Consider the following 72,089-nt stretch of genomic DNA (forward strand, 5'->3'; position numbering starts at 1 on the left):
GCTGACCTTTGGCAATAGGACTTATACTCTCCAAGATGATATTTGCACTTTCTGGAGAGGCGATTTTCTCCACTTTAGTTGCCCGATATCGTCGATTGCGTGGAGAGGGCTGTAGAATGTGGCGCCGCTTTTCCTGCTCCGTCCATGACAGGCGTGCTGGTCTCTGGAGAGAGAGCACGGTCCATCAGCGCACTCCAAAAAAGGCACTGGAAGCAGCTGAATCGCATTGGCGAAGCTCAGCACTGGGCCGCTGGGGAGGGTTTGCTACCGTTTCCGTAGTGTAGTGGTTATCACGTTTGTCTCACACGCGAAAAGTCCCTGGTTCGAAACCGGGCGGAAACAGACCGGCTTCTTTTGTCACCTCGCACAAAAGGGGATTGGGGATTCGCCTAGCGCTGTGATCGCACAGACCCACTCACCTCTTAGTGTGGCGGGATCTGCACAGTGCATGTCGCAGCGCATCCTGCTTTCACTCCAATGCGCGTCCTGATGTACCCCAGTCTCCCGCGTGACAGGTGGGGATAATCACCACTATACTAACGAGGAAGACATAACTCTCTCCGACCCCCGGCATCGTGTCCCGACCCACCGTGCTGGAAGCCGACGCGTGCTGTGATTTCTTTACGGAGCAGAAATGACAACCGAGGAGCCGAGAGATCATTTCAGCATTTCGCGTCTGAACAGAAAACACAAACAACCAACTCGGAATGACTTGCCTTTGACGCTTATCAAAGCGTTCTTTGTGAATCGAACAGAACCACTCACCTCTTAGTGTGGCGGGATCTGCACAGTGCACGTCGCAGCGCTTCCTGCTTTCATTTCAATGTGCTTCCTGATGTCGAGTCGTGTGCCGTGCGGAGGCTCTGAAAGCGAGAGCAATGAAAAGGTGCACGACGCTGTGAAAGAAAACAGAGAAGTGAAAGGCAGTCCTTTCTCTAAGGAGGTAAAAGAAAAGCTTTCTACTCCCCGTCGGGGAATCGAACCCTGGTCTCCCGCGTGACAGGCGGGGATACTTGCCACTATACTAACGTAGAATTTGGGCATGTAAGGGGACAATTATTAATTGTAGCCGTAAATCACGAAATTGATTCTTTTAATGGCCTTAGAATCCAACCATGCGATATAACTCAAACAACACACACACACACACACACAGGTACTAATACACGAGGATACATTTATTAAAACATAAAATATGCATGTAAACCTAACAGATCTTATCGTGACGGTTTTCAGAATACAAAAGATATATATTCATTCAGTTTCAAAGAGTTACATATATCAAGAGGACATAAGTTCAGTATATCATTCATTTAAACCGTTTCGTAATTGAACTTGGTTACAACTTCTACATTAGATACTCAAAACAAGTACATAACTCTTAGGAGTTAAATTGATATCAGCTGGTTGGGATAACAATTGAATTCTTGAGCTGTAATGCTTTGAAGTTGAATACTCATCCAATCTCTGGGGATTCAGATCTCCTGCAGGCTCTCTGGCTCCGTGCCAGGCTGTGCTGTGCTGCTTGCGACGGTGCGCTGCTGATGCTCACTGACCAGCTAGTTAGTGTTGGCTTTAACTAGCAAAGTTTGTGCACAGGAGAAGAGATGACTGTGGGTCCCAGCAAGTCATGAAGCGCTAGTCCTGAATAGTGATTCAGCTTTCCACAGTTCCGACCTGTTCACGAGGCTTGCTGCTGATGCTAACCTCGGGTGGATCCTTTGGTTACTCTCTGTCAACCTCCGCTCTCGATTCCTAGAACAGAGGAAATTTCTGGCACTTGGACACACTGGCCGTTCCGTGGTTGTCCAGGCTCAGGATGGTCAGGTACCCTTGGTACCCTTCATTGGTGAATCATTTAGAAACAGCCAATGGATAGCTTTGGTAGCCATACCCATCTCAAGATTTGGAACCAAATTCAATCTTGGATTGCTTTCTGGGTGAGCTATGAGCGATGGGGTGGTTAATGTCACATACTCTTCTACTGAGAAGAGTGGAATCAAGTGGGTTGGGATTTGTGCCATGGCTAGACTGGCTACAGTGGCACTGAACTCCCTTAACAGATCTTGTGTCAACATTCTGGCCTGTTGCACACAAGCATAAATTCACTGTATAACACCGGCAATCATGTCCACTGGTTGGGGGATAAGGTTTAACCCTGTTGCATAGGAAATTGCCTGTAGGGTTTTCCCTAGGCTTTCCAACTTTTGCTGCTGTTGATACAGTCTGTCACTACCCTCCGGCATCTCTGACACCTGCCTTCTTGGGGCAGTCAGGGTAAGAGTGCCAGAAGCAAACAAACCTACTATAGCAAATGCACAACAGTGGCGGCAGCAATCAGTCCTCCCAAAAGTCTTTTAGGGTGGCTGATCCCAGTCATCTCCTTCTGAGTGACTGTTGCCTTTCTAAGCTGGCGCAGCGTGTACATGGTGTCTTTCTCAGTATGCCATGTGGCATCTTGGGCACCAACATCCTGGAAATCTGGGGAGATCTGATGCAGCTGCTGATGCTGCTCCTCCATTTCCAGGGCATCTGATTTTTCGATTTGTTCATGTCTGTGCTCTAGGAACCCTGCAGGGGGTGGTGCAGCGGTGGAGCATGCCTGACCCCCGGTTGAGTGGTCATCTGGAGCACCTGAGTTATCTGGAATTGTTACCCCATTCTCACTGTTCAGGTCCACCCTGCACACTTCCTGATTGAGGAATCCCTCTATCGGCATGTTTACAGTCGTTTGCTGGGGGCCGGTGTAGGACACCTGCTTGCTCCCCCCTTCCCTCGCTAGGGGTTCAGGGAGCTGCCCCAGCACTGGGATAGCCAGTTCACAGTCTTCGAACTCGCTATCACCCACCAGGCCCATGTCAGTGCAGGCGGGGATTCTGACACCCCACTTTTCTGTGTTCTGCACTGGCAGGCGGGTGGCTTGACCATCCAGCTCCAGTCTGGCTGAACCACTGTTGGTCAGCCTCAGACTGACAGACTGAGCTGGTGGCTGTAGGAAAACTGGCTTGGCTTTCATTCCTTGTCCCTTCTTGGGGACTGGGTGTGTTGGAAACCCTGCCGTTGAGGCAGGAAAATCAGGTCGGTCTCACTCACTACCTGGTAGTTGTGAGAAATAATGTTACCTGACTGCAGGTTCCCTGGGTCACAGCAGAGGGAATCGGCATCTGGGATCAGGTGTGTCCACAGCGCAGTAGTCTCAGCGTCCAGCTGGACCTCCTGTCTAACCTGTGAATGTTGCACCAGGGGCACCTGGTGGTGGCCCTGTGACAGCTGCTCAAGCAGATCCTCACTGATAGAGGACCTCTCAGGGCTAAGGGTGAGGGCTACATCACCAACCTGCTCTCCTGCCATCTGGATCCCTTTCACCACTGCAGGGTGGTGGTCCTGACCCCTCTTGGGTGCCAGGGTGCACAGGTAAAGCTCCTTTTCATCGCCAGGTGGGGAGATCTGCTCCTCTTTAGGGATGTAAAAGGGGTGTGCTTTACCTGGTGGATCAGGCGGCTGCCTGGAGCACCGCTCCTGTGGCATGGAGGCTGTTGTGACCTCAGCCGGGACATGACTTCCCTATATTTCCGGGAACAAGAAAATATTTTTATTTCTTGTCCAGAGGGAACAGAAGGAATCTCCACATAGGCTTCTGTGTTCGGTGGGCACTGTGTGAGCACATTCTGCCTCTTGGCCCCCCTTTCCCTCTGTACAGAAGGCTTAGGAGCCTTGACCTGTTTCCACACCTTGCCTTTCTGGTGATCCACCAAAGGTTCATCTCTGAGTCGCATGCCCTTTTCTTTTTCTACCCGTTTGAGCTTGCTGTATGACATCAAACACCTTTCAACCTCAGTGTCAATCAATGTCTCACTGTGTAAGACATCTCCCATGGCAGCCTTGAGGTAAAAGCTTCCTGCTTTTCCTCTCTGTTTTACTGCCTGCTCTGTGACTTCAGGGGTGGAGTCAGCACTCGCTTGCGAGTAGCTGACCTCATCCAGGCAGGAACCCTTCCACTCAATCAGATAGACTGAGGGAGGGAGAGGGGGCGGGTCTCCGCCTCCTCCAGTGGAGAGTATCAGCTCATTCACGCTTCCGGCAGCCTTGGGGAGCGGTTGTCTCTGTCCTAATAAAACTTGTTCAAGCCTGGCCAGGCGGGCGGCTACTGAATCCTTTTGTTCAGCTTTATCTAGCCCTTTCCCTTCCCCGGTGTTCTCATGGCACTTAGGACGCTGGGTGCGGTCCTGTGTGCCTGCTTTGGAACGGGGCTTAGCCAGCTCAGGAGCCTGTGCTCCTTCGAGCAGGGGGGAATTAACCCTGCTGGCTCTGACGGCGAACACAGTCGCATAAACAGCTTTTCGCTCAGAGCGACTTTGGACATCATACTCCCAGGCTTTCTGCACGAATCTCTTAATATCAGTCATTTTCATGGTCTGTGCATCTGTATGCATTAAGATCATCTTTCTGACTGACGGGTGGAGATTCGCAATGAATAAACCCTTGAAATGTGTGTTCTCTTCGCAACCCTCATCATTTCACCCTGCAAAATAAGTTCGTCTAAGTCTCTCGTAATATTCGCGAGGGGACTCTGCTCTCTCGTGCTTAATGTTAAGGGCGGCGGCTATCGCGGCAGTCGGGTCAATAAACGCACTGTATTCTCGGATAAGTGCTTGACACAGCTCTTCAAAGTCATCACAGACTTTCTTCATCTGCCTAGCCATCCACTCATGTACAGCTCTGCTGCTAGTTTTCCTGACCAGAAACACTTTCTCCTGTTCTGTGGCGTTTGGCAGGTACTGCAGGGTATACCTGAGGTCTTGAATATAACTCTCGATATTATTCTCTGACACTGCAGGGTCAAATCTCTCCATCTCCTTCACTAGCTCTCTCAGAGGATGGAGGTTTATTCTCCTAGCTTCTCCGCTGACGGAGATATGACGGAGATCGTGGTCAGACCTGTCGCTGCTAGAGAGAGTGCTTAATAGCGACTCGAATTCAGACCTTTTAGCAACCATCGTGAAAATTAAAGAGTATTACTTTTAAGTACGAAATCACAGTTATACCACAGAAAACCACAAGATCAAGTATGCAATCAACCCGGTAGATCGCAAAAGATCACAAAACAATCAAGCACTGCTTAAAGACCAAGGGGAACTTTTTTCCTTTCGGCTTTCAGCACACTGTATTGTCGCGTATGAAACCCGCGGCGTTTTATATTGAATTATTCCGCTTGGTTGACTCATTTCAGTCTTACCATTGCCCAGGTATGACTGAAATGAGTCCAGGGACGCCAATAAATGTAGTGTGCTCTCTGAAGGCACCAGTTCTGTAGGGTTTGGGCATTTACGGGGACATTTATTAATTGTAGCCGTAAATCACAAAATGATTCTTTTGATGGCCTTAGAATCCAACCATGCGATATAACTCAAACAACGCACACACACACGGGTACTAATACACGAGGATACATTTATTAATACATAAAATATGCATATAAACCTAACAGATCTTATTGAGAGGGTTATCAGAATACAAAAGGTATATATACAATCAGTTACAAAGAGTTACATATATCAAGAGGACATACGTTCAGTATATCATTCATTTAGACCGTTTCATAAAGTGAACTTGGTTACAACTTCTACATTAGAAACTAAAAAACAAGTACATAACTCTTAGGAATAAAATTGATATCAACTGGTTGGGATAACAATTGAATTCTCAAGCTGTAATGCATTGAAGTTGAATACTCATCCAATCTCTGGGGATTCAGATCTCCTGCGGGCTCTTTGGCTCCGTGCCAGGCTGTGCTGTGCTGCAGATGCTCACTGACCGGCTAGTTAGTGTTGGCTTTAACTAGCAAAGTTTGTGCACAGGAGAAAAGATGACTGTGGGTCCCAGCAAGTCAGGAAGAGGACCGGTTCATTCCTGATGAAGCGCTAGTTCTGAATAGTGATTCAGCTGTCCACAGTTCCGACCTGTTCACGAGGCTTGCTGCTGGTGCTTACCTCAGGGGGATCCTCTGGTTACTCTGTGGCAACCTCCGCTCTAGACTCTTAGAACAAAGGAAAGTTCTGGCACTCGGACACACTGGCCGTTCCGTGGTTGTCCGGGCTGAGTCTTAGGATGGTCAGGAGGCGCGCTGCGAGAATGTCCTGCCCTTGGGAGCCTATTGCTCCTGGGCCGTCCTGCCCTGGAATTCTCCTTTGAATTCCCTTTAGAAAAGTCCAGGAAATAGTCTCTCAGGCCCTCTGTGTTGCCTGTTTTTACCTGGAGGAACTTCAGCTCGTTCATTGGCTGAAAGTTCCATGGGCATCAGAGTCCCACGTGGGTTACTCGGCCCTACCAGTCCCTGATTGGTTGATCAAGGTGAGATGTGAGTCACTTACTCCTGACACTTAGGAATGCAGTCCAGATGTCCATCTGGCACACCCCAGACAGATAGGCGCCAATGGATGACCACTGATCATGATAGCTAAGCTTAGCTAAGTGCATCCCCATTTGGGAGCTGTCCCTTATCAAAAGAAAACATCTTTAAATCAGCCTGCATGAATAGTTTCTCTGTGGCTGCACCACAGAGATGAACAGAGAGATGGGGCCTCATTTGAAAAAGCACAGCAACACTTAATTCTGTCTTATTAACAACCATTGCCGCGACAAGTGAAAGGCTGAAGTGAAATAGAGCGGGGACGAAGGCAGTGAAGAGAGAGAACATGGGAAGAAGAGAAAAACGCAAGGGAAAAAAAGCAGCGTCGTAAAAGAGGTGACGGAGCTGTCCTCTCTAATAGAAGGGTGCCAGTGAGCCCTGCTGTCCCTTATGGCCACACCCCCTTGAGCACGCCTGATCTCGTCTGATTGTGGAAGATAAGCAGGAAGGGGCCTGGTTAGTACTTGGATGGGAGACCGCCTGGGAATACCAGGTGTTGTAAGCTTCTAAGCGCAGGAGGCGCTCGCTCACTCATTCCCCTGTTCACACGTGCGGTGCAGCTTTTCCGTCTGTTTATTTGTCACAGCGCTTCGGCTGTGGAGACTTTTTCGGCTGGCGTTCGGGGAGTCGCGTTTTTCAGAATTGTATTGAGATCGTTTTCCACAGAGCTCAGATGTCAAAGCACAGCAGCAGCTCTCCACAGCGATCCTCTATAGCGCCCTTTCTCCCGCAGCTCCGTCCTCATTGGAAGGAAGCAAGAGTGAAAGGCTGAAGTGAAATAGAGCGGGACGAAGGCAGTGAAGAGAGAGAACGTGGGAAGAAGAGAAAAACGCAAGGGAAAAAAAGCAGCGTCGTAAAAGAGGTGACGGAGCTGTCCTCTCTATAAGAAGGGTGCCAGCGAGCCTTGCTCTTGCTTACAGCCACACCCCCTTGAGCACGCCTGATCTTGTCTGATCTCGGAAGCTAAACAGGGATGGGCCTGGTTAGTACTTGGATGGGAGACCGCCTGGGAATACCAGGTGCTGTAAGCCTTTAATTGCAGGAGGCACCCTATCTTTGTTCACTCGCTCATTCTCATGTTAACACGTGCAGTGTGGCTTTTTGGCTTTTTATTTGTCAGCTTTGGTGAGACACAGGTGCTTGTGTATTAGCATGAGCGTTTTTTATTCTCATCATGAACCTTATATACTGTATCTCTACATCCCATAACCTTTAACGGCAGGTGCCTGGGTGTGGACATGTTCTGATGTAATATTTAATTTTTAATTTATTTAATAAGTAAACATTTTAGTAAAGTCTGTTATATTGTTAAAATCTATAAGCGTTATAAATATCAATTTTTGCTCGTGCTTATAATTTATCGCTGCTAAATGTGTCTTATTCAATTATTTTAACACTTTTATGACCTATCCACTAAAATATAAAAACCTGCCCTACAACGCTCTTCTCAAAAGATAAAATAAGTTTTACATTTTTTGATTCAATGTAATTTCTTTTCTAGAGAAACACATCATTTGAGGCTTGGGTTGCATGTTAATATTTTTAAGGTTTAAAGACTTTACGTTCACGGTACGTGGAAAATCATTTCAAACTTTTGAAAAGTTGTTGAGAATTTGTCATTGAAATAAGCTTACATATTTTAATTCAAAGTGATTACTTTTCACTCTCGATAAAACACGTGTGATTTTGGGGCGGGGGGATATGGTGGGGCGTTCTAAAACATCACAACCATTTGAAAAATGTCTTGAGCTGTGTAGGCATGGTTACAAATTTGGAGTTTATGCTTAAATTAGCCGACTTGCCGGTTTTGAAGTGTGACACCTGAGCTGTCAGGCCCCGATATTGACTGCTGCAAAGATGGTTTCTTTGAGTAGTGAATCATCGGATTCCTCTGCTATGCAAACTGAAGAAGTAGGTTGCTAAAATATTTTTTCTGATAGTGGAATTGTCGTTTCAATCTGCGTTTAGCGTATTTCGTTTTCAACACTTTGTCTTCTTTTTAGCAAAAGCTGACCCAGCACTCAGTGGTGTGTGACAGTGGCTGTCATGTGAACTCTGACGGTGATTCAGGTGTTGGGGGTCCGTCAACGACTGATGAAGAGTTGCTACAAATGGTAAATATTAAACCACAGCAAGTTCGAAGCAAACGAAAAACTCTAACACAAAAGAGGCATTACAATTGTAAATATTTTAGGTAAAAAGCATGCCTATTTATTTTGTTAAGCCTTCCTTTTCTTTTTTCCTTTAATAGAATAACGAAGAGGTCGACGCATCAATCTTCAAACTACCATCAAGCTTGAATGTTTCGTGTCTGTTCATGTGTGTTCGCCAAAATGTGATTAATGATGATGTTCAACCTAGTTTAGCTATCGATGGCTCTAATGAGCCCGATGCTATGGATCAGATTGTAAAGTCGGTGGTATGTTGCACCTTCAACCATTGTTTAAAGGGGGTTGTGGTTGATGAATGCGCGGCCCGTTTGATTAATCATCCAGGTCAACGGGGTCACACATGCCTGGTTGTCGGGTGCGCGGATGGGTACTGTGGTGTCTCCGGGGGAAAGTTTATGTAAATGAAAGTAGTACTCACACCACACTTTTCTTTCCTGAGTTTCGTGGCTTTTCTTCCTCCAACTATCTTCCAAATACAGTCCGTAATCCGTTCCCTTAATCCTGATCCGATCCGAGTTCCATAAATCCGTAATAAAGCCAATCCGCGATGTATCCTTATCCAGTGTCCGTAATCCAAAAACCATAAACCTTTTCTCCTTTCAGTAGTCCGTTATTCTTTAGCCCGATCTTTAACATACACCTCTTTCCTCTCTTTTCCTCCAAACCGCATTCACCTTATCGGCTTCCGCCCTGTTCACTGCCTCCGGGGCACTTATATTTCGGTTCCTGATGCGACTCAGCTGTGTCTCATTGTTTCTCAGGGTAGACCCTTTCCATGTACCGGTCAGCTGATTCTTTTTGGCAGCCATTTTGCTAAGGTCCATATCTAGTATTTTAAGTAGGTCATTCCGAAAATACCTGTTATGAATGACCCTTCCCCTGGTCATGTTACAGTACAAAGATATGTTGTTTGCCGCATTAGAAATTTATAAGTGTCTCAGTTTAGCCCGAATTTTATCGGCTGTTCTGTACATCGCCAGTGGCCTGGGTGCCTATACTTTTACAGATGATACTGAGCGGAGTATAAAGCACTTGCTGAGAAAAATAATTGACGACCGCTCGCCATATGAGTATGTACGCTCCTTACTTGTAAAGGTAGATGGAAAAATACTACACGTGACTTTTGGTGCGTTGCAAAACTTATTTTATACTTATTTATACATATTTTTACAGAAAAGAAAAAAGATCTATGTAAAACCAGGGCTGTGAAATACTCGCAATGTGAATAGAGCTTTCACTCTGTTTTACAGACACAGGTGTGCCATCGTGAGAAGAATGAAAAATTTCGAATGTATATGTAAGAATTCTTACAAAAAGTGCTTTACACTCTTCTTTCTGCAAAGCTTGAAATGAAAATCAATTAACTGAATGCTAATGTCCTTGAATTTGTTAAAGAGATAGATGTGCATGTAAAGAACATGAGTGAAATTACTGCGATTCTGATGTTTTCAGATCAGAAACTGAAGCCTGGCGGATTCAGCGGTGTGTATTCCAAAATACAACGTATTTTACATAGAACCTGTGGTAACACCGTCCCTCTGATCACTCAGGCTAATTTATTTGCTCTGTTAGGGTCGCCCAGTTCGGTGTTCACGGCTATAGAAATGGCGAGAGAAAGGGCGTTATGAATGCTTTTTCAGATGCTGCTGAGTTTCTGAACAATGTTGGGGCGATAGCTACAACTAATTTTCTGCACCAACATTTAATTGGTGATTGCAAGCAGTAGTCTGTAATGTGTGTGAAAAGTTTAAAAGTGTATACTGGGATGTTTCTGTAATTTAAAACCTACTGATGAAATAAAGTGGTTCACATTTCACATGCTATTTGTCCTGCGAGTTCTTTCTGTGACACTTTACTCAGTCAGTCAGTCAGTCAGTCAGTCAGTCAGTCAGTCAGTCAGTGTGTGTGTGTGTGTGTGTGTGTGTGTGTGTGTGTGTGTGTGTGTGTGTGTGTGTGTGGTGTGCGCGCTCACATCCCGGAAACTCGCGGCCCTCACCAGACTTCCCACACCGCCGATTCCCTAGGGTTATAATAGATTGCATTCAAACCTGCAGCAGACATGATCACCTTCCATCCCTCATCGCTAATACGCGCTTTCACACACTTATTTATAAATCGAAGGGGATGCGGTGGTGGACATTTGGACCCTGAGGCCTGGGGCTGCTCGGGGTGGAAGGTGGGACAACAACACTCATTATGACACACCATTGGCTCTGGAGGGGGCGGGACATCCACCCATAACATTGCACCATTGGCCGATAAGGGGGCAGGACATCTGCCCATGGCGGCCTCCCATTGGCTGAAAAAGGGGGGGTGGTACCTGTCAAAAAGTTTGATGAAAGGTGTCGCTTTATTCTACTCCCGGGCCAAAAACAGCCCTCGGATCATCAACTCAATCAGGAACTCCCAGTCTCACAACTGCATTCCCTCGGTGCTTCCCTACCACCCTAACCCAATTTCTATCCCCAGGACCATCATTAACAATGACTACATTTTACAGGACGATCCCTCCATTGGTACTCTTTTTTCCGACCGCCCAATCATCTCTTATCGCTGACCACCACATAAGCTTCTTGTTCACAGCTCCCTCACACTCAGCACCTTCCCCTGCAATAGCACTCGCTGCATCACTGGCAAATACATATCTAACGACATTCAGGGCATCACAGGACAATTCCAGATAACCCTGACAACATCCTGTATCTCATTTACTGTATCTCTTGCAAAAAATGCCCAGCTATCTACATTTGGGAAACCGAAAGGAGACTAGGAGAATGCTTCAGAGAACATATTAGGGCTGGGAAGGTTAAAGATTTCTCCAAGCCCATAGTTTTTCTTTTTACCTCAAATAGCCAGGATCTCTCAATGACTGACTTATTTTAATGTAATCTTCTCTATTCTCTTGCAGGTTTTGACTTCACACCTTTCTTCACCTCTCTCCATTTTGCACTTCCTGTCTGGCCTCTCTGCTGCTCCTGCCTCCTCCCCTCTCCCAGCTTTTGTTCTTCTGTGCTATTTAATCTTTGTAATCTGCCTTGTCTTTCTCACACTTGAAGAAGGCTTCACAGCCGAAACATTGAGTTTTCTCTCTTCTCTTTTCAGTATGGAATAAACCTATTACTTGTTCCTTTGCAGACTACACATGCTGACATAGTTTAGTTCAGGTGGGTAGCTGCTTCAATATACATTTGTAAATGTCAATTTAAAACTGTAAAAATAGTAAGATTGTAACTCCACTTTAAAACGTGGCAAGAAATAGACACATGGGAGGCTACACCCTGGAAAGGACATCAGTCCATCCCAGGGCAAAGATATAAAAAATAAACATATAGGCAGCACATATCAAGCCTTACAAGAAATCATTAACAGCCTCAACACACACCACAGGTCCATTAAACTCAAATACACCAAGCATGGTAGCCTGATAGACTTCCTAGACACCACCACATACAAGGTTTCTTCCTTCAACAACACAGACAAACTGGACATCAAGGTATTTTTCAAAGACACATTCACACGGCTTACTGCACAAGGATAGCTTCCACCCAAAACATACTTTAAAAGGACTGGTAAAATCACAACTCCTACACTTCCACAAAATCTGTACACAACAACAAGACTTTGAGGAAGCCAAATACACACTCTTCCCAGCTTTATGCCAGAGAAGATACACACAAAGTTTCCTCAAAAATGTGGCACAAACATTTCTAAATAGAAAAACTCCAGATGACAGAAAAATACTCCTCAACACATCATATTCTCAACTCAGCATAAAAAACAACCAAAAACCATGATATTAGAAAACACAAACATACTAAGGGAGCACAAAATCATATCTGCACACAGAAAAAAACAAAAACCTTCAGCATTAATTAGTCCAAAGCAAGCTAAAACCTGTACAAAACAGATCATATACACCAAGAGCCAAACATTTCATAACAGAAAACAATGATCCAAAACAAAGAAACTAAAGAAATCTTCCAGTTGCAAAGGGCACTCTCAGAAAACATCAATAACGCCATCTACAGCATCCAGTGCAAAAAGTGCGGGGTGACCTATGTGGGGGGAACGGGTAACTCCATCCGAACCCAGCTGACACAACACAGGTACATCAGGAACCACGGGACTGGAAAGCAACCCCAACTGGACAGAGATAGAAACAAAGAAAAAGGAAAGGGAGTGGATCAAAAGACTTAATACTATCTTTACACAAGACCTGAACATCAGAAAAACCGGGAGGGTTTTAGTCGTTGGAAGGAGAGTGCTCTCCTTGTCCCAGATGGTCCCCTCTCGGATAAAATCTGGGAGAAGGAGCTTTGTTCCCCTCTCCTAACTAGCCAGATCCTACAGGGACTGGAACTCTTCACCATACTAACACGCAACAAACAGAAGAATAACTGAAACCAATCAGCTATGGAAACTCGCACAGCTTGCACAGTCCTACTAGGGAGGAAAACAAAAGACCCTGATTGCCTATTGAGATGTTAATGGTCCATGCATAATCCCCACCAGGGAAAGCAGAAACCCATTCACCAACTGAAACTGCACCTACTCATACAGAAACGTACAGAAGGAACACAGACCATAGGATACAAACTAGCCCCCTAGGAGGAACTACAACACACTGCCCCTTACAAAACAGGATAAAAACAGGCCAGCATGGACACAGTGTTCCAGAACAATGCCTGAAGAAGACCCAGGCAAAAACATAGCGACACACAGAAAGGCAAGATTGTCTTCCTATGGAGCCACAGATTCTACAGAGGTAAAGCTGCCTAACAGTGGAAACCTAACGGTGTCAACGAAGCTTTAGGCATTTAAATGGTAAGTATGGATCAATCCAGAGTTGACAACGCACGCAACCGTACGGTCACCCTCCACACTGCCTACACAACAAACATGTCAAACAGACAGGATACCTTCCAACAAGGAACCAGGATCATCTACAAAATGATCCAAACAGTCCACCATTTACAAAACACAGCAGTTTTATTGGACGGGAGAACCGAGCACCCGCCAGCCTACGACGGAAGACCGAGGAACTCATAAAACCTGCCAAGCCACCCAAACTCACATATTTGAAGCTGGTAAGCAATGCCAAAAATTGGCTTCACACCACACTGCAGATCCTCGAAGAGCAAAATCTGTCATACAACTAGAGGATCTTGAGCTTCCCCACTGGGAGGAAGCTTTCACACTTGCTTCCAACTGATCAAAGAAACATTATGGGAGGAAATTGCAGAACACCACCTTTGGACCCTACAGTACACAAGCTATCAATACTGGGTTAGGGAAGGACACTCGGGCAGATCAAATTATCACAGCAGTTTTTAAATTCTACAACGACTTCTACTGGAAAGACTGCGAACAAGACCAAGTAAGAGTTGAGTTGTTTTATAAAGTCATTAATTTAGAGCAAGGTATAATTCTGATAAAAATACAATAAACAATATGGTGAAGCTTTTGGAGAGAAAATTAAGGCTCGGTTAAGAAACTGAAACAGTCTTGACTTGTTCCTTTACACAAAAGTTATTTATTTTCAAAAGAGACCCATGAGGATACATCTGGTGTGCAAGACCTGCCTGAAGACATTTGACCAGTTTCCTCTTCACCTAAAGAGGGTGTGTATGAAATGAGCCTCAGCAGAGGAGATCAGCAAGGTCCTTCTCCAGGCCAGGAAGGACTTGTTGAATCACCTGAGGAATGGGCAGGTCGGGGATTACAAGAGCATAGGGCTCATGTGTGAGGGAGAATGTGAGACTGGCGGAGTCCATGGACTGTTTTATGTGGAATCCTGAAGACACATCAGCAAGGTAAGATATTTATAATTTATAAGGGTTCTTCTGTTTCATTTCTAACCTTTACCTTTATGTAAGGGTATGTGAAAATGATATACCAGTGGTCCAGATGCCCTGAGCAAGAGGCTGCTGTCCAGGAGGAAGAGATGCCAGAGACTGAAGTGGAAGAGGAAGGGGAAGATGTGAGTTCTGGAGAACTTTCTATTTTTTCCAAATGTATCTTTTGTTTTATACTTGTATTCTAGTTTGTCTTAGAAGTAAAAATGTTAAATGTGTATTTTGTATTCCTACTGTCCCCCAGTTCTTAAAAGCCATCAGCAGGCTCTCAGGAAGACGGTGACCCAGGCTGGACTGGACAGAACGCACTCCCTGGATGCTCCTCACCTGGCTGGGTTTAAACAGGACCTTACCAAGGATCTTGAAGTGGCAGATTGCTCTCAGGAGGTATTTATTTTTTAAAGGCATTTAAAATTGAGCAGTGATCTTTCCATAGCACATGTTTTTACTCCTTAGCTTAAAATTCACCCATGTGAAATCTCAGCCATAAACATAGTGACTCTACATTTGTCAGGTAGAAAATGTTTCCAGATTCCTGTTTTTATGGATCCATCTGCATCTTCCTTAAACTTTGTAAAGGGCCTATCCAAAACAACAATTATTGTAACCAAATGAAGACCACTGGACTGTCTCACCAAATCATTGCTAATTATATTAAGAACATAAACCATTTTCCGGGCTACATCCTAAATGATATCAGTGTGAAAGTAGAGGATCCCAGCCTGGCTAACCTCATCATCAACTTCCAAAGTATCCTAAAGGATATTCAGAAGAAGAACAGTAAGAATGTTGCCAAGAGATTACTAAAAATAGGTCATTTTCATTTTAAAACTTCTTTCAGTTGTACTTTTAATTTGAATACAAAAAAAGTTGATGAGTATTAATTTCTCCCACAGATATAGACAGTTGCAGAGTCCAGAACCAAGTACGAAGGATTGCTGGAAGGTGTTGATGGTTGCAAAGAGAGATGTGTTGCACAGACTGGGCAAGACATCACCTTGCCTGAGCAGCTTCTTGTACTGTATTACCTGCAGGCCTTTCTCCAGCTGAAGCACCTGTAGCATCCCAGGGTGGTAAAGAACATGACAGTAAGAATACTTTCATACAACAAAAGTAAGAAATTACATATATGGGATTTTTACAGTTTGGTGTATTCATTTTTATTTTCTCACTATTACAGGTTGAGGAATGGGTGCAAAGAAAGTGTTGTTTCAACAAGTGGGCACAAAAATGGTCATAATTCCTGTTAAAGAGCACAAAACCTCAAACAACAGCTGGCTTCCTTTGCATTGAGTGAAGAAGAGGAACATGCAAGTTGATGGCTACATTGATATACCCATCCACTCAATTCAGGGTTGTGGTAGAACTGGAACCATCCTGGCAAGCAGTGGATGCAAAGTACTGTATCACCCATAATGTGACACCAGTCCATCACAGGACTCACTCACACCATGGCCAATTTTCATAGAAGCCAATTAAAATCCATGTTAATACCGAACAAAAGACCTCCACCTGCATAGCTCCAATCATGTACGGTATTTAAGAAAATCTGGAATGTACCTTAATTGCATTTTATTTGTGTTTTATCAGCCGTTTCATCTTTACTTCACTAAACTGCGCTGTACTGCCCAGGTCAGCAGCTGTGAAAGGAGACGGAGAAGATGGACTGGTCAGCCAATGTATCAACAGTGTCTGAAGTGCTTGAGGAGTGGAAGCCCAACACAGGACTGCCACCAAATGGCATGCAAATTAAAAAGTTGATAAAGTATCAAATCTGGGAAGGCCTGAGCATCACTGACGATCCTGTGAAGGGGAAGAAGTTTGTGACTTCCAGGTGTTTCCAGAAGGGAGAGGTGGTGTGTGATTACAACGGCAAGGTCATCACAAAGACAACTGCTGAAGCTCACAGATGACAGAGGGAGATATGAGATGTCTTTTCTTTTCAGATGAACCTGCACAAAAACTGTGCATTGATGCTCGTGAAAAGCACTGAGCCTGCCTCCCGGATAAGGAGGCAAATCAGAAGATGGATAAATCCATCAAAGAGAAAAGACAATGTAAGGGCTGTAAGAAAGTCATTTATAATCAACGAACAGCCTGTCATAATTCTGTCTGTGACAAAAAGGGACATTGTTGAGGGGAGAAGAGCTCCTCTGTGATTACAGCATTTCCAGGAAATAATTTCAAGGTTGAAGGACAAGCTCTGGAGTGGTTGGTTCACTGACCATTTCCAAAAAAGAAACTAAGTAAGTATATTAAAGTGCATATTTTGAAGATATTCATTTTCTTGTACCTTGGAATTAATGTAAAAATTATATTCGTGTTAATGTCTTGAAAATAGCATTTCTCATTCTCATCAGCAAGGATATAAGGAAGGGATATGGGACTGCTAAAAAGATACATGATTTTCAGAAGAGTATAGAAGGCAGATAACTATCCCACTCAATTGTTACTGCAAAGAAATGCCACAGTGTAAACAAAAAGGTGAACCATTCTTGAAATTTATTGATAGAATCTGAATAGCACGGCATTCCCAAACCAGGCACTGGAGTTTCCTGCAGCGTTAGATGGGTAGTCTCTTGGTAAGAGAGAGATCGACAGAGTACTGGACTTCATGAACGACACCTTTCCAATTCATCGAGAACAGAGCCCACAAGATCTAGAGCCTAGAGAACAATTTCTTACAATATTAGTGGTAGTTTCTGAATAGGTTAAGGACAACATAGTTGTAGAGCTATCTTGCAACTTCTTAAAAGTTGTAAAAGTGATTACCACATTGCCAGTGGTTTATATTTAAAACCTAAAGATTTTAAATTGAATCTTTCTTAAACAAAGGACATTTTTCACAGGAACAGCAGCCTAAATCAGTTGATGACTGTAAATATGACAAGCTTGTGATAAATTGTAAAGTGCAAAACAAAGTTGTATTGTTTTGGTTTTGTCTTCAACATCATACTAATAGGCATGTTATTTTTAGAGCAGCTGCCTGCCATTCACCACCAGCCAAGATGCCACGAGGTACATGAAATGACCCAGAAGTACTTAATGATACAGAGAAGAGCATATGGGGGGAAAAAAAAGAAGACAAGAAATATCCATTAACACGTGCATCTAGAAGCCAGAAGACGGGTGATGATCAGCATTTCAAAAGCAGACACTGGAGGTTGAATTCAAGTTTTAACAGTGATTGTCTATGTTTGGCTTCAACACAAATCATATTAATATGCTCACGTTATTAATTTGTACAAAGTCCCCAATATTCATTACAGGCGACGTTCCCAGGAGTACACACGACCCAGCCAGAACGTGGCTAGCTGACGTGCAGTGGACCTCAGGGAAAGAACTCTTGCCCACACGGATGTCTCTGCTCTGAAAACCACTGGATAAAGTTATATGGCGGTCTGTTCTCAGCTGTTGATTTTGTGAAAAATATTGAATATGAAAGATTGAAGTGTCACTATTCAATGAAGTTCAGACATAAGTATTATGTTGAGAAGCTAGATCTGTTCTACTAATAGCTTTAGTACCTTAATATTGTACTGTTTGCTCTGGTTTTCAGACATCAGTCCAAGATCATTGGTGTGTTAATTGATTTCTGGTAAGATTGGCCCCACGTTTGAGTGTGTGTTTACATTTCTATCTGGCATCCTCAAAAGATGGTTTTGTTTCCTTTTCTTAATTCCTCTTGATTACTAGAGTTTATTTGGCATGATACATTTGTGATAAATGCTTTTTCTTTGTGAATAGTCTTATTTTAATCTACATAATGTCAATGAGTTAGTACCTTAAAGAACAAGCAGTAAAAGAAATGACATTTCAGGTTTATTAGCTAAAGTTACTAAGATTCCTTTACAGTGCAGAGACCCATCTTTAATATGCTGTGTGTGCTCATAATGGACTTGAAATTTGTTTTTGTCACAATGTACAGATGCAGCCATTCAAAATGCGCGGGCGATACCGCATTATTTTCCGGTATGCTGTACGCAGTCTACCGCAAGTTACCGGTAAATACCGCAAGTTACCGGTAAATACCGCTAGCAAAATAATAGTATTCGGAATTTCCGCAAGGTGGAGCTAATAAAGCTCAACCTCTCATGTTTGAGCTGTAGCCATCAAAGTCTTTAACGAAGATATTAATAATAGTATTAATAATAAATGACCTTGGACAAGCTGTAAACTCAAAGTATTGCCCTGGTCCACATTCTTTTTTTCATTGACCGTCTTTGTAAAAGTAACACCACAGCATTTCGCAATCACGCATTTTTTTCCAATCATGCAAAGTACAGTAATTTTTGAGAATCGATTCACCATGCCTTACACATGCTCATAAAAGAGATTGATTTAGGAACATAAGCATATTACCGTATGCAAACTGTACTGTATACCGTATGTATATGTATATTAAATGTCTTGATTTTGATTCGTGTTTTGATTTAAATCGCAAACCTTACAGCGTACACAGATTTCTAAACTGATCAGGATCGTTATCTTTGTCTTATGCATAATAATGTTCACCGCTCTGTCCAGCAAATTAATAATAAACTTTATTTTATATAGCGTTTTAAACGAATAAGTAATTAGATTGCTCACAAACCTAATCACTTGCTTTTTCTTTTTATTTAGGCTCAGATTTCAACTATAGATCGTATTATTAATAACCATAATAACAACCAACCAACAAAAACAACCATATAAACATAATACCAACCAAAAACATAGATAACGACCACAATACAAAATCAAATATATCAAACCATTATACTCTCGCAAATTCCTACAATTATCATAATCCCGCCCCTTATGCAAAACCAAACCCTCCTCCCATCCCAGTTTCTCCTCTTTATCATAAACAAAATCCACTTCAATTTTCAACATAAAGCCTTACTGCTTGCTGGGTTTTTGAGGGGGGGTTGTCTTTCGCTGGAAATCTCACCTGCTTCTACTTTACGAGTACAACCCCCTCTCTGCAGGAGTGCTGGCTGTGACGAATTAAACCGGTTTCACAAGTATTGTAGGAAGTACAGTGTTAACTGGTAGATGGGCACCTCAATTAAGTCGCTTTAACATGCTAATGCATTGGTGTAACAGTCCGGGAGTGGCAAGCTTCTAATGTCAACTCGACTCGATTGGAAGACAATGAACGTATTTTAGCCCAAAATGAATTAATAGCAAACATGGTTTACATAAAAGACATTTTTCCAAGAAAGTTTATAATAATGCGATCTATAGTTGAAATCTGAGCCTAAATATAAAGGAAAAGCATTTTCAGAGAGCAATCACGCTGTGTTTATGTAGAAAAAGCGATTAGGTTTATGAGCAATCTAATTACCTATTCGCCTAAAACGCTATATAAAATAAAGTTTATTTAGAGATGAGTGATCCGTGTCGCAGTTTAAATAATTTTCGTAGGAGGGCTTGGACAGATTCCAAGTGCATTTTTGCAATTTACGTTGTAATACAGTTTAGAATACAGTTAGTCTAAGCTTTATCAGCTTTATTTATGGGTTGCAATTTAGAAAAAGTCAAAAACCGCACTCAAAATGCAATTTAGAGCTTTCTGGCAAGGGGAGACACCCAAATTATAATGTAACATGCCACTGTTTGTGCATTAACAAAGTTATACTGCAATTTTCCTTAGATACACGATTAAAAAAAATAAATTTTTTGAATCCCCGGCGGAACACACTCCATAAGAATCAGCGCTTTTATACAGTATATCGCCTTTAAACACATATATTTAAACACGAGTTTACGATTTAAATCAAAACGCAATTCAAATCAATATAAATGTTTATTTTGTAACGCATATGTGACTGTTCATTGTTATTAAAAAGACTTAAATTCGATCATGTTGTGATATTTAGAAATATAAATTTGTTTGGTGCGAGTGAGGTTTTATTTAATCTCTGACCAAGGGAAACGTTTCATTTTTTCAAAGAAATGTTTGTTAAAAAATAAAGTGATACACCAATGCATTAGCATGTTAAAGCGACTTAATTGAGGTGCCCATCTACCAGTTAACACTGTACTTCCTACAATACTTGTGAAACCGGTTTAATTCGTCACAGCCAGCACTCCTGCAGAGAGGGGGTTGTACTCGTAAAGTAGAAGCAGGTGAGATTTCCAGCGAAAGACACCCCCCCTCAAAAACCCAGCAAGCAGTAAGGCTTTATGTTGAAAATTGAAGTGGATTTTGTTTATGATAAAGAGGAGAAACTGAGATGGGAGGAGGGTTTGGTTTTGCATAAGGGGCGGGATTATGATAATTGTAGGAATTGCGAGAGTATATTGGTTTGATATATTTGATTTTGTATTGTGGTCGTTATCTATGTTTTTGGTTGGTATTGTTTATATGGTTGTTTTTGTTGGTTGGTTGTTATTATGGTTATTAATAATACGATCTATAGTTGAAATCTGAGCCTAAATAAAAAGAAAAAGCAAGTGATTAGGTTTATGAGCAATCTAATTACTTATTCGTTTAAAACGCTATATAAAATAAAGTTTATTATTCATTTGCTGGACAGAGCGGTGAACATTATTATGCATAAGACAAAGATAACGATCCTGATCAGTTTAGAAATCTGTGTACGCTGTAAGGTTTTTACTTCTTAAACTTTTAAAATACACGTTTCGAATAGAAAGAAATCCTCTTCCTGGTACAGTTGCATGAAGTGAGAGGCGAAACAGCCCTACACAACCCTGTCGCAGTACACGGATATAATCACACCGTTATTAAATTCTTTAGATACGCGATTCCATATTATATTCCCTTTTAATCAAATTCTAAAAGTATGCTTGTTGACTTCGGTATCACGTTAGTTAAAGACTTCGAAGCTTAAAATGTTTAGGGAGAAATGGAATACTGGTGTGTATTTTTTTCTTTAAAGTACCAAGACCAGCTACTGTATATACTGTATGTTTATGTTCCAAAATTAATATAGTTTATTGCCTTCACACGCGTTACAGTATGCTCCTATTCTTTTTATGCTCAGCTACTAAGATTTCCCTTCAGTGGTAAAATTCAATATCTACAACGGGCACAGCAAAGACGTTTACTGTACAGTAAGTCTTTCTACGACAGACCAACGGACCACGAGTGCCCCTGTTGGTCAACCAATCACGTACTGCGGTGCCACGCGTCATCTTGCGTCACGCTGCGCGACGCCACCTGCGGTACGTGTCTGTAACGCGCACTTTGAATGGCTGCATCTGTAAAGGTATAATAAATAGATAATATACTCTATTTATCAAGACTCGACTATTTTAATTCCATACTTCCATTGACTGCTTTGGAATGCATTCCTTACAATTTTCCTAAATAATCATTGTCTCACAGTGTTGACCTGGGTGACATAACAGGGGTCAGGGCTGTGTTGACTGGAGGTTTGTGTAGACTGGCCATTGTCTATGTGAGACTGTGGGATCACTAGGGGTTCCCCCCCCCCAACACCTGTAACATTGTCAAGTGGTATAATTACCTACAAAAGCTAAAGTTTCCTCCATTAAGGGGTCACTATTTGTTACATTCTGGCGGAACAAGAGACAAGATAAACCTCTCACTGTCACTGACGGAGCAGTCCGGGACACTCTATGCTAGATTGGACTGTTGTCTTTGGAAGATGGGGTCACAGGTGATGAAATAGACCACAGTGGAAGTCCTGCCTAGCTGTTATATCACTGAGAGACTCACCCACACATTGAGAAGAGAGCACTGGTTTCTGTGCAGAAAGCAGAACAACTCACTTTAACTGGTCAATTAGGTCTAATGAGTTTTATTGCCCTTGACATCTAACTTACTCCAGCCCCCCTTGTGGAAACAACCCCTAATTACTGCTCATGAGCTCCTGGCCACACTTGTTCCCAGTGGAACCAACCTGGAGCAGCAGAACACAGGTTTTCTTTTTCTTTAAGTTGCCTGCTGTTGTAAAACAAGTCATCCCTTGGGAATAAAAACTCTCCCTCTAGTCTGGTTGGTATCTCCTTTATTTGCCCCATATTCCCAGGGCAAAGCAGCTGAGTGATCAAAAGCTGAACTGCAATTTCACTGAATTTCACACTGGGTTACAACAGACCCTGGTGGGAGAATGGGCAGGAGAGGGCCGGTTGTGCTCCTGAACTAGTCCCCTCCTCTCCTACTCTCGTATTTGCATCACAGTCTATAAACTCCAGCCCTATTGCTTTTCTTCCAGTTCATTTTTTTTAATACAGCTCGTGAATTATGTATACTCTTGTGAAGTATCAAGAAAGCACTCTTATCTTTATTCCCGACGGTCTAGCACAGTAACCACAACTCCAATAACTTTAACTAGAGGAAGAAACCCAGCTTCTGCTCAAAAGGAAAAAAAACCATTGAAATCATAAATCTCCAGCACTGGCTGGAGACTCTGTGTGTCCGTGCTCAGCGGTTATATAGGACAGGACTCAGCGCGCAGCAGGTGCGTCTCATTGCTCTACGCTCCCCGTGCGGAATGCGCGTCTCCTCCTTCCAGACTCATAACACCGCTGCATACATCCCTCTTAAATCCCAGAAACACAGAAACTCCGGGGTGTTTCTGTGAGTCAGTACTGGGTTTCTCTGTTCGAGGTTACAAGCAGAAACCAAAAAAGCGCTGAAAGCAGGAAGTTATTTCTGCTTGTAGGCACAAACGTGTAAAAATAAATTTTCTGATTACTAAACCCCTAATAAAATCCATCTAAGTCTCCCTTTCGTTCCCAATGCACATAACTGAATATAAACCAGTCAAGTTCAGGTACTTTTCTGATGTACAGTATCTGAATAGTTCTGGCGCGGCTGTTGTAACAAAGATACTTACGAACTTTTTTTTCATACGAGCTCTTGCCGTTTTTAAAATGAATATTTTTTTGAATTCGCTAAATCACACGAAACACCAGCATCACTTATCGTAAGCATCTGACCAATTACATTCCTGAATGTTAAACCCATTTAGCATTTATTTTTAACTTGTTTTTTTTTAAATTACACACCTGTTAACTTAGTCCGGATCGCGGTCACCGAGGACCACTCCTGTCTCCCCAGATGACACTTATTATTTTTAAGATAAACGCGAGATAAACAACGTTTGTTTGAAACCGCTCCACAAATTTTCTCACATGCACGTATTCTCAAATATCACCACAACAAAATCATAAAGTTTGTTTCCACAGACATGACACTATTATGCAATAAACCAATAAATTAATGAACTAGCAGAATCCCAATAAAAACACCCGATCACCTGGCCAGCCCAGCATGTCAATATCATACATTTTTACCAACAAAACCGCAAAAGCAAAAACCAGCATATATATATCCCATGTTTTTACCTTATTCTGGAGCATGATATATATCCAAAATAACCCAGACTAGTTTATCTCAAGAGCTAGAGACTAGTAAACGTTACTGATTACGTAGTAAATGTTTGAAGAACGAGCGCCAGAAATAAGGCGATTTGATTGGTAAAAGCCGCTGTCATTCTTTGTATTTTCAGCCATTCAGAGCCCTTAGGGGGTGAGACTTCCTCTAGAAGCTTCAGGCTGCATTTCTAGCTGTCAATCATTGACTCAGAAGGGATAATCAATCAGTTTTTTATCAGTTTCTTATCAGTGCTCCTTTTTTTCACACCAGAAGGCAACTCTGAGGTTTTTTTTCATTGCATAACAGCAGGTAAAGGCTCTCTAGCAGTGTCTTAAGGTTTTTATAGCAATTGCAATGGTTTTTATTCTTATTATTTTCAATATTTTTACGATTTTTTATTATACTGTAGGTGTGAAATTTCATTCCAGGTCCAGTCTTCACAAAACATGATGTAGAATTTTTTCTAATTGATCAATTTGTCCCAAATTTTTATCCAAGCTAGTAACCACATAGAACAAGGTTTTCAAATCATTCCCAGGCCCTTGACATGCATATAGTTGAAAACTCTGACCTCTGAAGACCGAAAAAAAATGTTCGCCAGCTGTTTTTTTTGTTTTTTTTCATATGTTTGTCTGCTGAGTGGACACATTAAGAAATATAAGAAATTTGACTATTCACACTCAAAGCCAAGGGGGTTAGCTTCAATTTAAGACCTGAACCAGGCTCCTGCTATGTTCTGCTGCAGAGATATAACAAATGTTTAAGGGGGAGGAAATTCCAGGCGGACATTGGCTAAATATGTCACTGGTAGTAAAAAGTTAAGTATTCTTGCCATTTTTAGCATATTGTAAGTGGATTTTTTGCAAACATTTTATTTTTTAAATCACATGAAACACAAGCAACCCATTGTAACTTCACATTGATAATTCCTGAGCTTTATAACTGTGTATTATTTCTTTGTACCTTGTTTTAATATTTTTTTATTATTTTTGAATTTTACAGAGCTTTTTAATATATTGTGAGCATTTTAGTGTCATTTTAAAATAGGACTATCAATGCTCCTGACTTTTAAACCTGTATTTATTCTGACATTATTATCTCCACCTGCAGATGAGGGAGGTATTTGATCTTAAATTTGTTGATTTGGGGGGAAAATATACATTCATTTCCTTGTATGTATCACCAGTGGGAAAATTGGCATTTTTGGATGAATTGCAATCTTTACTGCAAGGCCTTCAGACTGATATAGAAATGACTGGAGATTTAAATGACACATTTGATAAATCAGACAGGAACAGCATAACATCTAAAATGGCAGAACCCTCTAAAGTACTGAAAAAATTCCGGCACATTCATAATAAATACAATTTATTTAATTTAAAGCATAAAATTTGCTTTAAAAAGAAAACCACAATTTGTACGATATCATATTTCAATATCGACGTTCAGATGAAGAATTTGAGAATTTGAATATCAATGGAGAGTACATTGATTTTGGGACAATGTTTGCATCTGAATAATCCTTCCTCTTGGAAAGAAGGAAAAAAAAGTTTTGAGTCTCAGTCTTCAGGATCCCCCCCCAAAAACGTGCAAATTTGTTTCCGATGTATTTTGGATAAAGATATAACTCTCATAGAAGATACATTTTATCAGTTGAATGCAGTCGATACTTTCGACTTTTTATATGATGATAGGACCTACATTTAGGGCTCAGTACTGATAACACTGCTGCTATTGATGGAGTAGAAATAAGTGATGTACTGGCAGTTTCTTTTTTCTGAGGCAAGAGGTCCTAGAACACCTCCTATAAAAATGTTAAGATTCAGAGCAAGAAATATTTTTCCACCTCACCTAATGCTATTGCATTAACGAGGCTGAAGTTCGCTTCTTATTCGCCAGCTGCTGCTTTGCGTTTTTCGTTCCATCTTAAATGCTGCTGCTGTGATGTTTTGTCGTCTTTCGCCTGTAGATGGCTCTCTACAGTCATTTTTAAAAATACTTATCCGGATGTATTACTGTACATTTCCTCAGTAAAGGGGAATATGTAAGTAGAGACTGTCCAAATTGCATTTTTGTATGAAACACATTTCAGAAACACAACTCACAATAAAACAAACTGGCATGTTATACCACGAGTAAATAAGACAAAGGCAAAACGTAAATTCACTGGCACTTTCTGCATATTTTCCAAGACCTTGCCTTCTGATCATAAAAAGTCTCAAACTCTTGCATTTTACAAGAAATTTTAATATAGCAGTTTTAAATGGGACATTTAGAACATGGCATATGAGACTATATGGTTAACTGAGGATGAGCAGAGGGTGATCGAACCTACCTTCTGGTTATAAAAATGTCTAAAAATGCTGACACAGATGTGTGAGAGACAATGGAAAAGACTATCAAAATCCTGAACTTCAGGACATTGTACTGTACCGTTTTTTAAATACGACCCTCTGAACATGGCATGAGAGAATACATTGTCAAATGGTAAATGCAATGTTTGCTATATTGCTAGGGCCCTCCCTCCTGATTTTAAAATTGTCTCATATTTCTGACATCAAGGTGTGAGACACAATATAACAGACTGTCAAAATCCTGAACTTCAGGACATTTTATGATACCATTTGAAAAATATGACCCTCTGAGCATGGCATGTGAGAAAATGGCATGTGAGAATGCATTGGGAAAAGGTGAATGCGATTTCTGCTGAATTGCTATGGCCCTCCCTCCTGATTACAAACTCGTCTCACAATTCTGACACTGAGGTGTGAGACACAATGTAACAGACACTATTAAATTGTGAAGTACAAGAGATTATACTGTTACGGTTTTTTTTAAAATTGACCCTCTGGCATGTGAGGACTTGTAGTCAACAAAATAGCACACATTCTGCCAATTTGCTTTGTCCCTCCTTCCTCGTTACCAAAACATCTTAGTATACCGACACTAAGGTAAATGTCTCTAAATCCAGAAGTTCAGTTGTCAAAGTATATCGGAGTCAACCGATATTGATCAGCTTCTGCTGATGCCGAGCCCGCAGCCTTCACCATAAGGTCCAATTCCCCAAGCCTACTGACCTTATATGTCCATCCCTTCTCGTCAAAATTCGTATTTTCACAGGTTACCCTTTAGAAATTGCAGTATAGAATGAAAAAACTCCAATAGATCTCTGCCGCTGTTGGCGATTTTCCTTTAAAAACAAATGATTCTCCAGAAATTTTACGGAGTGTATCACTTACACCGAGACCGAGAAGTGTTAAGCTGTACATGAGTCTTTGTGGCTCGGTTGTTAACCAAAAGGGTGGTGGTTTGAGCCCTCCCAGGGACGATATGAGCCTTTTAATGAACACACCCTCTTCACTTCATTTCTCCACGGCCAGTCTTGTACCGCAATCAAATACAGAGCCCGTAGGGGGCAGTAAGCCCGCATATATAGATCACTGTGTATATAATGAAGAAGCAGAGGTTAGTTTCTCATATGCATGTTGCAGAGCCTTACGCAACTCGTACCAACAGCTGGGGTTTGATCCCTGCACAGGCTATTAGTTGAAAGACCATTGTAAATGACGTGTAACAGCTTTATCCAGTTGGCTTTTATGTTACATACTAAATTGCTATCTTGAAACCAAAATAATTAGAAATATGGAACACAACCGTTGTTCCCCAAGAAGGAAAGCTGTTTTACACTGACGTCACTCATTTTTATTTAATCCAGATTTTAAAGACAACTCCACCCTCAAAGGAAATCAAAGGAAAATGTTGTATTAGCACGAGCTGCACAGGCTCTGAATCAGACCATTTCAATTAGTCTGATCAATGCAGGACAATTTAATGTAGAATTATTGCTTTGTCTATCTCTTGTTTGTATATAAATGAATGTCTCTGAAAACTTAATGTTAGTTTTTAATTTAGTTTTAGTTTTACGATGTAGGTCATGCGTTGACATATGCACAAACACACGAAATGTCTCATTCCTGATTCAGCTCATGCTCCATAGGAGAGAAAAGATTCCTCCTATTTCTCGTACAATTCACTTCACTGATAAGCAAGATTTGTGTTTCATCTTTCGCAAGCTGTATAGATTTCTTTCAAAACAAGTTGTTCCAGAAAGGAAACGAACACTTGCATTCACCTGAATTAAAAGGCATGGGATTTGCCCGTAAGGATAAATTCTGTACAGTAAGACAGGAAGAAAGGCACCGCTGGGAATCGGACCCAGGATCTCCTGTTTACTAGACAGGCGCTTTAGCCAACTAAGCCACGGCGCCGGAAAGTGCTGTTCTTTGACAGCCACTTGGACACGTCTCAACTGCTCTGAGACATCTGCGTTCAGTGTGCACCGAGCCCGCTCGCCTTGCAAGTTGTCTCATTTACATGCGATAGCTCCACCACTAAGAGAAAGGATGAGAAATGGCTTTTATCTGGCACTTTTCATGTCAGAGGATCTCAATCTGCTTTCCGTGTACAAGAGGATGTCCAACTCATGTAGCTAAAGACGTAGACGACAGTGCTCCACTGAAATCTTGATCTCACAACCCTCGGCATGACTCCGCTGTGTTCTGCTTTTGACAAAGGGGGGAAAAGACTTCTTTCATCACACGTTTTGCACTGTTTACGGTGTTTCCAGTGCTCTTTCTTAAATGAAAACCAGGAATCGGCACCATATGAGGTGTGACTAGATAATATTGGAACAAGTAGCCTCACCACTCCATGCGTGACGTGAGCAAAGTGTAATTCCTGTCTTTATTGTGTGCTTGTTAGAGACTTAGCTGGCACCCAGAGCGCTTTAAATCCGGGAGTCAGCAGCCCAAGACAAGAGAGCTTCCTTCGTCTATGTTTTTTGCGTGAAGGTGGGAAACCATGCGTGTGCTGCAAACGATCTTAGTATCGAAGTGCCGTCCCACATAACCGATCCGAACAATCTGCTTTACAGAGGAGCACTGCCGGAGCTTATCGTTGGCAAACTGAAGACCAGGCCGACCTCTTCTGTGACTCTTGAACACTGAATCTCAAGGTTGTGAATTCAAGCTCCACGCTGGCGGGAAATTCCATAGGTAATGATCACATTTTCTTGCATGCTAATCAAAAGAAATATAAAGAAACTTTTCCCGATACCAGTTTTTTACAAAAGTAAAGGCACACGGCACATGTGTGCCACATCACGTCCGAGTTTAGTGACAACTACCTCAGAGATTGTAAGCTGGGTAGTTTCAGATCAGATCACTTTTTTTATCAAAGGTTCAAGCAAACCCGAATACTTTTGCAAGAGACATTTCAGAATCCCAGTCAAATCCAGTACGATTGCTGGATCCTTCGAATTCGACTGAACTATAGCACAGATCTGCAGTCCACCATTAGAATACTGTGGGTGTGTTGTATAAGCCACACGGCCGAAATAGTTCTAAAACAGGAGATGCATCCTCGTTTAGGAATGTGGTATAAAGTGAAATGGTCTGGGAAGAGTCCTACGTTTGAACAGTTCAAAATAGACGTAAAGGGGTATTTACGGACTCTTTCGAAATGTAAGAACAAGCTGTGCGGACCTTATCAATATTTACCTTGTGTAATCGTTTTTCATAAAGTGTAATTGTATTATAGCATGTGCCCCTGATGATTTTCTTGATACGTTATATGTGCTCTTGTTTGTATTGTATGTAGTTTTGTTGTTCAAATAAAACGTAAAAGACACAACTTTCCGGATGCGGCTGCTGTAAAAATAAAATGACATCAAGGGTGCTGTACGCAGAGGTCTGAAACCTGCTCCACAGAAGATCTTTATCCAGAGGTGTTAAAGAAGTCGAGATCTCGCCATGAGAGGGGAAGCATCTCAGAAAAAGCAGGTGCAGTCAGTTCCACGGTCATAACGCCACTAAGTCGGGCGACAAAAGCAAAACCCACCAGGCTTCCTCCGAGCAGGTAATGAGACAAAGAGACAGGGTACAGTGGGTAGTGTGGCCGAGCGGTCTAAGGCGCTGGATTAAGACTCCAGTCTCTTTGGGGGTGTGGGTTCGAATCCCACCGCTGCCAGGTGCTTCTGTTGCGACCCCCTTTCAACTGGCTTCAGACGAAAGGGAGGGAACTGCTTTTTGGCAGTCTCTCGAGAAACTAAGCAAAGTGTTTAAAGATGCTTTCTCAGCTTGACATCAAGGCACAAAACAAAAACCTTCTTGCGTCCTCTCTACCCAAAAGCGCTTTGCCACTTTTTGCGTTATGCAGGGAACGACGTCTGCCCAGATCACTTTTGTGTCAATGCAAATCGTAGTGTGCCCTCCGTTTTAATGTTGGCTGTGCTGGCGTGCCGCTTCTGTCTGTGAAACTTGAATGTTCTGCTTCTTCACACCGAATCGTTGGCGGGGGTTGAGCTTGTTAAATCTTTGCGCATAGTGCTCCTTTGGAAGTACTTTGTCCAAGTTCAAAAGCGATCGTGGGATTTACTTCATGCGTTCAAGAAGCATGCCTCGCACAACAGATTTAAATGGGGAATGGAGCCTGCTTCTTGCTGTTTTTCCTGTGGTTGCAGTTACAAAGTTGATCGTGCTTTCACATTCTGTTAACAGTATTCACTGGCTGAGCTTTATTAGTTGGTTCGTAAAGGAATCTCTGCTTCGGTTCCAGAAAAGTCATCTGTAGTGTGTTTTTTTCCATGCCCATGGCAGTCTTTTAAAGCTGGTAGTAATGGCGGCGAAGTTAATTTTTTATCCTCTTTAAAAGAATAAGGACGGGCTGGGGCGAGCTCCATTTACCACTCTTTCAGCTAACCGCCGAACTCGCGAACTGATTACACTGCAGAGCCACAGGCGCCTCGCTTTTCTCCATTCTCTGGGTTAGGGTGAAAAAAAAAAACTTTGCTGGTATTAGCTGGCCTGCTGGGAGTACCTCTTCTTCACTGATAAGCAAGATTTGTGTTTCATCTTTCGCAAGCTGTATAGATTTCTTTCAAAACAAGTTGTTCCAGAAAGGAAACGAACACTTGCATTCACCTGAATTAAAAGGCGTGGGATTTGCCTGTAAAGATAAATTCTGTACAGTAAGACAGGAAGAAAGGCACCGCTGGGAATCGGACCAAGGATTTCCTGTTTACTAGACAGGCGCTTTAGCCAACTAAGCCACGGCGGCGGCAAAGTGCTGTCCTTTGACAGCCACTTGGACACGTCTCAACTGCTCTGAGACATCTGCGTTCGGGGTGCACCGAGCCTGCTCGCCTTGCAAGTTGCCTCATTTACGTGCGATAGCTCCAGCACGAAGAGAAAGGATGAGAAATGGCTTTTATCTGGCACTTTTCATGTCAGAGGATCTCAATCTGCTTTCCGTGTACAAGAGGATGTCCAACTCATGTAGCTAAAGACGTAGACGACAGTGCTCCGCTGAAATCTTGATCTCACAACCCTCGGCATGACTCCGCTGTGTTCTGCTTTAGACAAAGGGGGGAAAAGACTTCTTTCATCACACGTTTTGCACTGTTTACGGTGTTTGCAGTGCTCTTTCTTAAATGAAAACCAGGAATCGGCGCCATATGAGGTGAGACTAGATAATAATGGAACAAGTAGCCTCGCCATTCCATGCGTGACGTGAGCAAAGTGTAATTCCTGTCTTTATAGTGTGCTTGTTAGAGACTTAGCTGGCACCCAGAGCGCTTTAAATCCGGAATTCAGCAGCCCAAGACAAGAGAGCTTCCTTCGTCTATGTTTTTTGCGTGAAGGGGGGAAACCATGCGTGTGCTGCAAACGATCTTAGTATCGAAGTGCCGTCCCACATAACCGATCCGAACAATCTGCTTTACAGAGGAGCACTGCCGGAGCTTATCGTTGGCAAACTGAAGACCAGGCCGACCTCTTCTGTGACTCTTGAACACTGAATCTCAAGGTTGTGAATTCAAGCTCCACGCTGGCGGGAAATTCCATAGGTAATGATCACATTTTCTTGCATGCTAATCAAAAGAAATATAAAGAAACTTTTCCCGATACCAGTTTTTTACAAAAGTAAAGGCACACGGCACATGTGTGCCACATCACGTCCGAGTTTAGTGACAACTACCTCAGAGATTGTAAGCTGGGTAGTTTCAGATCAGATCACTTTTTTTATCAAAGGTTTAAGCAAACCCGTGTAGCGGTAATGCTTGTTAATAAGACAGAATTAAGTGTTGCGGTGCTTTCCCAAATGAGGCCTCATCTCTCTGTTCATCTCTGTGGTGCAGCCACAGAGAAACTATTCATGTAGGCTGATTTAAAGATATTTTCTGTTGATAAGGGACAGCTCCCAAAGGGGGATGCACTTAGCTAAGCCTGGCTATCATGATCAATGGTCAACCATTGGTGCCTATCTGTCTAGGGAGTGCCAGATGGACATCTGGACTGCATTCCTAAGTGTCAGGAGTAAGTGACTCATATCTCACCTTGATCAACCAATCAGGGACTGGTAGGGCCGAGTAACGCACGTGGGACTCTGATGCCCATGGAACTTTCAGCCAATCAACGAGCTGAAGTTCCTCCAGGTAACAACAGGCAACACAGAGGGCCTGAGAGAATTCTGTGAACTTTTTCGGACAATTCAAAGGAGAATTCCAGGGCAGGACGACCCAGGAGCAGAAGGCTCCCAAGGGAAGGACATTCTCGCAGCGCGCCTCCTGACCATCCTGAGACTCAGCCCGGACAACCACGGAACGGCCAGTGGGTTCGAGTGCCAGAACTTTCCTTTGTTCTAAGAGTCTAGAGCGGAGGTTGCCAGAGAGTAACCAGAGGATCCACCCGAGGTTAGCATCAGCAGTAAGCCTCGTGAACAGGTCGGAACTGTGGACAGCTGAATCACTATTCAGAACTAGCGCTTCATCAGGAACGAACCGGTCCTCTTCCTGACTTGCTGGGACCCACAGTCATCTTTTCTCCTGTGCACAAACTTTGGTAGTTAAAGCCAACACTAACTAGCCGGTCAGTGAGCGTCAGCAGCGCACCATCGCAAGCCGCACAGCACAGCCTGGCACGGAGCCAGAGAGCCCGCAGGAGATCTGAATCCCCAGAGATTGGATGAGAATTCAACTTCAATGCATTACAGCTCGAGAATTCAATTGTTATCCCAACCAATTGATATCAATTTAATTCCTAAGAGTTATGTACTTGTTTTGAGTATCCAATGTAGAAGTTATAACCAAGTTCATTTACGAAACGGTCTAATTGAATGATATACTGAACGTATTTCCTCTTGATATATGTAACTCTTCGTAACTGATTGAATATATACCTTTTGTATTCTGTTAACCCTCTCGATAAGATCTGTTTGGTTTACATGCATATTCTATGTATTAATAAATGTATCCTCGTGTATTAGTACCTGTGTGTGTGTGTTGTTTGAGTTATAGCGCATGGTTGGATTCTAAAGCCATTAAAAGAATCATTTTGTGATTTACTGCTACAATTAATAATTGTCCCAGTAAATGCCAAAACCCTACAGAACTGGTGCCTTCAGAGAGCACACTAAATTTAATTTGGCGTCCCTGGGTGGGCGTGGCAAGACTTAAATGAGTCAACCAAGCGGAATAATTCATATAAAACACTGTGGGTTTCATACACGACAATACAGAGTGCTGAAAGCCGAAGACAAAAAGTTCCCCTTGCTCTTTAAGCAGTGCTTGAGTGTTTTGTGATCTTTTGCGATCTACCGGGTTGATTGCATACTTGATCTTGTGGTTTTCTGTGGTAAAACTGTGATTTCGTACTAGTTTAACGATGGTTGCTAAAACACACATTTCAAGGGTTTATTCATTGCGAATCTCCACCCGTCAGTCAGAAAGATGATCTTAATGCATACAGATGCACAGACCATGAAAATGACTGATATTAGGAGATTCGCGCAGAAAGCCTGGGAGTATGATGTCCAACGTCGCTCTGAGCAAAAAGCTGTTAAAGCGACTGTATTCGCCATCAGAGCCAGCAGGGTTAACTCCCTCCTGCTCGAAGGAGCACAGGCTCCTGAGCTGGCTAAGCCCCGTTACAAAGCAGGCACACAGGACCGCACCCAGCGTCCTAAGTGCCATGAGAACACCGGGGGAGGGAAAGGGCTAGATAAAGCTGAACAGAAGGATTCAGTAGCCGCCCGCCTGGCCAGGCTTGAACAAGTTTTATTAGGACAGAGACAACAGCTCCCCAAGGCTGCCGGAAGCGTGAATGAGCTGATACTCTCCACTGGAGGAGGCGGAGACCCGCCCCCTCTCCCTCCCTCAGTCTATCTGATTGAATGGAAGGGTTCCTGCCTGGATGAGGTCAGCCACTCCCAAGCGAGTGCTGACTCCACCCCTGAAGTCACAGAGCAGGCAGTAAAACAGAGAGGAAAAGCAGGAAGCTTTTACCTCAAGGCTGCCATGGGAGATGTCTTACACAGTGAGACATTGATTGACACTGAGGTTGAAAGGTGTTTGATGTCATACAGCAAGCTCAAACGGGTAGAAAAAGAAAAGGGCATGCGACTCAGAGTGGAACCTTTGGTGGATCACTAGAAAGGCAAAGTGTGGAAACAGGTCAAGGCTCCTAAGCCTTCTGTACAGAAGGAAAGGGAGGCCAAGAGGGAGACTGTACTCACACAGTGCCCACCAAACACAGAAGCCCATGTGAAGATTCCTTCTGTTCACTCTGGACAAGAAATAAAAATATTTTATAATAGACCTCTAAAGTTATCCGTATAATAGACCTCTAACCATATACGTATAATAGACCTCTAAAGTTATACGGAACTCCAACCATATATGTATAATAGTCCTCTAAATTTATCCGTATAATAGAACTCCAACCATTTATGTTTTATGAACATCTAATAATAGACATATAACTGACGTATTACAATAGACGTATATTAGAATTTCATTCTAGACGAATTGCGGACCACATTTAGACGTCTAAGGTATGCGTTTAATAGACGTATACTATACGTCTTTTGTTCACTGGGAATGGCAAGATCGTATTTGGAGTCCAGCATTTCTCATTTCTTATGCAGAGCCATCGACTCGGAAAGCACTGCCGAGCGCAATAAGGAATTGTGGCTTCAGATCGCTGTAACTTAGAGCTGCCTTGGTCTGTTCATGCTGCCTACAAGCTTTGAATTGCTGCCATTTTCTGCAAGCGTTCCATTCTGAGGTTTCATGAAATTCCTTACATTTGAGACAACACTAAAATATTTCATTTGGGTTACCTAATAAATAGTGCAAACTGTATCTGCATGGGAATCCTTTGGCTCATGAAGCCGTTTGTTATTCTGTTGTGAGGTGTGAGGGGCAGAATGCAAATCGAGTTGGTGAATAGAAAATGAAACAGGAGTCACTTCTTGAGCTACGAATTCCAAAAAGTATGAAAACCCATGGATTTTAATAGTGCAGAATACTCACAAATTGCACTGAGTTGCTTGCTTACTTCTGCTGCTTTTACAGTCATTCACTGTCAGCTAGCACTGGAACAATTCAAGAGAGGTAAAAATGGAAGCTGTTAGGAGTGGGATTTGAGCCCACCCCTCCATTTGGAGACCAGAACACCCAAGCTAGCTTGAAAGACACACATTCTTGAGTTTGGCACCTTAGACCACTCAGCCATCCTGACAAGCAAGAGCAAAAGCTGTGCTGAATGCACCAGTAGTTGACTAAACTGAATTTCTTCCCTGAAATGATTTGCTTGTGACGAGCCAAGTTGCCTTGAACGGATCTTGGAAATCAAATATACGGATGGATTCAGAGTGTGCTTTCCAAAGTTTGTGTAACATTTTCCTTTGCTAGGGCGCAGTTGTCTTCCCAATCTTGATTACCTAAAACCGGGTCCCATCAGTGTAAAACAGCTTTTCTTCCTGGGGAACAAAGGTTGTTTTCAATATTTCTAATTTTGGTTTCAAGATCGCAATTTAGTGTGATTTTAAGAAATTATTTAACATCATATGCGATCTAATTTTCTGGAGCAAATGCGTTTTTCTATTGTAATCTCTTGTGAATGTGTGCATAGGTTTCATGGTTTCAATATAAGACTATAAAATGTCTTCTTTGTATTATTCTGTATTAATTTGTGAAAAGACAATAAAGTTCTTAACAAATCCCATATATTTGATTTCTGCATTCTGTTAAGGCTTTAACAGATAACTTTGCACTACAATTTTGAGACAGAGTAACAAGTAGAGACGTTTTGCAAGTTACTTGATGAGCTAGATAAAATAACATGGCGGTGAATAAGGAAGGCACAGTAGGTTTAGAAGACCGACAACTTAGCTCTTGGCCACCATCCCATTGCATTCAAAGTCTCAGCCTACTATACTATGTTGAATCAACGCTAGTAATATTACTGTTGTAATAGAGGAGACCTGGCGACCCTTAAGTTCAAGATTGTGGATTCAAGGGTTTTTTGTGTCCTTTCTGATCCCTCTAAGCTTTTAGTTGGACAGTGCAAGCAGGACGTGATAGTGTTCAGTGATCCCGAGTGCCTTATGACCTTTGCCTGATTCAGCTTTCTTTCCATTTTGAGCCTCGTTTCAGATATTGCTCTGAAAGCATCGGGTGAGCAGGAGTGTGTCTGAATCGAGGAAGATCTGCTCACAAGTAAGTATTAAATACTTCAGTGTTTACTGTTCGAATACCACACTTTGTTAAAACACGGCTGCTTTTTAAGCTAATGTGTAGCGGTTTTTGAGCACGCATTGTATAGTTAATTCTGTTATTAATAAAACCTTAAATTCACATAATGGAATTTGGACGGCGCAAAGTAGTCTAGCCCCTGTACAACTGTACATGCCCGCTGATTAGAGCTTAAAACTACAGTAGCAGGAGTAGCAATAATGGCAACAACGAATTCGGCATTTCTCATGTCTTCTGCAGAGCCATCTTATTGGAATGCACTGCCCGAGATAAAAGAGGACTTGTGGCTTCATTTTTACAGACTGCTGCGTTGCTCTGTTCATGCAGACTACACGCTTTAAATTTATGATATTTACTGCAAGAGTTGATTTTCCAAGTTTTTTTTTTAATTCCTCGGATTTGAGCAGGCACTAAAATATTTCATTCAGGTTCGCCAAATACATTGTGGAACCCGTATTTCCAACGGAATGCTGTCTTACATGAAACCTTTTTGTTATTCGGTTCTGAAGTTTGAAAATGAAAATGGAAAGGGGTGACTCCCTTCGTAGGCTTGAAAGAAGTCCAAGCAACATAAAATCCCACGAATTCTCACAAATTGCATTGTGCTGCACCTTTCTTCTGCTGCTTTTATAATTCGGGCTTCAACATTTGAATGCATACCTTACTTCTGCTAATCACATTCAAGCATTCACTAAGCTTTTTCCTGTCCATTATGTTCTTGCTAAGCAGTTTCTCTGTTTGCCTCCTATTGTGATTGCCAGCGAGCACAAGAGGACTGGAACAGTGTAAGACAGGGTAAAATTGTCAGGAGTGGGATTTGAACCCAAGCCTCTATTTGGAGAGCGGAACACAAAGCTTAAAAGACACGAACCTATGAATTCATAATTTTAAACCATACGACTATCCTGAAGAAATGTATGCTGAATGCACCAGTTGCATCCGATTTTCCGTAACTTTAGGACGATTGACACGACTGGACGAAAACAATTTGTGGCGTTAAGCATGACATAGTCTTGCAGGCAGACAATGTTTTGTCCCACTACTTATATAATTTTATCGTTTTCTTGTTTAAAAAAAAAACACGGTCTTCTCGTTCCTAAGTCAGATTTTAAGTGCTTTCGAACCTTACTTCCAACCTAGACTGACAGCTCACTCGATCTGTTTGTGATCAGACTGTGGAGTGGATCTATACCAAATGCACGTTCCTTCCCAATGCTGAGGCGATCATTCGGAAGATGGGTGTGAAGAGAGACAGGCTTTGTAGAATAAAAAACAGGGCAGAATATGCAAGAACCCTAATTACTGGCGACAGTTATGTTCTTCTTACTACAGAGACTCCTACATTGCGAGTTTTTTTAAGACTTTGAAACTAAAGGAAAGTGGTGACAAATGAAGCAGACACAGGCGGGGCTTGAACCCACAAACTTGGGTTTATAAAACCAATGCCTTACCACTTGGCCACCGCACCTTAAAAGAGTTTTAACAAGGAGATACATAGCAGCGGTGTGACTCCAACAGATGCTCATGAAGAGACTGGAGCTTTAATCCAGCTCCTTAGAGAGCTCGGCCGCGTTACTCTCGACAGCGGCTCTTCAGCTCTTGTTGTTTGACCTAGTGGTGTTATGACGCATGGAAGCAACTGCAACTTCGTTTTCTGAGATGCTTTCTCTCACGAGGTGAAACCTCGACTTATTTGGCACCTCTGGATATAGTTCTTCTGTAGAGCAGGCTTTCACACCTCTGCTTATAGCGCCCTTCAAATCATTTTATTTTTATAGAAAGATGCATTCCAAAACAATATCTCCTGTTTTAAAAATGCTTTATGCGGCGTGTTTGATTAAACGGACAGTTTTCTTATTGTAGAATGCAGATCTGTGCAGCAATTGTACTGGATTTGACTGGGATTCTGAAATATTTATTGCAAAGGTATAACTTTCATGAACCTATAACAGACCTGAAACTCCCTAGCTTCCAATCACTGATGTTACTGTCCTGAAACTCGGACGTGATGTTCTGCAGACGTGCAGTGTCCCTTTACTCTCGTTGTTTTCAAAACGACCTCCGTTGTCGGGCGCAGTTGAAGTGGAATTGGCCTGACTGCACAGGAAAGTACAGAATGATAAAATGTTTCTACGGCTCAAAATGTCCCTTTAGACCCTCGTCACGTCTCTGTTAAGAGCGGGCAGGTAGAGAGCTTTTACAGATGCTCATGATTTTTCACACGGGGTGTTACCTGTTGTAGTGTCTCCCCAGTGGGCAAAAGATGTACTGTAGAATATACAGTACGTTGATTAAACGCATACCTTAGACATATAAATGTGGTCCGTAATGGGTCTAGAATGAAATTCTAATATACGTATATCATTATACGTCAATTAGACATCTCTGATTATACAGTATGTCCATTATACATAAATGGTTGGAGTTCTATTATACGGATACATTTAGAGGACTGTTATACCTATGTAGTTAAAGGTCTATTATACATCAAAGATAGGTCTTACAGGTGTAGAAACTAGTAAATCAAGCCAATGATTTGGTTTAGAAATTTATTCTGAAAATATACAATTATTCACACCTGAAAAATATGTAGTTCAAATTATGCATTTTATACAATATTGTAATAAACATGATAATCATCATAAAAAACACAACTAGTAAACTTCAGCTTCAAATTATAGTAACATGGGAATATATATAGTAATGACAAACACAAACTAATTACATTAACATGCTAATATTTAACTCAAAACCACATTTCGATTCAAATATAAGTTTTAAAAATTACAACTTCTATATTTCCACGAAAATAGTATTAATGTAGCACAAACACTACTTTCTAATAAAGACAGAATGAAACTGTTCTGTGTCTCATGGTGATCCTCCTCTCGATACTAATGAAATGTTTAATATGATCCCTCGAGAAAAAAAGGTGTCAATATCCGCCTGGAACGATTGATGCCCCATCAAACATTTTGTAATATCCCCGGAAGTTCATACTGCAGAAACCTGATTCGTGGCTTAAATTCAAGATAAACAGTCTTCCTAACTTCCCTTCGATAGCTCAGTTGGTAGCGCGGAGGACTGTAGTGGAAATGGTGAGGCATCCTTAGGTCGCTGGTTCGACTGCGGCTTGAAGAAAGGTGCTTTTTGTGAACTTTAATCAAAGAGTTAAAATAGCAAATCTTTTTCACTCAGACGTTGATCAAAAGCTCAATAAACCACGAAGCAGAGGCTCTTGTTCCGAATTAAACTCCCGTCTGAATGTCTTGTTTTGGCCAAAATCTGATCTTTGAATTTAGGGACTACTCTGTCGGCTTTGTAATTCAAAAGTATACACAAATGTCACGTTTTTTTTTTTGTAGATATAAAGGTGTTCTCTGTTTTCAAAGGAAAGGATATGTACTTAATTGGCTTTATGATTTGGAATTGATTTTGTATCGTTATATTATTGAGTTTGTGTTTTTTGTGTTTTTAACGTATTGTGGACTTATTTTTGAAACAAATGCTTACAAAGGCAAACAAGGCACACATCTGTTTATACCAGCGGTGAATTGTACATTTTTATTTACAAGCTACTCTGCACTTTTGGGAGTATAACAGGTTCGATATAAAGTGGGAAAAATATAAAAGGGGAAAATACCCCGGACTGCGTGTAAAGCCCTCGTTGTGACTGTTGTTTTATTGTTAAATACGGCGTACTGTGCACGAAATGTTGCAGAAACACAATCTGATATTTTAATAATTATTATTTTAATAATTTGATAAGTATGAGGCCCCGGATCCAAATCTTCAGTTCTGTTTTTTTTTTAAAGTGATATCTTCCCTTCCTCTCGTGGAAATCACACGATGTGAGCAATTGTTTTTTGTTCTTTTTTTTTCACGTTGCGATCCAAAGAGCCTCAGACGCCCAGTCTGACAGTAACCAAACCAGAATGGATTCTGCTGGGAGCCGGACTGAGCTCATTCTCACTCCCTGTGCTGAAAATTCGCATACTGTTATTTAGACATCGCAAACCAGTCCGACCTCATACAACATTCTGTACCCGCTGAGTAGATCTTATAGCAGCTACAGCCAGAGTAGCAGTAATGGCAACACAGTGCTTGGAGTTCAGCTTTTCTTATTTCTTCTGCAGAACCAGTGGTATCGGAAAATACTGATCCGCATAAGAAGCGCTACCGGTTTCAGATAGTTTTTATTGAGCGCTGCTCTAAACTTTACATTTGCTCAGGCTTGTTTTCCCCATGAAAAAAGACATTTCCCTAAATACATTTTACTTTTTTTTCATCAAGTAGAAATAAATAAAACATATCATTCCATTTAAGCGCCACAGGCAGGATGGCTGATGGTCCAAGGCGTTGCGTTCAGGTTGTAGTTTCCCCTAGAGATGTTTGTTCAAATCCCACTTCTGACAACGAAGTTAGAGTAGAAACGATAACATCCCTAAGTAAAAAAACATCTCACATTTCATGTGTTTAATGTTAAGTGTCTTAGTGGTTGCCTCGGTGGTTGATGGCTCTTCTCTCTTGCAGGGTGATGGCAAAATTCTGGAGAGAGGGAGTCTCCTACGTTAGGCTGCTCTTCGTCAAGAGCGGAGACAACAGGAACAGACTTCAAACCGACATTAATTACTGAGAGCAGGCGAAAACGTCTTTGGAAATGAGGAAATGTCTGCTGACAGTAAACAGAGCTCACGCTGAGCTGCGGACAAGCGCTCCTCGTTAGTACAGTGCTGAGTACCCCTGCTTGTTGCGCGGGAGACCGGGGTACGTTTCTGTGACAGGGCGCTGGTTTATTTTTTTTAATTGTTGAATCATATGTAAATGTTAAACAACTGAGCAGCATATTGCTATAGACCAGGATGGCCGAGTGGTTAAGGTGTTGGACTTAAGATCCAATAGACGAAAGTCCACATGGGTTCGATCCCCACTCCTGGTAGTGTTGTAATACGTTTTAAGTGACAGAACACTTTGATGATTTACACTCTATTTAAATATGAATTTACTCAATTTCAGTTCAGTTCTCTTCACTCCCACTCCCTGGCATAACTGAACTCTCACTATCGCATACTGAAGGCTTTACATCCATTAGCTGTGATACAGCTCCCAATAAAGACGGAATCAAACAGTTTGTTCTGTCTCTCATGATGATCCTCTTCTCGATCCAAATGAAATGTTTAATATGATGCCTCGAGAAAAAAAAGGAGTGAATTTCCGCCTGTAATGATTGATGCCCCATCAAACATTTTGTAACATCCCCGGAAGTTTATACAGTAGAATCCTGGTTTGTGGCTTAAATTCAAGGTAAACAAGACTAAGGAAACGAGTTGGAAACTTGATGTCGAATTAATCACCCGGAATATTTCACTACATTGGGCAATATGTGCCAGAGAGGAGTACTTTAGATCCCTTCGATAGCTCAGTTGGTAGCGTGGCGGACTATATTAGAAACAGTTAGGAATCCTTAAGTCGCTGTTTTCACTCCAGCTCGAAGGAAGGTGCTTTTGTGAACTTTAATCAAAGAGTTAAAATAGCGAATCTTTTTCACTCAGACGTTGATCAAAAGCTCAATAAACGATGAAGCAGAGGCTCTTGTTCCGAATTCAACTAACATCTAATTGTCTTGTTTTGGCCAAGATCTGATCTTTGAATTAAGAGACTACTCTGTCTGATTTGTAATTCAAAAGTAGATACAAATGTCACTGTTTTCAAAGGATAGGTACTTAATTGGCTTTATGATTTGGTATTGATTTTGTATCGTTATATTATTAAGTTTGTGCTTTCTGTGTTTTTTATCATATTGTGAACTTCTTTTTTAAACAAATGCTTACAAAGGCAAACACAGCACACATCTGTTATACCAGCGATGAATTGTACATTTTTATTAAGTACAATCTACTGTATTTTTAGAAAAAAATGGCGTACTGTGCACGATATTGTGATATCTTCTCTTCCTCTCGTGGAAATCACAAGATGTGAGCAAATGTTTTTTGTTCTTTTTTTTTCATGTTGCGATCCAAAGAGCCTCAGACGCACAGTCTGACAGTAACCAAACCAGAATGGATTCTGCTGGGAGCCGGACTGAGCTCATTCTCACTCCCTGTGCTGAAAACAGAATTATCTCTTCCCCGAACATCGTCTACAGCTGCTAGATATTGCTCTGCGTCCTACTGCTCCAGCAATTCCTTTGACCAAAGACAGATCACTTGTGCGCTTTTAACCTTCTTGCAGCTACAGGCTCTTTGATGGTTCATGCTGATCATCCTGTGGATCCAAAAGAACATTTTAAAGCTGATACATTTTCGATTGTAATTTGCATCTAGCTACAAGGTCCCTGGAAAAGAGATTTTATTAGTTGCGTGCAATCGGTATCTTTTACTTGACGTATGGTAGTAGAAATAGTTTGAAAAATGTTTTCTTAAGAAGATTGTATTACCAGGACCTGCCTTTAGCGCTCAGTAGCGATTTCGCTGTTGATATAGATGGAGAAGAAATGTAAGATGAATGGATGATCTAAGCTAAAATAGCCCTAACACCCCTCCTGTAACAGTGTTTGTATTCATAGCAAGTAATATTCTTTTTCAAACCCGACCGTTGCTTTTGCATTAGGTGTTATGTAACCATTAGCGGTTTCGGTAGCTTCTGAAGAGCGCACTTTTCCAAACTGAAGCCTATAAGAACATTATTCAAGATGCACCATGGCCCAGAATCGTGCATCGGGACAAGGATTAACATCAATTGAAAGTACTCCCAAATAAAAGATTTGACCGAAAAATTAAAAGAGTAGGCAAGTATTAAAACAACACCATAACTTCTTGACATAACTTCCAAACTCTTTCCTGGTTCAGGCCATGTAAAATGACATCATTAGTGGTCATGCCGAGGTTGTGAGTTTAAGCCTCACCTGGAGCAGCCTGGTTTTCTGTCTTGACATGTAAACAGTGTTTTGTGTTATTTGCTAAATGGAGAGAGGATTCTGTGTTAATTGTGCTCCTCCTTGAAGAGGTCAAGATGAGATGTTCACGAGGCTGGTGGTAAATATCCTATCCAGGAATATTTTTTGTTCTTTATTGGGGAATATCGAATATCCGGGCTGTATATCGGGGCTGTAGGGGGTCAGATATATAGATGTAGTAAACACATTAGTGGAGACGGTGTGTCTGCTCTCTGTGAGAGAGACTGGCGGGAAGAATAATCTGTGGTCTGGGAAGAAGAGACCCTCGTTGGAAGAGCGGCGCTCCTCACAGGAGAGAATGAAAAAAATCTTTTTCAGGGACGCTGATTTTTCTCTTTGGGGGAGTTAAAAGCACTTGTGGCGAGTGACCTAGTGGTGCAACGGTAGCGTGTCTGACTCCAGATCAGAAAGTTGTGTGTTCAACTCACGTCGAGATCAGCTGATGTGTTTGCAGGTGCTGTGTTGCATGTGTTTGCCGAACCCGGAAATTACACCACGCAGTTGGGTTTTATCTGTACACCACTTAAGTAATCTGAATGAAATAACAGAGCAGTACAAAACACCCAGTCAGGAGCTTATGCAGCGAATCATCTTGAACACGACAAGAGAAAAGGCACACTGCACAAAAAGCCTGATTTAAATCACAAAACCCCGGGAGAAGTCGAATCGACAATCTTATAAAACGAAATCAGACGCGTTATCCATTAAACCACTAGCCCGTCACGTAAATGAATTGCACCATGGTGAGTTCTGCGCCGCTACTAGTAATACCCCACCCCCATCTTAAATTCTAAGTGAGAAACGTGTTTTCTACATTTTTGTCAGTTTTAAAACTAGGAGTATACGGCACTCTGCACAGTGTACGAAGTAAATTATTTTCGCAGTAATTAATTTATTTATTATATTTATTAATAAAATAATAAAATAAATTTACTTCGAAGTACGAAGTACGAAGTAAATTATTTTCGCAGTAATTAATTTATTTATTATATTTATTAATAAAATAATAAAATAAATTTACTTCGTACACTATGCAGAGTGCCGTATACTCCTAGTTGCGGCACACACGATATATACAGTAAAAAGCCTCAGGCACTGTGTTAGATGTGTTTTCGACGTTATATATGCGTTTATTAATGTCGTCAATTTTACGGTTGCAATTCGACGTTGATTATACGTCGCAACGACGTATATATACGTAAAGCCGTATTTTCGCTGTGAATATACCTATATTCGACGAATCACCGCCGACTGGGAATAGGTTTATTCCATGCTGAAAAGAGAAGAGAGAAAACATCACGTTTCAGCTGTGAAACCTTCTTCAGGTTTGTTTTCTCTCTTCTCTTTTCAGCATGGAATAAACCTACAGTATTACTTGTTCCTTTGCAGATTCGAATGCTGACGTAGCTACCCACCTGAATATATTAAACGTTTCATCTATATGATTAACATAATGTTCTCCTGAATAACTACTCGAAAGAAGCCGCAGCTCAGGTGTTAGATTGGAAATCGGATCGGTGGATTTAGAGTACAGACTGAGAACTGACAGCTGACACAGTTCTTTTATAGAACCGTTTTGATTTTCTCTACTTTGTCCCCATAACGTCATTGTCCTGCTCGCAGCCGAGCCCGACACACGGTACCGTCTGGTTTCTGTCGCTGGGCGGGTCTGTGTGGGTTCTAATGCCCCAGTATTATGACGGGGACACTGGACTGTAAACAGGTGCCGTCCTTTGGCTGAGACGTAAAACCGAGGTCCTGACTCTGTGGTCATTAAAAATCCCAGGTCGTCTCTCGAAAGCGTAGGGGTGTAACCCCGGCATCCTGGCCCAATTTCCCATTGACCCTTACCAGTCATGGCCTCCTAATAATCCCCATCTCTGAACTGGCTTCATCACTCTGCTCTCCTCCCCACTAATAGCTGATGTGTGGTGAGTGTTCTGGCGCACTAGGGGAGTCCCCATTACCTCTAAAGCGCTTTGAGTGGAGTGTCCAGAAAAGCGCTATATATGTTTAAACAAATGTAATAAAAATATCATGTTTGATTAATGTAAAAACTGATAAAGCTAATGCTTTTTTCAGGGCTATATCTACTTTTTTTAAAAAAGAGAAGTCTGTCGCGATTGTGAAATTTGGAGAACATGCACCAGCGGGTGCCTTCACATCTCCAGCTTCAGTCTCGCCTGTAGCTGCAAGAAGGTTAAAAGCGCACAAGTGATCTGTCTTTGGTCAAAGGAATTGCTGGAGCAGTAGGACGCAGAGCAATATCTAGCAGCTGTAGACGATGTTCGGGGAAGAGATAATTCTGTTTTCAGCACAGGGAGTGAGAATGAGCTCAGTCCGGCTCCCAGCAGAATCCATCCTGGTTTGGTTACTGTTGACTGTGCGTCTGAGGCTCTTTGGATCGCAACGTGAAAAAAAAAACAATTGTTCACATCGCGTGACTTCCACGAGAGGAAGGGAAGATATCATTTTTAAAAATATCAGGACTGAAGATTTGGATCCGGGGCCTCATACTTGTCAAATTATTAAAATAATAGTTATTAAAATATCAGATTGTGTTTCTGCAACATTTTGTGCACAGTACGCCATCTTTATCTAAAAATAAAACAGTCACAACGAGGCCTTTACACGCAGTCTGGGGTATTTTTCCCTTTTATATTTTTGCCACTTTATATCGAACCTGTTATACTCCCAAAAGTGCACAGTAGATTGTACTTAATAAAAATGTACAATTCACCGCTGGTATAAACAGATGTGTGCCTTGTCTGCCTTTGTAAGCATTTGTTTAAAAAATAAGTTCACAATACGATAAAAACACAGAAAGCACAAACTTAATAATACAACGATACAAAATCAATACCAAATCATAAAGCCAATTAAGTAGCTATCCTTTGAAAACAGAGAAAACCTTTATATCTACAAAAAACTTGACATTTGTATGTATTTTTGAATTACAAAGCAGACAGAGTAGTCCCTTAATTGAAAGATCAGATCTTGGCCAAAACAAGACAATCAGACGTGAGCTGAATTCAGAACAGGAGCCTCTGCTTCTTCATTTATTGAGCTTTTGATCAACGTCTGAATGAAACAGATTCGCTATTTTAACTATTTGATTAAAGTACCTTCCTTCGAGCCGGAGTCAAACTAGCAATTTAAGGATTCCCAGCTGTTCCCACTACAGTCCTTCACTCTACCAGCTGAGCTATCGAAGGAATGTCAGGTGCTGCTCTCTGTCACATACTGCCCAATGTTGTGCAATGTTCCGGATGATTTAAATCACAGATCGACATCGTTTCCAACTCGTTTATTAGTCTTTTTTACCTTGAATTTAACCCACGAACCAAGATTCTACTGTATAAACGTCCGGGGATATTACAAAATGTTTGATGAGGCATCAATCATTCCAGGCGGAAATGGACTCATTTTTTGTCTCGGGGGATCATATTAAACATTTCATTTGGATCGAGAAGAGGATCACCATGAAGAACAAAACTAAGTTTCATTATGTGTTTATTAGAAGCTTTATCACAGCTAATGCATGTAAAGCCTTTAGTATGCGACAGTGAGAGTTCAGTTATGCCGGGGAGTGAAGAGAACTGAAATTTAGTAAATTCATATTTAAATAGATTGCACATCTTCTAAGTGTTCTGTCACTGCAAAATTACAGGAGTCTACCAGCTGCCAGACGTGCTTGTTTTGGGACTATTTCCAATAAGTATCACATTAGTAGTTGTGTGTCCTTACTGGTATCTTTTAAACTGTGAGGGACATTCGGTTATATACAAACGAGACAGAGACACAGTAATAATCCTATTTTACAGTGTCCTGCATTTTAATTTACTGATCAGATAAATTGAAATGTTCTGATTCAGAACCCCTGCAGTTCGTACTAATTAGAACTCAACAATGCTCCTGAGTCCTGAGCACTACACTGAGCACACGTTCAGCTGGGCTCTGACTTTGTTCAGTATGACTTTTTGTTGCATTTGATTTCGGAGCTGGAGATGATCTCCATATTCTACTGCACTAACAAGTCTGAAACACAGTACACACAGTACACACTTTTTAAGTGAAGTCAGGTTGTTAAAAAATTAAACCAGCGCCCTGTCACAGAAACGTACCCCGGTCTCCCGCGCAACAAGCGGGGGTACTCAGCACTGTACTAATGAGGAGCGCTTGTCCGCAGCTCAGCGTGAGCTCTGTTTACTGTCAGCAGACATTTCCTCATTTCAAAAGACGTTTTCACTTGCTCTCAGCTTTTTATAGACGGTCATAAACGCTCATGAAGTAATTCATTTCAGTTTGAAGCCTGTTTCTGTTGTTTCCGCTCTTGATGAAGAAAAGCCGTGCGTGTGAGACTCCCTCTCTGAAGAAGATTGCCGTCACCCTGCAAGAGAGAAGATCCATCAATCACCGAGGCAACCACTGAGACAATTAACATTAAACACGTGAAATGAGAGATGTTTTCTACCTAGGGATTTTATCGTTTCTACTCTAACTTCTTTGTCAGAAGTGGAATTTCAACAAACGCCTCAAGGAGAAACTGCAACCTGAATGCAACGCCTTAGACCACCAACCATCCTGCCTGGGGCTTTTATATGGAATTATATTTTATTTATTTCTACTTGTTGAAAAGAAAAAAGTGAAATCATGTAATTAGGGAAATGTGTTTTGTTCATAGGGAAAACTAGTACGAGCAAATGTAAAGTTTAGAGCAGCGCTCAATAAAAACGATCAGAAACCGAAAGCGCTTCTTATGCGGATCAATATATTCCGATACCGCTGGTTCTGCAGAAGAATAGCCGAACTCCAAGCACTGTGTTGCCATTACGGCTACTCTGGCTGCAGCTGCTGTAAGACCTAGTCAGCCGGCACAGAAAGTTGCAGGAGGTCAGACTGGTTGGCACTGTCTAAATAACAGTGTGCGAATTTAAGCTTATGTATTACTATTTACAATGTAATACATGCTCTAAAAGCGTTAATCCTGCACTGGCTGCTATTTGAAACGCCTTCATCAAAGACGCGAATTAGAGATTTATGCAGCTGGCTTTTATGCTTCACAATACATTGCAATCAGGAAAATAAACCAATTAGAATAATGCAAAACAACGTCTGTTCTTAAAAATGATAGCTGTTTTACACTGACGTCGCTCTTTATGAGATAATCCAGATTGTGAAGACGACTGCACCCTAGCAGATCAAAATATTACACAAAGGCTGTAAAGCACACTCTGAATCGATCCGAAAATTTGATTTCCGCGAACCGTTTAGGCTCCAACAGGGAACTTGGCGCGTCTCCTGCAAAGCATTTACTTTACTGGTGCTTTTAACAGACCGTTTTATCTAGCTCGTCAGGATGGCCGAGTGGTCTAAGGCGCCACACTCAAGAACTCTTGTCTTTCCTTGCTTGGGTGTCCCGGTCCTCTGAATAGACGGGTGGGTTCATATCCCACTCCTTACAGCTACTATCTTACATGTTTCCCGACTGTTGTGCTCGCTAACACGGAAAAATGGAGAAACCAGTTTGCGGGCACATGATAGGCAGGGAAATGCTTCGTGAACTCTTCAATGTGATCAGCAGAAAGTCAAATAGGCTTCGAATTCTGCCTTAAGAACTGTTTGGGCTGCCTGTAATCTGGAAAGATTTACTGCAAGGTATGCATTCAAATGTGAAAGACCGCAATAAAAAAAAACAGAAGAAGATTTATTAAAACATTGTTTTCCTTGCGGTTTCTCCTGTATTTCACTAAATGTGGCATTGTGAAATCAACCTGTAGCCCTACAGAATGCAGTCACTCTCCCAGTGACAGCGGCAGGAGCCGAGACGATTACAGTATACAGATGCAGCCATTCAAAGTGCGCGTCACAGACACGTACCGCAGGTGACGTCGCTCAGTATGACGCAAGATGACGCGTGGCACCGCAGTACGTGATTGGTTGACCGACAGGGGCACTCGTGGTCCGTTGGTCTGTCGTAGAAAGACTTACAGTAAAAACGTCTTTGCTGTGCCCGTTGTAGATATTGAATTTTACCACTGAAGGGAAATCTTAGTAGCTGAGCATAAAAAGAATAGGAGCATACTGTAACGCGTGTGAAGGCCATAAACGATATTAATTTTGGAACATAAACATACAGTATATACTGTAGCTGGTCTTGGTACTTTAAAGAAAAAAATACACACCAGTATTCCATTTCTCCCTAAACATTTTAAGCTTTGAAGTCTTTAACTAACATGATACCGGAGTCAACAAGCATACTTTTAGAATTTGATTAAAAGGGAATATAATATGGAATCGCGTATCTAAAGAATTTAATAACGGTATTCGTGTGCTGCGACAGGGCTGTGTAGGGCTTTTTCGCCTGCCTGTTCATGCGAGCTGTCTTCTAGCCGACTGGTCTAGGTGCGTGACTAGCAACTGGGAGGTTGTGTGATCGAATCCAGCTGGTGCCGGACTTTTCTTTTAACAAACATTTCTTCGAAAAAATAGAATAGCGATATTATGGACAATAAATTGACTTTTATATTTCAAAATATCGCAACATGAACGATATTTGCGATATTTTGAACATATCTTCCCTTCTGACAGCGGTTCCTCCTTCTATTGTGTGTGTGTGTGCAACAGAGTAAATTTTTATAGAGAAATGGAGGCTGGACAGTATGCGTTACAATATAAACATTTATATTGATTTAAATCGTGTTCTGATTTAAATCGCAAACGCGTGTTTAATTATGTGTTTTTTAATCATAATCAGGCTAATGCATTTCTACATTTTCTGTATGAACCAGCTTAGAGGTTCATACAGAAAGACAGCTTGTGTTTAAATTGAGTGTAAGGTAATTTATGCTTCTAAAGTCATGGTCAGCATTTATTATTGTACTGTGCTGTAAACTTTTTCTGTGCCTAGTCACATTATTTTATAGCGTTTTTATTGCGTTATTAAATCCGGTGGCGCTGTGTGTTAGAGTAGTTTCCTGACTCCCTTGTCACATGGTCTGTGATTGAATCCCATAGAACTATGACTTTATTTTTTAACAAACATTTCTTTGAAAAAATGAAACGTTTCCCTTGGTCAGAGATTAAATAAAACCTCACTCGCACCAAACACATTTATATTTCTAAATATCACAAAATACGTTCATTGTCTTCCAATCGAGTCGAGTTGACATTGGAAGCCTGCCACACCCGGACTGTTAAACCAACGCATTAGCACGTCAAAGCCCATCGAGGGTATTGAGCCAGTATTGCCTTTAGTATTCCCCCCTCTCCCCTCAATTCAATTCAATTCAAGGTGTTTTATTTGCATGACAGATGGGTACAAGCAGTGTTGGGTATGTATATTGTAACGCTTACGGCAGACAGGCACTGTGTAAGAGCCGGCGCACCAGAGCAGCGCACCGAGGGAGCGTCTGCATTTCTAACTTAGTTTTTAAAATTAGTCAAGCAATATGAAGCATCTCCTTTTACTTAGTGCCTGAGCATAAAAAGAATAGGAGCATACTGCAACGCGTGTGAAGTCCATAAACGATATTAATTTTGGAACTTAAACATACAGTATATGGCTGGTCTCGGTACTTTAAAGAAAACATACACACCAGTATTCCATTTCTCCTAAACATTTTAAGCATCGAAGTCTTTAACTAACGCGATACCGGAGTCAACAAGCATACTTTTAGAATTTGATTAAAAGGGAATATAATATGGAATCGCGTATCTCAAGAAATTAATAACGATATAATTATATTCATGTTGCAAAAGAACTGCAACGGACATAAAAACTCCCTTGCTTTTAACAGAGCGTTCCATAATTTCTAACTACGAAAATGCCAGGTGAAAGGATTTGTAAACATATTTTGTTAAAGCAAGTCAGAACCCATTCAGAGCCTACATTACATTTTAGCGTTTCATTCTGAGCAGAAGACCCTCACACCTGAAGAAGGGGGAGGTGTTTTTCGCTGGAAATCTCGCCTGCTTCTACTTTACAACCGGAGTGCTGGCTGTGACGAATTAAACCGGTATTACAGGTTACAATCACAGACCATGTGACATGGGAGTCAGGAAACTAACACAGCGCCACCAGATTTGATAACGCTATGAAAACGCTATAAAATAATGTGACTAGGCACAGAACAAGTTTACAGCACAGTACAAAAATGCTGACCATGACTTTAGAAGCATAAATTGCCTTACACTCAATTTAAACACAAGCTGTCTTTAGCCCTCTAAGGTGGTTCATACAGAAATGTAGAGATCCAGGCTCAGAACACACAGCTTCATTAGCGAATACATATGCAGGACAACTAGAGAAGACGTTTTACAGAGGATGGATTTTTAGAAACATCCCATCAGTGACATCACTGAAGTCAACTCCTAGGTACTGTAACTGTCGTGTGGATAGTTTCACAAGAATCAGACAAAGGTTTAAGCATCGCTTGTTCTAGATAAAACTGCAAAAAAAAACAACAACCCATAATGTACTTCTTTGCGGCTCTGTTTGCCCAAATCATATATTCACAACGTGAAATCTAGAAAATAATATTACGTAACCAAAATCCGCAATATGGAAACAGAACCTGTGTAATTGTTGATAGATGATGTACTCGTAACATTTTTTCAAGACGAACTACAACATTTAAAAAATGACTTGTATGTACTTGATATCTCTAATCAATCCACGGGTCCCAGCACGAAACGAAAGTAAAACGCATACCGTTTCGCGCTTCTTATTAGTTGCTCAAAAGTAATTTGACCGTATGAAATGCATAATATAAACCTAGAAACATATACGTGAGTAGTACTTAAGCACTGTAGTATCGGTGTTAAGACATACCTCTCAAATACTGTAAATCAAGTTAAAAATATCTCAAGATTCTGGTCATAATGAAACCATGTTTCGTGTATGTTTTCTTTAAAGTACCGAGACCAGCCATATACTGTATGTTTATGTTCCAAAATTAATATCGTTTATGGCCTTCACACGCGTTGCAGTATGCTCCTATTGTTTTTATGCTCAGCTACTAAGATTTCCCTTCAGTGGTAAAATTAGATATGAATATTCAATACTTAAACGGGCACAGTTAAGACATTAAATATACATATACATACTGTATACAGTACAGTTTGCATACGGTAATATGTTTATGTCCCTAAATCAATCTCTTTTATGAGCATGTGAAAGGCATGGTGAATCACTGTACTTTGCATGATTGGAAAAAAATGCGTGATTGCGAAATGCTGTGGCGTTACTTTTACAAAGACGGTCAATGAAAAAAAGAATGTGGACCAGGGCAATACTTTGAGTTTACAGCTTGTCCAAGGTCATTTATTATTAATACTATTATTAATATCTTCGTTAAAGACTTTGATGGCTACAGCTCAAACATGAGAGGTTGAGCTTTATTAGCTCCACCTTGCGGAAATTCCGGATACTATTATTTTGCTAGCGGTATTTACCGGTAACTCGCGGTATTTACCGGTAGCTTGCGGTAGACTGCGTACAGCGTACCGGAAAATAATGCGGTATCGCCCGCGCATTTTGAATGGCTGCATCTGTATCACAGCTCGAACAGAGTTCGAAAATCTAGGCAAAGTGATTCATAGAACATGTGTATTAAACTTTCCTATGTGCCTGGCCTTACTGAAGTATTTGTAGCTGTATTTCAGCTTCTGTCTATTTCTATACTTTACAGTAGATAGTGTTTAGCCAGAGAGATACAAGCGCTATACCCCCACAGTAACCGTCCAATAACCTTAACTAAAGCAGGAAGATCAGTTTCTGCTCGACACAGCTGTTTTCTGAACTGCAAATCTCCAACACAGGCTGGAGGCGCTGTGTGTCCAGGCTGAGCGGTTATATGAGAAAAGACTCAGCGAGCTGCAGGTGCGGCTCATTACTCTGCGCTCCCCATGCGGAATGCACGCGTCCTCCCTCCTTTATTACCTTCATACACTCCTCTCAAACCACAGCAAACTCCGTGAACATTTACTGGGTCTTTCTTTCCGAGATCACAGGCAGAAACAATAAACACGCTGAAAACAGGAAGGTATTCCTGATCGTAGGCGAAGATGCGCAAAAATAAATTTCCTAAAATCCAATAAAGTCCTGTCACGTTCAGTTACTATTCTGATGTATCTGAATAGTTATGGCAATGTTGTTAAAAAAAAGAGATAAATGAACTTTTTTATTTCATTCGAGCTGTAAATTTGAAAATGTTTTATTTTCAATTATCTAAATAATACAAAACACAATCACTCATCGTAAGCGTCTGACCATTGATATTCCGGAATTATAAGCCCGTACACAGGCATTGCGAAATCACACGCTGACAAGCAATTCAACGAATATGATGCCTTTCAGGGGCTGAATATTAGACACGAGTCATCGTGCGGAGTTTTTTCCTCCACTACCGCAGTCTTTGCTTCGGACCACCCCTCTTGCCACATTTGCGCTTTATTTTCGATTTTCTGTATAGAACACCGAATATCTTGAGGAAGTCTGGCAAGCGAAGACTGCTGGATTATTGACGTGCAAACATTGGTTCAAAATCAACATCCTCTGCTATGTTGCTTCTTTGATAGTTTCTTCAAATTCCTCATCTGACTTTTAATATCGAGGGATATTGAGCATAATACCATACTATTTGTAGCTTTCTTTTGATCGCCTGTTTTATTAAAATGCCAGCCTCTTTTACAGTTATTTTAGATGTTTGGCAAGGTGTAATATCCTCCCTCGCATCCTCAGCTAAAATATTTTAAAAGTACAACAAAATTGCATTATATTGAACAGCACTAGGTTAACATTTAGAATTCAAATTAAGGTAAATATACGAAAATATTAAAATATAACTCCGGCGATCTGTCGTTTTTGCTTGTCAAGTTCTCAGATAATTTTGCACTGTATTTTTAATTATTTTAGCTGAGGATGCAACAGGAGTATAAGTGAATTCTCCCGCCACACATTGGAACATAAATTTCCATGGGTGAATACTATCTGCTTGGAAGTTGCCCTTGTCGGTAATTATTGGAAATTCCCGGTAATGTTGACTCTATCGCAGTCTTTACCTCTGACCAACCCTCAATTGTTTACTACTACAAATATCAAAATAGTTAAGGTTTTGCGGACAAATTAAATATCTGTGGTGATGATGTTTACTATGGGAGGAAGTGCGTCCCTGGGTGGGCTCAAAACACCCAACGTTGGGTTAAGAGCCGAACACGCCAACCAAATGCACCACAGAAACGCTTACCCGCCCCTTTTTGGCATTTACATACTTTTGGTGAACACAAAATTCGCTCACATTTCATCTTTCGTAAGATATATGATTTAAAAAAATTCCACAAAGGAAATGAATACATGCATTAAACCAAATCAAGCCCTCTGTGAGTGTCCCAAATGATCTGTTCTGTAAAACAAGACAGGAAGAAAGGCTTCGCTAGAATTTGAACGCAGGATTTTCTCTTTATTAAACAGGTGCTTTAACCAGCTAAACCACGGCACCGGCAGAGCACTATGCTTACAGCCACGTGGACATACCGCTCTGAGACATCTGCGTTCGGTGTGCGCTGAGCCTGCTCGCCGAGCAAGTTGCCTCCTTTTCATGCACTAGCAGCCCCGATACTAAGAGACAGGATGAGAAATGGCTTTTATCTGGCACTTTTCATATCCAAGGAGATCGATGTGCTTTCCGTGTACAACAGGGTGTCCTCTATACTCGCCACTGAAGCACAGGACACGCCTGGTGGATTGACATCACTCAAGCAAAATAGTGAAATGGCAGGTGGAAGAGGAAAATGACCCTCAAGAATGAAGAAAGATGATCTTGAGCGCGCCAACTCATGTCCGAAGGGGCTGACTTTCTTGACGAGGTGGCCGAGTGGTTAAGGCGATGGACTGCTAATCCATTGTGCTCTGCACGTGTGGGTTCGAATCCCATCCTCGTCGTCTTGAGCTTCTGACTTGTGATCCATTTCTAAGTTGGGTTTGTGCACTTTTGCTACTGTAGTAGAGCAGTAATATTTCTAGCGTTGGCTGAACATGGCTTACAACAGTAGCTGACAGACAATAGTCTCTTAATATTTAGGTTACACTTATGTTTTGTACTGCTTTCACCTGATATTAATAGTAGTCCTGATGAACGGTTTTGGGACATGGTGCATCTTGAAAAATGTTCTTGTTAATTTCAATTAGGAAAAACTGCTCTCCCCAGAAGCTGAAACAGGTCGTGTTTAAATAATATGCAATGCAATAGCAACGTTTGGAGTTGAATCTAGATATGAGTCCTTACCTGTTACAGGAGGCGTTTTAGGACTTTTTTTTTACCGCATATAAAGCTATCAATTCATCTTACATTTCTACTACATCAGTATTAGCAACGTTATCTTTACCTAGCACTAAATGTAGCTTTAAATAAGAGTAAATTTTAAAATATATGTAAAAGTAAATGCTATTCCATATATTGTAGCTTTGTGGTATTTAGAATGTTTATCTGAGGATGCAAGGGAAAGTATTATACCTTGCGAAACATCCAAGACAAAGGTAAAAGAGGCTCATATTTTAATAAAATTTTCGATCAAAAGAAAACCACTCTGTATATCATCGTTAATATCCCAAGATATCGACGTTCAGTTGAAAGATTTGAAGAAACTCTCCAAGAAGCAACTGCAGTAGCGGAGTTTTGATTTGAACCGATGTTTGCACCTCAATAATCCATTAGTCCTCGAAAGAAACAAAGGCAAGGATGTTTTGAGTGTCACCATGATCCTCTTCTCAATTCAAAAGAAAGGTTTTGTATGATCCTGATTCCACTAGAAAAAGAGTCAATTTCTGCCTGCACTGATATCCCTTCAAACGATTTGTAAGATCTCTGGTAGAATATACAGTAGAATCCTGGTCTATTTCTTCTACTAAAAGAGACTATGGGACTGAGTATTTTGATGTCGAACTGGGATTTAAATAAACAGAAACAGTACACTACATTGGGCTACGCGTATGACAAAACGTGGGCGTTTCAAGTCGACCTTTCCATAGCTCAGTTGCTAGAGCGTACAACTGTTTAAAAAAAGCAGCGGGCGATTATGTCGCTGTTTTGAATCCGGCTCGAAGGATGGTGTTTTCTTGCTCCTTAATTAAAAAGTGAAAACAGCGAATTTGTCTTTCACTTTTACGTTCACCAAACGCTCAGCAAACAGAGAAGCAGAGGCTCCTGTTCTGATCTATCCTCACGTCTGATTGTCTTGCTTTGACCTTTAAAATGTGCACTGTTGACGGTTCACTCTTCCTAACACAATTAAAGACCTGCGGAAAAAACTCGGTATCGGGAGTTTAGTTCAGTGGTAGCGCGCACGTACTCTATGAAGCTTCGTTTTCAATCGCTGGTGTCTCCACTCCCGATTCTTTTTAAACGCGATATCTTTCCTTCCTCGTGTGACTTCCCTCGTGTGTGAATTTCAGGGAGACACATAAACCCTTTGTCTGTTTTAAAGATACATTTTTTTTAAAACCAGACAAAACGAAAGACGTAGTAATTAGACACACGTAAAAAACACGTGAATCTAATTGAGAAAATGTGGACAGGGGCAATGCATTACTAGTAGCGGCTCTGAGCTCACTGTAGTGCAGTTGACTAAAGTGACAGTAGGGTTAGTGGCGCAATGGATAACGCGTCAGACTTCGAATCAGAAGATTGCAGATTCGATTCCTGTCTGGCTCGTGAAGCTTTTAAACCACGCTACTCAACACTGTCCCCTAGTGTGTGCGGTCCTACACAACCTTACTATTGACTGGATGAGTCTCCTGTTCCATCTCCAGTTCTTTCCACACATTCTGCCTGTTTCACCACCGTTGTTGTAGGACAACAGCCACAGATATGAGAAGAGATACTGTTCCGAACAACTGTCTTAAATAATCACGTTGATAAAGGTGACAATAAGTTTTTTTTCTTTAACGTAACCTTACATTTGCCTATAAAGTTCACACTATTTTCTGTAGCCACAGATCGCCAATATTTCTGCTGTCTCCTGAGAAACACAAGTATAGAGTTCAAACACAATAAATAATACCACAAATCTATTCAGTTAACACCCAGATGTGACAGAACGGATGTAAGACTTACACCCCCTTTAAATATGTATTTCCTTAATTTCAGTTCTCTTCCCTCCCCAGTATACCTGCAAATTCACTATCACATAATAAAGGCTGTACATGCATTACCTCTAATACAGCTACTAATAAAGATATACATTAAAGTTAATTATTAATAAATAATACTATTATTCATAAAGATGTGTATTCATAAGATTCATCGTGAATAGTTGTGGTGTCTGGAAAGCAACGCCAGTGGGCAGTGATTCGTCAAATATACGTATTGTAACGCCCTCTCCCGGTTGTGAAGAGGAAGCGCCCCTAGGCGCTCATAGTACCGCTGGGCAGGCTGGGAGTTGTAGCCGGGGAGAGTCTGAGGGTCAGCACGATGACCAGCAGCTGACCCTACCTGTGTAAATAATGTCATAGTAGTTCTAGTGTCCTGTGTAGTCTTATAAGTGTATAGCTTGTTGTTAAGTAATTACCACCCTAAAGATGTTTACATGCTCCGTCAGTCTCCTCATGTGTGTGTATATTCTGTGTTTGGTTTTGTGTGGTTGATAAAGAATAAAGCTATCGTTTGGTTCATTTATCTCATCTCCATTGGTCCTTTGTCCTGAGAAGAACCTGTAAATGCTACATTGGTGTCAGAAGCGGGCAGGATGGACAAACCGTGGCAGACATTAACCGATTCTGTCAAGCGCTGGCTGACTCTAAAAGAGACAGAACCCACCGGCAGCGCACATATGGAGCCTGAGCAACTCCTGGGTGCGACAGGTGGCCACAGCCCACAGTACCAGGGCTACTTAGTAGTGGTTCTGCCGGTAGAATTGGGGCAACTGGCTGCTACTCCTGGCCAGCAGATACCCCAGAGAGAAGATACCCTCCCTTCCGGAGCCGACCAGCGATTCCCACACTCATCGGCGCGGGTGCGACCTCTACGACTGGGAAGCGCCTTGGGAAACCTATGAGGCGCAGTTCCAGCTCGCGGCCCGAACGAATGGCTGGAACCGGGCAGAGATGGCCAGCCACCTGGCTGTGGCGCTGGAAGGAGCAGCCTGCCTGGTGCTCCTGGATTTCCCGGAGAAGGACTGAGGAGAATATGCGGCACTGGCAGCAGCTCTTCGGCTGCGCTTAGGCGTGGAGGAGGTGCCGGACCTGATGCGGGAGAGGCTGGCCCTGCGGCGGCGCCGACCAGGAGAGCGACTGGGCCCGGTTGCCGCTGATGTCATGTTCCTCGCCCGCCGAGGATACCCAGCTTTTCCCCGGGAGGCGCAGCGGGAGATGGCTCTCCAGGCCTTTCTCAAGGCCCTCTCACCCGAGGAGCTGCAGCGCCATGTACAGCTGGCAGCGCTGGCATCGCTGGAGCAGGCCTTGGCCCTTGCTACACGGACTGAGGCCGTGTTCGGGGTGGCTGGAAGTGCCAGCAGATGCAGTGCGCCCTGCCGGCTGACCGAGGCGGCGACGGAGGAGTCCAGCGAGGGGGAAGAGGAGCCAGCCCATGCAGCAACCACCGCGGAACAGCCCCGCACGCTGTTTTGCGACCGCTGCGGGAAGAGGGGACACCGAGCCCGGTACTGCCGGGCACCCGAACCTCGCACTCCTCGATCGGCATCGGGAAACGGGAACAGGGCGGCACAGCGCGGGAATGGCTGCCCGCCCTTGAACACCTCAACCCCCACTCCGGAGAGCGCTGTTAAGACCGGCGCCCCTCACGCCACCGTGGGGCGAGTCGGCTGTAGCCGGGGCCTGTACCTCCACTGCCAAATCGAGGACCAACCCTGCCTGGCCCTGCTTGACACCGGTTCATCGGTAACCCTACCCTACTTTTCAAAAACCTGTCTGTGTGTTTGATTATTTTTATTTAAAAAAAGTTCAATATTGATCATAACTAAAGAAATTAATGATCACGAACAAAAAAAAGGGCTGAAGATGCGAGTCGCTCTTGAATCAGAGCTGGGTGACACAGGCTTCTGTTCTGATATGGTTGTACGAGAAGCAAGAGGAATCGCTTCTCTCCTATGGAGCATGAGCTGAATCAGGAGTGAGACATTTCGCGTGTTCGTGCATATGTCAATGCATGACCTACATTGTAAAACTAAAACTAAATTAAAAACTAACATTAAGTTATCAGAGACATTAAATTATATACAAACAAGAGACAGGCAAAGTAATAATTCTACATTAAGTGTCTTACACTGACCAAACTAATTGAAATGGTCTTATTCAGAGCCTGTGCAGTTCGTGCTAATTAGAACAACACCAGTACTGAACCCTCAGCACCGTACTGAGCACAAGTTGAGCTGCTCTCCAACTTTGCTACCCACGGGTTTTCGTTGCAATGGAGCTCAGAGAAGGAGCTGATCTCCAGACAGTAGTGTTAAGTTGTCTGCAGCCTCATGCGAATTTCGACAATTTACCCAAAGTGTTTTCTATAGCTTTCAGGTGCAGTTAATTTATATAAAGGAAGGTAAATCGTTTTAACGCAACAAAAGCCAGGCAGGAGTCAAACATACAATTTCCTGATCTGAAGTCAGACGCGTTATGCATTATGCCATTGGTCTTACATCGCTCAATTGCACCATAGTGACCTCAGTGCCACTCATAGTAATACATACTGTATTTCTGATTGAGCGCTGAGTGCAAAGGTTGAATAAGCTTTGCTCCTGCCAACGATTCGGCGTGAAAAAGCACAGCATTAAAGTTTCACAGACAAATGCAGCATGCCGACAAAACCAATTTTAAAAACAACTACGGCACACTACGATTCGCACCGACTCAAAAGTGATCACGGCAGATGTTGTTCCCTGCATAACGCTGAAGGGACCAAAGAGCATTGCTGTTGGGAAGACAAAATGAGGCTTTTTTCTGCCTTGATGTTAAGCTGACAAATACTATCTTGAAACACCTAGTTCAGTTTCTCGACAGACTGTCAAGCAAAGTTTTTACCCATTGAACTCGCAATAGAAGGACGGTCTTAACCCACAAACACTTAGCAGCAGCGAAATTCAAACCTACCCCTGCGAAGAAATTTTTGTACAAACCCAGCAACTTAGACCACCCAGCCACACTCCCAACACCTTACTTTTTTCAGAGAACGCCGGGTTCAGCTCTTGGTGTGCGACGCGTGAAAACGACTGCACCTTCATTTTCCGAGATGTTTCCTATCACTTCTTTGTCAGCTCTGAATATAGCTCTTTTTTGGAGCAGGCTTCAGACCTTTTATTTAATGTATAAAGGAGGGCGCATTCCTAAACGTGTAATTCCTGTTTTAGAAATGTTTTGGGCGGTGTGTTTTATATAACACACAAACAGTGTTCTGTTTGTATTCTGTAGACCTCTGTAGCAATCGTACTGGATGTGACACGGATTCTGAAATGTTTCTTGAAAAGGTATTTAGGGTTGCTTGAATCTATAATAAAAAAGTTACCTGAAACTTCCTACCTTCCAATCACTGATGTCGCTCTCCCTATACCTGTACGTGATGTTTTGCAGATGTGCAGTGTGCCTTTACTCCTGTATTAAAAACGACCTCCGTTGTCGGTCGGAGTTGAAGGAGAACTAACTGCACAGAAAAGTACGTAACGATAAAATGTTTCTACACTTCAGAATGTCCCTATAAATCCCTGCTCACACACATCGGTGTGGGGAGCGGGCAGGTAGAGAGCTTTTACAGATGCTCATGATGTTTCTCACGGGGTGTTACCTGCGGTAGTATCTTTCTCTGCGCCTTTGGAAAGAAAAGAGCGGCTCCAGTGCAAGGTAAGGTCAGAACAGCCGGTCTTCTTGTCTTACAAAACAAGAAATTTATATCAACAGGGAAATTGAACAATACAGAAATCAGCGCAGTATAAAATAGGAAGCAATCAAACAAAATGCTCAGAAAAAATCGTAGTTGAGTAAATTGGTGTAAAAAAAATATTTGTAAGCAAAGGAGAGCCCGCGCTGCGCGTGAAACACATCAATCGTTCAGCATTTCTGAAATGTTTAATTGAATTGACAAAGAAATCCTCTCCTTAAACTTCGAAAAGGATTATCTGTTGAGCCAGCAGGCATAACACTGCAGTTGCCCGTTTCTCACAGGTGTTTGAAGTTGTGGATAACTTTTAGCAGGTTTGGTGCCCTGGCTTAGCTGGTTAAGACGCCTCACTAAAAACCAGAAGACCCTGGGTATGAATCCCAGCGGTATCTATTTGTAGACAACAGGCCACTCATTGTCAATATTTATGGAGCTCAATTTAGAGACAACGGGAGAAGCATGAGTTACAGCTTTCTGCAGCTGTTTTATGTAACTTTGTATCTGTTGGCTCTGTGACGCAATGGCGAGCATGTTGGACTTTTATTCCTTGGTAGAATTAAGTCATTCAAAGGTTGTGGGTTTGAGTCCCACCAGAGTCACATACCATTTTGATTCAACCTTTCGAAATCCTCTAGGGATTGGTGTTGATCAAGTCAAATAAAAGACTTCTTAAGAGTCCACAGTTGGAAATGAACCAGCAGCCACAAGAAAGAAATTAGCACTGGACTGTGATCACATTACTCCTGTGCTGGAGTCTTTTCTAAACTCCTTCAAATCCAGACTCAAAACCCTCTTCTTTAGAAGAGCCTTTAATGAACTATTATTTACCCCTCTGTTCCTACTGTATTTAATACCACCATCTATTGTCTCCTCTAACTGTGTATTCTCATCCTGTTTATCTTGTGCTTTTTGTTAACTTTATTGTTGTCATTCTGTAAAGCACTTTTGAAAAGCCACCTTTAAAGGCACTATATAATGTAAAGATTATTATTATTATTAATAATGAACAGTGCATTTAACACTGAGAACATGCAGTCCTTCTTTGCAAAGGATTGCAAAAGTTGGGAATTAGCTTTTCACTCGTTTTGTTAAAGACCGTATCCTGGCTTTGTTGCAGGAAATGTCTGGATGCCATCACTGGATCAAGTCTTTTTGATGCCTGACACTGTGTGTTGTAACGGCTGTCACTCTTGACCTAAACAACAGAGAACACTGTTGAAATCGCTGGACTGCCTAGCGGACACTTTGTTGCCTTCTTCTGACCTGTATTTAATGCGATTCTCTGAAAATGTGGCACGTTATATCTGTGCTACCTTTATGGAGGGTGAGCACACTCATAAGAATCATAGATTCGATCACAAGCATCTAAAAATGAGCATGAGAAAATGACATCACGCTATAAGGCTGAATGGCACAAATTCTCCTGTTCCTTCTGCAGCAAATGTGTGTTTTTTTTGCTTCTTAACACTGAGATAGTTGGAGATAGTTGGCAGCAGTGGGATTCCAACTCACACCCCCAAAGAGACTGGAGCTTTAATCCAGCTTTAAACTAAAAACTGGGTGACTTGTAAGGGCTGGTAGGAGAGGAAAGTAATAAATGCTTCTTTTTTGGACAAAGTCTTTATCTACTAAAAGAAGGAAAGAAATATTTGATTATTAATTTTTCACCAGTTGTTTTGATCAAATTATTGTAACGTGGTGCCATATTAAGGTATAATATGTACATGAATGTCATGTCTGAGTCGGTGATGGCAGCTGACTATCGCTGAAGGACTGTTCATCATGAGCGTGTAATCCGGCATAATGAGGGAGAAGAGATTGGCCTCTGTGTCGCAGTGTTCTAGGCAAATGTAAGGTTTCTTTCTTGTAAAATATTTGTGCATCTTGAGTGCATTTTTGTTGCTGAAAATTGATCTTGTGCATTTGAATTAATTCTGATATTGTCACCTAATTCTATACATTTTATCAGCCTACATTTAAAGGAGCTTAATTGCATCAATTAATTGCATAGTGATAGTATTTCTTGCCTTTTAAATACTTCAGTGTTAATGATGTTAAGTGACATCATTGCAAAGGCGATATTTTCTGATGGCTGTTCCGGTAATAATGATTCGCGTTGGAATTACTACTGTCATTACTACTAATAGTGATAAAAAAAGAGCATTCACAGATCTCTGGATGTTGGTCTGGACTCTAGAAAGTGTTTAAATTCATAGGCGACTCTGGACCTCAACACCTGTTGATGGGTCACTTCTGTCAGACACACCAGTGGAGCCCAAGCCCACTTACACACACATTCACACACACTGATAGATATACACCTACACTCTCACATACATTTACACCCACAGACACAACACACAATATACACAAAATCAGACACTCACAGATACACACCCACACACTTACTCACACACATTCACAGACACACAAATAGACACTATATACACACATAGACACCGCATCCACTCTTAGGTACAGATACACTATAACTAACACTAATGCAGATACTGCCAATATTACAACACTAACACTATCATCAAACCCTATCATTGTTACTAACACTGACAAAAACAACTACTAGACTAATAATATGTATAATAACAGTAATACTGTCATGAAACCTAACATGATGATGAGTGTTAATACTCTGACACTAACAGTATAATTATCACTAAATTTAACATGAAAACTAGCATTAAAACTAAATTTAAAAGTATCTATCATCACAAAGTCACATGTATACTTGTATTATTATTAAAACTACCAGATATACTCTCACTAATATTAACATGAATACTAGCATTAATACTGAAACTATCAGTAATGCCATGATCATTAATACTCACATAGACACTACACACAGTCTATTTCCCTGCACTATTTCACTCTTGCTTCCTTCCAATAAGGACGGAGCTGCTGGAGAAAGGGCGCTATAGAGGATCGCTGTGGAGAGCTGCTGCTGTGCTTTGACATCTGAGCTCTGTGGAAAACGATCTCAATACAATTCTGAAAAACGCGACTCCCAGAACGCCACCCGAACAAGTCTCCACAGCCGAAGCTGTATCTGCTGGGCGGCGCAGTCGTCGTGCACAAAGAAGGCTTTGAAAAGCATCAAAAGCATGTCATTCCGAGTTGGTCGTTTGTGTTTTCCGTTCAGACGTGAAATACCGGGAGACAGAGAGAGCGATGTCTTCCTCGTTAGAGACCGTGGTTTGATTCCCCGACAGCGAGTTGCTCTCCTTCTACCTCCTTAGAGAAAGGACTGCCTTTCACTTCTCTGCATTTTCTTTCACAGCGTCATGCACCTTTTCATTGCTCTCACTTTCAGAGCCTGTGCACAGCACACGACTCGACATCAGGATGCGCATTGAAGTGACAGCAGGAAGCTTTGCGACATGCACTGTGCAGATCCCGTAGATCCCCACACTAGGAATCCCCAAACAGTGAGCGTGGCCACTGTGTTTCCACCCGGTTTTGAACCAGGGACCTTTCGCGTGTGAGGCAAATGTGAGAACCACTACACAACGGAAACGATGGGAAACCATGCACAGTGACCCAGTGCTGAACTTCGCCAATGCTATTCAGCTGCTTCCAGTGCCTTCGTTGGAGTGCGCTGATTGACCGTGCTCACCAGAGACCAGCACGCCTGTCATGGACGGAGCAGGAAAGGCGGCGCCACATTCTACAGCCCTCTCCACGCAATCGACGCAATCGGGCTACTGAAGTGGAGAAAATCTCCTCTCCAGAAAGTGCAAATATCATCTTGGAGAGTATAAATTCTATTGCCGAAGGTCAACACTATCTACCAGAGTCACCCCACCCACCTCCTGCAGGTTTCCGAGCTGCAGTGATGATCACTTCGGCTCACAAGCGAGAGGTCCTCGGTTGGAAACAGGCGCCCCTTCTTCTTGTACGTTTTGCACATGATCGAGTGGTTTTAGTGTGGCTCCTTCGTACACGGTGCTGATCTTTTGGAAAGCAGGAGGCAAAACTGACACGTTCCCATACCGGGAAATGAACCTGGCCCACCTGGGTGAAAACCAGGAATCCTAACCACTAGCCCATATGGGAGCACGCAGCCTTCTTCCGTGTGTCATGCAAGCAAACTGTAATTGCCGTTTGCACTTAGAGTGTCGAAGGGTCGATGTATACTGGGGCTCAGTTGAAATGCAACATCAGGACTTTTCCGACTCCTGTCACACGAAGAGGGCACAGACTTTTCTGCCCCACCGCGTGTGTCTCGGTATCTCGCCGTGATTGTATAGTGGTCAGTACTTTGCGTTGTGGCCTTAACAACCCCGGTTTGAATCCAGGTCACGGCAGAATAGGGGTGTCTGCTTTTACTACTTGCATGCAGAAGGCAATAAAAAAGCCAATCGATGTGAACTAACGAAGTTTTACAGAGGAGTACTGCCTGACTGGATCGTTGATGAACGACAGAGGCCACTCCGACCTCTTCTCGGTTTTCTTCAATGACTTACTAAGGATCTTCTTCACATTCGCCCATGCAGGGGAAGCCAGTTACACCAAAGCAAATGCAGGAAAGTGCATTTCAAGCAGAGACCAGTGCATTTCAAGGAGGGACCTGTTTACACCGAGAGTGGTCGGAGTATGGAACAATGCGCCGAACGCTGTTGCTGGATACAATTCTTGATGAGATCTTGGGCTCACTAAGCAGGTAATGGTAGGTACCGCTCGCTCCCGATGCTCGCTCGAAGACGGCCTTTTCCATCGGCCAGGGCCTCTGGCAGTTTACTGTCATTCCCTTTGGCCTGTGCAATGCCCCGGCGACGTTCGAGAGGCTGATGGAGAGGGTGCTGGCATCGGTCCTGCGGAACCAGTGTGTGCTGTATCTGGACGATCTGCTGGTTCATGCCCAGGGTTTCGACCAGGCCTTGACGAACCTCCAGGCAGTACTGGCCTGCATCCGCCGTGCTGGCCTGAGGCTCAACCACAACAATTGAGAGCTCCTGCGGCGGGAGGGGACCTTCCTCGGACATGTTGTTGGACCGCGAGGGGTGGCTACAGACCCAGGTAAGGTTGCTGCAGTGAGGGGATGGCCAACTCCCCGCACCGTCGCAGAGCTGTGCAGCTTTCTGGGGTTGGCTTTGTATTATCTGAGGTTCGTCCGGGACTTTGCCAGCATCTCTCCCCCGCTGCACTGCCTCACCGACAAGGGCCGCCGTTTTGACTTGGACTCGGGCTGCGAGACGGCTTTCGGTCGGTTACGTGAAGCTCTGGTGGGGGCCTCCGTGCTAGCCTATCCCGATCCGTGGTTACTGTATATCCTGGATACCGACGCAAGTGACTTGGGGGTGGGCGTGGTGCTGGCACAGGAGGGGCCAGATGGGAGCGGGTAGTTGCCTACTACAGTCGGGCTTTGAATAAGGCTGAACGGAACTACTGCGTGACCCGTCGCGAGCTTCAGGCCATACCTATTCGGGACCCGATTCCTGTTGAGGACCGACCATGCGTCCCTCACCTGGCTGCTCCACTTTAAGGAGCCGGAGGGGCAGATGGTGCGATGGATAGAGGTCCTGCAGGAGTATGACTTCACTGTTGTGCACCGTGCTGGATCTCGCCATCTCAATGCCGGCATTCTCTCGCGGCACCCCTGTGAGGTTGCGGACTGCCACTACTGCGCCCGGTGGGAGCAGTGTGAGGGAGCCGTCTGCACAGTGACGGAGGCAAGCACCTCGGCCACAGCCCTGGAGGGGCCGCTGGGGGTGGGCATGTCAGACCTGGCACAGCAACAGGCAGCTGATCCTGACGTGGGGCCGGTGCTCCGCTGGAAGGCAGCAGGAGCGCGGCCTGCGCGAGAGGAGCACCCCCAGCACCCAAAGTCCGTCAAGGCCCTCTGCGTCCTGTAGGAGGCCTTGGAGGTAAAGGACGGGGTGCTGCGCCGGGGGTGGCAGGTACCCTCCAGTGGCGAGATACGGTGGCAGCAGGTGGTGCCACAGTCGCTCCGCGCGGCTGTGCTCAGAGTGGTGCATGGCCAGCCGGGCGTGGGGCATTTCGGCTGTAAAAAAACCCTGCAGCGTCTCCGAGGCCATTTTTATTGGGGTCTTTGCCACCGGGACGTGGAGCGGTATTGCCGAACATGTGCAGTGTGCGTGGCGCAGAAAGGTCCCCTCGAGTGCTCTCGGGCCCCCCTCCAACAACACCAGGTGGGGGCTCCTATGGAGCGGGTGGGGGTAGATGTTTTGGACCCGTTTCCGCGCACCGAGGCCAGAAACCACTATATCCTGGTAGCAATGGACTATTTCACGAAGTGGCCGGAGGCCTATGCCCTCCCGGACCAGAGTGCCCCCACGGTGGCCAATGCACTACTGGAGGGGATGTTTGCCAGGCTGGGGGTGCCGGAGGAGTTACACAGTGACCAGGGGCGTAACTTCAAGTCCCAGGTCTTCGCCAGAGTGTGCCAGCGCCTGGGGATCTCTATGACTCAGACCACCCCGCTGCATCCCCAGAGCGACGGGACTGTGGAGCGGTTTAATCGGATGCTCCCCACCCAGCTGGCCTCCCTGGTGTCCTGTCACCAACGGGACTGGGACCGCCACCTCCCCCTCGAGCTCTGGGCTTATCGGACCGCAGTCCAGGAATCTACCGGGTGTACCCTGGCCTCACTCATGCTGGGCCGGGAAATGCAAACCCTGGTGGACCTGGTCTTCGGCCTGCCGCCCGGAGACGAGTCGGCACCACCAGCTGGACCGGACTACGAATAGGACCTGTAGCAGTGGATGTGGCGGGTGCACAGCTTTACCCGGACCCATCTGACTCAGGCGGGAGTCTGGCAGAAGCGGTACTACGACCTGCGCTGCAGGGGGCCTGCCTTCCTGCCCTGGGACTTGGTTTGGGTGTACAGCCCGCACCGCCGCAAAGGCCTCAGCCCTAAGCTGGCGCCTTTGTGGGAGGGGGCCGCTGAGGTCCTCGGGGTGGTAGGCAAGGTCTGCCACCGGGGGAGAGTGGTGGTTCTGCACCGAGACCGCCGGGCCCCCTATTGGGACCGGGAGGAGGAGCCTCGCGGGGAGGCTCCGAAGGAGCAGCCAGGGCCAGAGCCGGCCTACAATGGGGTGACCGTGGGCCGCCGGCCACCACCGCTTCGTAACAGCTGCTCACGCAGAGTTCCACAGCCTTTAGCCTAGTATGAGTAGAGCCTGAGGGGGTGTTCGATGTCAGCGGGACGCCAGACGCTTCAGGTGGGGACAGTGTAACCCCCCTGGCCCGGTGGTGAGGAGGAAGCGCACCTAGGCACTCATGGTACCGCGGAGCAGGCTGGGAGTTGTAGCCGGGGAGAGTCTGAGGGTCAGCTCGATGACCAGCAACTGACCCTGCATATGTAAATAGTGTTATAGTAGTTTTAGTGTCCTGTGTAGCCTTATAAGTGTATAGCCTGTTGTTAAGTAATTACCACCGAGATGTGAATGTGTTCCATCAGTCTCCTCATGTGTGTGTATGTCCTGTGTTTGGTTTTGTGTGGCTTCGATAAAAGAATAAAGCTGTCGCTTGGTTTACTATCACGTCGCCACTTGTCCTTTCCTGAGGGAACCTGAAAACAGTACAGTATTATAGCATGAACCCCTGACGATTTTCTTGATACGTTTTATGTGCTCTTTTGTATTGTATGTATTTTTGTTGTTCAAATAAAAAGTAAAAAACACAACTTTCCGGATGCGGCTGCTGTAAAAATAAAATGACATCAAGGGTGCTGTACGCAGAGGTCTGAAACCTGCTCTACAGAAGAACTGTATCCAGAGGTGTTAAAGAAGTCGAGATCTCGCCATGAGAGGGGAAGCATCTCAGAAAAGCAGGTGCAGTCGGTTCCACGGTCATAACGCCACTAAGTCGGGCGACAAGAGCAAAACCCACCCGGCTTCCTCCGGGCAAGTAATGTTTCAAAATTACAGTTCGGATTTATTGGAAAACTTCACAAGAATTATTAGGTTAGGACTGTAAAATTGTTTTTTAATGTCTTGGTATATTTACCTTCATTTTAATATAGATATAACCATAAATGATGTTAAGCATATTGAACTTTTGTCGTACTTTTTAAAACATTTTAGCTGAGGACACACGGCGACTATTATACCTTGTGATACATGCAAGACATCTGTAAACGAAGATGTAATTACAATAAAATTGGCAATTAACAGAAAACCACAATTTGTATAATATTATTCCTCGAAATGAATGATCAATTGAAGGATTTGAAGAAACTATCAAAGAAACAGCAGCAATAGCAGATGATTTTGGTTTTGAACCCATCTTTACACTTCAATAATCCATTTGTCCTTGAAAAAAGAAAAGACAGGCATATTTTGAGTCTCATAATTATCCTCTTCTCGATCCAAAAGAAACGTTGATTGCTTCTGTACTTTTTTGGATTTTCTTACGAAGATCTCACGAAGTATTGCCAGGATCTATATTTAGCGTTCGGTAGCGATAACACTGCTGATATTGATTGAGTAAAAATCTATGATGTATTGACAGCTTTATCTGAAGCAAGAAATCCTCGAACGCCGCTTATGAAGTGTTGGGATTCATACCAAAAAATGCCTTTTGTTTTCCCACCCAAAATGCTACTATTACATTACACATTATGCAAACATTACCAGTTTTAGTAGCTTCTGGGCGTGATTTTCCAAAACTGAAACTAATTACAAATTATTTAAGATGAACCATGTCCAAAAATTGTAAATCAGGATTAATATAATACCAAATGAAATTACTACAGAAGAAAATGTTTAACTGAAATATGAATAAGACTATGCAAGCCTACAAAATAGAACAATTCAATATTTATAACTTATTTTTTTATTTTTTGAGAAATGGGCTCACACGCCGGAAGACACTAACGTTTCTCTTCGTTAGAGTATGTGAATAACAGTTTAACCCCAAATGTCTGTAATTGTGGTTCTGTTAAAATTCAAAAAAGCATCTATCAATAGTACGAAATTATTAAGAAAGGAAGAAATTGTGTTATTTCATAAACTGTAAGACATGAAGACATTGACAGGTTATATCCTTTGCTTTGTCTTTTAACGCAAGCGTTCAGGATCCAAGCCCATGTTCGGACGGTTGTGTTTCTTTTGTAATCATCAAATGGCATTGTTTTGTCCGTCAGTTCTTTCTCGAGTTGTACCATGGATATTTTATACCATCAATACTTTTCATGCTCTTTTGCATTTTCCTTCACATACGGAAAAAAACTCAAGGCGTTCTTGTCACTGTGCTACACAGTACAGGACACGCAGTGAGGAATTCATGCAGCTTTCAGCTCAGTGCGGAATCCAGGGGGAGGACTCGCTTGGTGAATGATCTCTCAGGAAATCCCGGGTGAGATTCAACATCCCGGGTGAGGTTTTTCTGCAACAGCCACGACAAGTGTGAAGACGTTCTCTAAATTTCCAGAAAGTGACTTTAAATTAGTTCACATTCTTTGGTAGTTAACAGAACTAAATGCTTTGGAGGTACATTTAAAACTGCAGAGAGCACTGTAGCACTTCAAGTTTAATTGTGTAAACCTGGCTCTCTATGAACACGAGCAAAGAGTACCTCATACATGCAAAGCATGCACTCTACCACTGAGCTACATCCCCGACATAGAAGGTTGTGGAAGTGACTTAGAGATGTGCAGATGCTCACAGAACACAATCCATCTTTTGCATCTTTTAAGTGCTCTTGATTAAACTATGCATAGAAAAACAGCAGTACTGATGATTTTCATGGACTGATGCACACTTGTTCTGTACAACTCCAGTGATAAAACCTTGTCTGTAAATATTGTAGAACGTAAAAGGGTGAAACAACGCTCCAACCACAGGAATGGTAACAGAAAGGATCATTTTCTTATTTAATACGTCCTTTTGAGATGCATTGTCAATGCATCTCAATATTAGAATATTAGAATATTAGAATTCCTGTCTTCTTGATGGATTCAGACTCCTTCTCAGAAGTCCTTGCTTACCAAATAACTTTACAGCTAAGGAAGAGTAGCTCGGAAAATACCCAACTCAACAAGCGAGCGCGTTGGTTGCTCTTGCTCTGAATGCAAGGAGCTGTTTTTTTTCGCATTAATCATTATTAACCAGAAACAGCTGCACAACTGGTCGCATTTGTGATTATGTCACTTCTCTGCTTCAGCAAGGTCAATAAAAGACTCTAAAAGTAGTAGAGAAAAACCGAATTAAAATCCTATTAGCAATTCTGAGCGATATCTGCATACAGGCAATCCAATAAGAACGTTGAAATGTTTGAATATCATCTCTCTATATATTGCGCTGCTTTTTACTTGGAGTAAAACTATTGGATTGGAGGAATACTAACCACTGGGTTAAAATGTATTGTTTTTATTTGGAGAAATCAATGAACTCTTGATTTTATATGTTTTAAAAGACGGTCATGTGCACAGAAAAAAGACAGTGCTGAGTATTTTTCTGGAGACGGAGCATGAAGTATTGCCAGGATCGATATTTAGCATTCGGTAGTGATAACACTGCTGATATTGATTGAGTACAAATCTATGATGTATTGACAGCTTCATCTGAAGCGAGAAGTCCTAGAACGCCATCTATGAAATTTTAGGATTCATACCAAGAAATGCCTTTTTTTTCCCACCCCAACTGCTGCTATTGCATTACACATTATGTGAACATTACCAGTTTTGGTAGCTTCTGGGCACGATTTTCCTAAACTGAAACTTATTACAAAATTCTTTAAGATGAACCATGTCCAAAAATTGTAAATCAGGACTAATTTTAATATTAAATGAAATTACTACAGAAGAAAAGGTTTAACTGAAATATGAATAAGACTATGCAAGCCTAAAAAATAGAAAAATTCAATTTATATAACTTATTTTTTTATT

General features: G+C 42.5%; 5 non-coding genes and 2 pseudogenes across 5 annotated transcripts; 5 read left to right on the forward strand and 2 right to left on the reverse strand.

Moving 5' to 3' along the window:
- The first annotated feature begins 6,795 nt into the window (after window positions 1-6,795).
- On the forward strand, window positions 6,796-6,914 carry LOC148811875 (5S ribosomal RNA; annotated as a pseudogene).
- Window positions 6,915-7,321: 407 nt separating this feature from the next.
- On the forward strand, window positions 7,322-7,440 carry LOC148811876 (5S ribosomal RNA; annotated as a pseudogene).
- Window positions 7,441-27,984: 20,544 nt separating this feature from the next.
- On the reverse strand, window positions 27,985-28,058 carry trnat-agu (transfer RNA threonine (anticodon AGU)). The gene has a single exon. It is a non-coding gene; the product is annotated as a tRNA-Thr (tRNA).
- A 1,677-nt stretch (window positions 28,059-29,735) lies between these two features.
- trnal-aag (transfer RNA leucine (anticodon AAG)) lies at window positions 29,736-29,817 on the forward strand. The gene has a single exon. It is a non-coding gene; the product is annotated as a tRNA-Leu (tRNA).
- Window positions 29,818-37,778: 7,961 nt separating this feature from the next.
- trnai-uau (transfer RNA isoleucine (anticodon UAU)) lies at window positions 37,779-37,850 on the reverse strand. Its single transcript has one exon. It is a non-coding gene; the product is annotated as a tRNA-Ile (tRNA).
- A 3,388-nt stretch (window positions 37,851-41,238) lies between these two features.
- Window positions 41,239-41,321, forward strand: trnal-uaa (transfer RNA leucine (anticodon UAA)). Its single transcript has one exon. It is a non-coding gene; the product is annotated as a tRNA-Leu (tRNA).
- Window positions 41,322-55,199: 13,878 nt separating this feature from the next.
- Window positions 55,200-55,281, forward strand: trnas-gcu (transfer RNA serine (anticodon GCU)). Its single transcript has one exon. It is a non-coding gene; the product is annotated as a tRNA-Ser (tRNA).
- The last annotated feature ends 16,808 nt before the right edge of the window (window positions 55,282-72,089 follow it).

Source organism: Atractosteus spatula (assembly GCF_055471065.1).
Source record: "Atractosteus spatula isolate fAtrSpa1 chromosome 10 unlocalized genomic scaffold, fAtrSpa1.hap1 SUPER_10_unloc_6, whole genome shotgun sequence".
Lineage (NCBI taxonomy): Eukaryota > Metazoa > Chordata > Actinopteri > Semionotiformes > Lepisosteidae > Atractosteus > Atractosteus spatula.